Here is a 65,068-nt window from a genome sequence, read left to right as displayed (position 1 = left end):
GGAGTTTCCAGTTGTGGAGTTTCTAGTTGTGGAGTTGCGGAGTCTCTAGTTGTGGAGTTTCTAGTTGTGAAGTTTCGAGTTGAGGAGTTTCGAGTTGTGAAGTTTCTAGTTGTGGTGTTTCCAGTTGTGTAGTTTCTAGCTGCGGAGTTTCTAGTTGCGGAGTTTCAATTTGTGGGGTTTCTAGCTGCGGAGTTTCTAGTTGCAGTCTCTGGTTGTGGAGTTTCTAGTTGCGGAGTCTCTAGTTGTGGAGTCTCTAGTTGCGGAGTTTCTAGTTGTGGAGTTTCTAGTTGTGGAGTTTCAAGTTGTGGAGTTTCTAGTTGTGGAGTCTCAAGTTGTGGAGTTTGAAGTTGTGGAGTTTCAAGTTGGGGAGTCTCTAGTTGTGGAGTTTCTAGTTGTGGAGTATCTAGTTATGGAGTTTCCAGTTGTGGAGTTTCTAGTTGTGGAGTTGCGGAGTCTCTAGTTGTGGAGTTTCTAGTTGTGGAGTTTCTAGTTGTGGAGTTTCGAGTTGTGGAGTCTCTAGTTGTGGAGTTTCTAGTTGTGGATTTTCCAGTTGTGAAGTATCTATTTGTGGAGTTTCCAGTTGTGGAGTATCTAGTTGTGGAGTTTCAAGTTGTGGAGTTTCTAGTGGCGGAGTTTCTAGTTGCGGAGTTTTTAATAGCGGATTTTCTAGTTGTTGAGTTTCAAGTTGCGGAGTCTCAAGTTGTGGAGATTCCAGTTGTGGAGTTTATAGTTGTGGAGTTTCTAGTTGTCGAGTTTCTAGTTGTGAAGTCTCTAGTTTTGCAGTTTCTAGTTGTAAAGTTTCTAGTTGTAGAGTTTCTAGATATGGAATTTCTAGTTGCCGAGTCTCTATTTGTGGAGCTTGTAGTGTTGGAGTTTCTAGTTTTGGAGTTTCTAGTTGTGGAGTTTCAAGTTGTGGAGTCTCTAGTTGTGGAGTTTAAAGTTGTTGAGTTTGAAGTTGTGGAGTCTCTAGTTGTGGAGTTTCTAGTTGTGGAGTATCAAGTTGTGGAGTTTCCATTTGTGGAGTTTCTAGTGGTTGAGTTTCTAGTTTGAAGTCTCTAGTTGTAGATTCTCTAGTTGTGGAGTCTCTAGTTTAGGAGTTTCTAGTTGAAGAGTTTTTAGTTGTGGAGTGTCTAGTTTTGGAGTTTCCAGTTGTGGAGTTTCGAGTTGTGGAGTTTCCAGTTGTGGAGTTTCTAGTTGTGGAGTTGCGGAGTCTCTAATTGTGGAGTTTCTAGTTGTGGAGTTTCTAGTTGAGGAGTTTCGAGTTGTGGAGTCTCTAGTTGTGGAGTTTCTAGTTGTGGAGTTTCCAGTTGTGGAGTATCTTGTTGTGGAGTGTCCAGTTGTGAAGTTTCTAGTTGTGGAGTTTCCAGTTGTGTAGTTTCTAGCTGCGGAGTTTCTAGTTGCAGAGTCTCTGGTTGTGGAGTTTCTAGTTGCGGAGTCTCTAGTTGTGGAGTTTCTAGTTGTGGAGTTTCTAGTTGTGGAGTTTCTAGTTGTGGAGTTTTTAGTTGTGGAGTCTCTAGTTGCGGAGTTTCTAGTTGTGGAGTTTCTAGTTGTAGAGTTTCTGGTTGTGAAGTTTCTAGTTGTGGAGTTTCAAGTTGTGGAGTTTCTAGTTGTGGAGTCTCAAGTTGTGGAGTTTGAAGTTGTGGAGTTTCAAGTTGGGGAGTCTCTAGTTTTGGAGTTTCTAGTTGTGGAGTCTCTAGTTGTGGAGTTTCTAGTTGTGGAGTTTCCAGTTGTGGAGTTTATAGCTGTGGAGTTTCCAGTTGTGGAGTATCTAGTTGTGGAGTTTCAAGTTGTGGAGTTTCTAGTGGCGGAGTTTCTAGTTGCGGAGTTTTTAATAGCGGAGTTTCTAGTTGTTGAGTTTCAAGTTGCGGAGTCTCAAGTTGTGGAGATTCCAGTTGTGGAGTTTCTAGTTGTGGAGTTTCTAGTTGTTGAGTTTCAGGTTGTGAAGTCTCTAGTTTTGCAGTTTCTAGTTGTAAAGTTTCAAGTTGTAGAGTTTCTAGATATGGAATTTCTAGTTGCCGAGTCTCTATTTGTGGAGCTTGTAGTGTTGGAGTTTCTAGTTGTGGAGTTTCAAGTTGTGGGGTCTCTAGTTGTGGAGTTTAAAGTTGTTGAGTTTGAAGTTGTGGAGTCTCTAGTTGTGGAGTTTCTAGTTGTGGAGTATCAAGTTGTGGAGTTTCCGTTTGTGGAGTTTCTAGTTGTGGAGTTGCGGAGTCTCTGGTTGTGGAGTTTCTAGTTGTGGAGTTTCTAGTTGTGGTGTTTCGAGTTGTGGAGTCTCTAGTTGTGGAGTTTCTAGTTGTGGAGTTTCCAGTTGTGGAGTATCTAGTTGTGGAGTTTCTAGTTGTGGAGTATCAAGTTGTGGAGTTTCCGTTTGCGGAGTTTCTAGTTGTGGAGTTGTGGAGTCTCTGGTTGTGGAGTTTCTAGTTGTGGAGTTTCTAGTTGTGGTGTTTCGAGTTGTGGAGTCTCTAGTTGTGGAGTTTCTAGTTGTGGAGTTTCCAGTTGTGGAGTATCTAGTTGTGGAGTTTCCAGTTGTGAAGTATCTAATTGTGGAGTTTCCAGTTGTGGAGTATCTAGTTGTGGAGTTTTAAGTTGTGGAGTTTCTAGTTGCAGAGTTTCTAGTTGCGGAGTTTTCAATAGCGGAGTTTCTAGTTGTGAAGTTTCAAGTTGCGGAGTCTTAAGTTGTGGAGTTTCCAGTTTTGGAGTTATTTAGCTGTGGAGTTTGTAGTTGTTGAGTTTCTAGTTGTTAAGTCTCTAGTTTTGCAGTTTCTAGTTGTGGAGTTTCTAGATATGAAATTTCTAGTTGCCGAGTCTGTATTTGTGGAGTTTGTAGATGTGGAGTTTCTACTCGTGGAGTTTCTAGTTGTGGAGTCTCTAGTTGCGGAGTCTCTAGTTGTGGAGTTTCTAGTTGTGGAGTATCTAGTTATGGAGTTTCCAGTTGTGGAGTTTCTAGTTGTGGAGTTGCGGAGTCTCTAGTTGTGGAGTTTCTAGTTGTGGAGTTTCGAGTTGAGGAGTTTCGAGTTGTGAAGTTTCTAGTTGTGGAGTTTCCAGTTGTGTAGTTTCTAGCTGCGGAGTTTCTAGTTGCGGAGTTTCAATTTGTGGGGTTTCTAGCTGCGGAGTTTCTAGTTGCAGTCTCTGGTTGTGGAGTTTCTAGTTGCGGAGTCTCTAGTTGTGGAGTCTCTAGTTGCGGAGTTTCTAGTTGTGGAGTTTCTAGTTGTGGAGTTTCAAGTTGTGGAGTTTCTAGTTGTGGAGTCTCAAGTTGTGGAGTTTGAAGTTGTGGAGTTTCAAGTTGGGGAGTCTCTAGTTGTGGAGTTTCTAGTTGTGGAGTATCTAGTTATGGAGTTTCCAGTGGTGGAGTTTCTAGTTGTGGAGTTGCGGAGTCTCTAGTTGTAGAGTTTCTAGTTGTGGAGTTTCTAGTTGTGGAGTTTCGAGTTTTGGAGTCTCTAGTTGTGGAGTTTCTAGTTGTGGATTTTCCAGTTGTGAAGTATCTATTTGTGGAGTTTCCAGTTGTGGAGTATCTAGTTGTGGAGTTTCAAGTTGTGGAGTTTCTAGTGGCGGAGTTTCTAGTTGCGGAGTTTTTAATAGCGGAGTTTCTAGTTGTTGAGTTTCAAGTTGCGGAGTCTCAAGTTGTGGAGATTCCAGTTGTGGAGTTTATAGTTGTGGAGTTTCTAGTTGTTGAGTTTCTAGTTGTGAAGTCTCTAGTTTTGCAGTTTCTAGTTGTAAAGTTTCTAGTTGTAGAGTTTCTAGATATGGAATTTCTAGTTGCCGAGTCTCTATTTGTGGAGCTTGTAGTGTTGGAGTTTCTAGTTTTGGAGTTTCTAGTTGTGGAGTTTCAAGTTGTGGAGTCTCTAGTTGTGGAGTTTAAAGTTGTTGAGTTTGAAGTTGTGGAGTCTCTAGTTGTGGAGTTTCTAGTTGTGGAGTATCAAGTTGTGGAGTTTCCATTTGTGGAGTTTCTAGTTGTGCAATTGCGGAGTTTCTAGTTGTGGAGTTTCAAGTTGCGGAGTCTCAAGCTGTGGAGTTTCTAGTTGTTGAGTTTTTAGTTGTGGAGTTTCTAGTGGTTGAGTTTCTAGTTTGAAGTCTCTAGTTGTAGATTCTCTAGTTGTGGAGTCTCTAGTTTAGGAGTTTCTAGTTGAAGAGTTTTTAGTTGTGGAGTGTCTAGTTTTGGAGTTTCCAGTTGTGGAGTTTCGAGTTGTGGAGTTTCTAGTTGCAGAGTCTCTAGTTGTGGAGTTTCAAGTTGTGGAGTCTCTAGTTTTGGAGTTTCTAGTTGTCGAGTTTCAAGTTGTGGAGTATCTAGTAGTGGAGTTTCCAGTTGTGGAGTTTCTAGTTTTGGAGTTTCTAGTTGCGGAGTCCCTAGTTGTGGAGTTTCTAGTTGCGGAGTCTCAAGCTGTGGAGTTTCTAGTTGTTGAGTTTTTAGTTGTGGAGTTTCTAGTTGTTGAGTTTCTAGTTTGAAGTCTCTAGTTGTAGATTCTCTAGTTGTGGAGTCTCTAGTTTAGAAATTTCTAGTTGAAGAGTTTTTAGCTTTGGAGTTTCTAGTTGTGGAGTTTTGAGTTGTGGAGTTTCTAGCTGCGGAGTTTCTAGTTGCAGTCTCTAGTTTTGGAGTTTCTAGTTGCGAATTCTCTAGTTGAGGAGTCTCTAGTTGTAGAGTTTCTAGTTGCGGAGTGTCTAGTTGTGGTGTTTCTAGCTGTGGAATTTCTTGTTGCGGAGTTTTTATATGCGGAGTTTCTATTTGCGGAGTTCTATAGTTACAGAGTCTCTAGTTGTCGAATTTTCAGTTGTGGAGTGTCTAGTTGTGGAGTTTCAAGTTATGGAGTTTCTAGTAGAGTTTCGAATTGTGAAGTTTTTAGTTGTGGAGTTTCTAGTTGTCGAGTTTCTAGTTTTGGAGTTTCTAGTGGTGGAGTTTCTAGTTGTAGAGTCTCCAGTTGCGGAGTTTCTAGTTGCGGAGTTTCTAGTTTGGGAGTTTCTGGTTGTGGAGTTTCTAGTATCGGATTTTCTAGTTGTGGAGTAACTAGTTGTGGATTTTCTAGTTGTGGAGTTTCTAGTTGTGGAGTTGCGGAGTCTCTAGTTGTGGAGTTTTAGGTTTCAGAGTCTCTAGTTGTGGAGTTTCAAGTTGTGGAGTCTCTAGTTGTGGAGTTTCTAGTTGCCGAGTTTCCAGTTGTGGAGTATCTAGTGGTGGAGTTTCCAGTTTTGGAGTTTCTAGTTGTGGAAATTTTAGTTGCAGAGTCCCTAGTTGTGGAGTTTCAAGTTGCGGAGTCTCAAGCTGTGGAGTTTCTAGTATCGGATTTTCTAGTTGTGGAGTAACTAGTTGTGGAGTTTGTAGTTGTTGAGTTTCTAGATTGAAGTCTCTAGTTGTAGGTTCTCTAGTTGTGGAGTCTCTAGTTTAGGAATTTCTAGTTGAAGAGTTTTTAGTTGTGGAGTGTCTAGTTGTGGAGTTTCTAGTTGTGGAGTTTCTAGTTTTCTAGTTGTGGAGTTTCTAGTTGTGGAGTCTCTAGTTGTGTAGTTTCCAGCTGCGGAGTTTCTAGTTGCGGAGTTTCTATTTGTGGGGTTTCTAGCTGCGGAGTTTCTAGTTGCAGAGTCTCTGGTTGTGGAGTTTCTAGTTGCGGAGTCTCTAGTTGTGGAGTTTCTAGTTGTGGAGTTTCTAGTTGTGGAGTTTTTAGTTGTGGAGTCTCTAGTTGCGGAGTTCCTAGTTGGGGAGTTTCTAATTGTAGAGTTTCTGGTTGTGGAGTTTCTAGTTGTGGAGTTTCAAGTTGTGGAGTTTCTAGTTGTGGAGTCTCAAGTTGCGGAGTTTGAAGTTGTGGAGTTTCAAGTTGGGGAGTCTCTAGTTGTGGAGTTTCTAGTTGTGGAGTATCTAGTTATGGAGTTTCCAGTTGTGGAGTTTCTAGTTGTGGAGTTGCGGAGTCTCTAGTTGTGGAGTTTCTAGTTGTGGAGTTTCTAGTTGAGGAGTTTCGAGTTGTGGAGTCTCTAGTTGTGGATTTTCTAGTAGCGGAGTTTCCAGTTGTGGAGTATCTTGTTGTGGAGTTTCCAGTTGTGAAGTTTCTAGTTGTCGAGTTTCCAGTTGTGGAGTATCTAGTTGTGGAGTTTCTCGTTGCGGAGTTTTTTAATAGCGGAGTTTCAATATGTGGAGTTTCAAGTTGTGGAGTCTCAAGTTGTGGAGTTTCCAGTTGTGGAGTTTATAGCTGTGGAGTTTCTAGTTGTTGAGTTTCTAGTTGTGAAGTCTCTAGTTTTGCAGTTTCTAGTTGTAAAGTTTCTAGTTGTAGAGTTTCTATATACGGAATTTCTAGTTGCCAATTCTCTATTTGTAGAGCTTGTAGTGTTGGAGTTTCTAGTTGTGGAGTTTCTAGTTGTGGAGTTTCTAGTTGTGGAGTTTCAAGTTGTGGAGTCTCTAGTTGTGGAGTTTAAAGTTGTTGAGTTTAAAGTTGTGGAGTCTCTAGTTGTGGAATTTCTAGTTGTGGAGTATCAAGTTGTGGAGTTTCCATTTGTGGAGTTGCGGAGTCTCTGGTTGTGGAGTTTCTAGTTGTGGAGTTTCTAGTTGTGGTGTTTCGAGTTGTGGAGTCTCTAGTTGTGGAGTTTCTAGTTGTGGAGTTCCCAGTTGTGGAGTATCTAGTTGTGGAGTTTCCAGTTGTGAAGTATCTAGTTGTGGATTTTGCAGTTGTGGAGTATCTAGTTGTGGAGTTTTAAGTTGTGGAGTTTCTAGTTGCAGAGTTTCTAGTTGCGGAGTTTTCAATAGCGGAGTTTCTAGTTGTGAAGTTTCAAGTTGCGGAGTCTCAAGTTGTGGAGTTTCCTGTTTTGGAGTTATTTAGCTGTGGAGTTCGTAGTTGTTTAGTTTCTAGTTGTGAAGTCTCTAGTTTTGCAGTTTCTAGTTGTGGAGTTTCTAGATATGAAATTTCTAGTTGCCGAGTCTGTATTTGTGGAGTTTTTAGATGTGGAGTTTCTAGTCGTGGAGTTTCTAGTTGTGGAATCTCTAGTTGCGGAGTCTCTAGTTGTGGAGTTTCTAGTTGTGGAGTATCTAGTTATGGAGTTTCCAGTTGTGGAGTTTCTAGTTGTGGAGTTGCGGAGTCTCTAGTTGTGGAGTTTCTAGTTGTGGAGTTTCTAGTTGAGGAGTTTCGAGTTGTGGAGTCTCTAGATGTGGAGTTTCTAAATGTGGAGTTTCCAGTTGTGGAGTATCTTGTTGTGGAGTGTCCAGTTGTGAAGTTTCTAGTTGTGGAGTTTCCAGTTGTGTAGTTTCTAGCTGCTGAGTTTCTAGTTGCAGAGTCTCTGGTTGTGGAGTTTCTAGTTGCGGAGTCTCTAGTTGTGGAGTTTCTAGTTGTGGAGTTTCTAGTTGTGGAGTTTCTAGTTGTGGAGTTTTTAGTTGTGGAGTCTCTAGTTGCGGAGTTTCTAGTTGTGGAGTTTCTAGTTGTAGAGTTTCTGGTTGTGAAGTTTCCAGTTGTGGAGTTTGAAGTTGTGGAGTTTCTAGTTGTGGAGTCTCAAGTTGTGGAGTTTGAAGTTGTGGAGTTTCAAGTTGGGGAGTCTCTAGTTTTGGAGTTTCTAGTTGTGGAGTATCTAGTTATGGAGTTTCGAGTTGTGGAGTTTCTAGTTGTGGAGTTTCTAGTTGTGGAGTTGCGGAGTTTCGAGTTGTGGAGTCTCTAGTTGTGGAGTTTCCAGTTGTGGATTTTCCAGTTGTGAAGTATCTAGTTGTGGAGTTTCCAGCTGTGGAGTATCTAGTTGTGGAGTTTCAAGTTGTGCAGTTTCTAGTGGCGGAGTTTCTAGTTGCGGAGTTTTTAATAGCGGAGTTTCTAGTTGTTGAGTTTCAAGTTGCGGAGTCTCAAGTTGTGGAGATTCCAGTTGTGGAGTTTCTAGTTGTGGAGTTTCTAGTTGTTGAGTTTCAGGTTGTGAAGTCTCTAGTTTTGCAGTTTCTAGTTGTAAAGTTTCAAGTTGTAGAGTTTCTAGATATGGAATTTCTAGTTGCCGAGTCTCTATTTGTGGAGCTTGTAGTGTTGGAGTTTCTAGTTGTGGAGTTTCAAGTTGTGGAGTCTCTAGTTGTGGAGTTTCTAGTTGTGGAGTATCTAGTTGTGGAGTTTCTAGTTGTGGAGTATCAAGTTGTGGAGTTTCCGTTTGTGGAGTTTCTAGTTGTGGAGTTGCGGAGTCTCTGGTTGTGGAGTTTCTAGTTGTGGAGTTTCTAGTTGTGGTGTTTCGAGTTGTGGAGTCTCTAGTTGTGGAGTTTCTAGTTGTGGAGTTTCCAGTTGTGGAGTATCTAGTTGTGGAGTTTCCAGTTGTGAAGTATCTAATTGTGGAGTTTCCAGTTGTGGAGTATCTAGTTGTGGAGTTTTAAGTTGTGGAGTTTCTAGTTGCAGAGTTTCTAGTTGCGAAGTTTTCAATAGCGGAGTTTCTAGTTGTGAAGTTTCAAGTTGCGGAGTCTTAAGTTGTGGAGTTTCCAGTTTTGGAGTTATTTAGCTGTGGAGTTTGTAGTTGTTGAGTTTCTAGTTAAGTCTCTAGTTTTGCAGTTTCTAGTTGTGGAGTTTCTAGATATGAAATTTCTAGTTGCCGAGTCTGTATTTGTGGAGTTTGTAGATGTTGAGTTTCTAATCGTGGAGTTTCTAGTTGTGGAGTCTCTAGTTGCGGAGTCTCTAGTTGTGGAGTTTCTAGTTGTGGAGTATCTAGTTATGGAGTTTCCAGTTGTGGAGTTTCTAGTTGTGGAGTTGCGGAGTCTCTAGTTGTGGAGTTTCTAGTTGTGAAGTTTCGAGTTGAGGAGTTTCGAGTTGTGAAGTTTCTAGTTGTGGTGTTTCCAGTTGTGTAGTTTCTAGCTGCGGAGTTTCTAGTTGCGGAGTTTCAATTTGTGGGGTTTCTAGCTGCGGAGTTTCTAGTTGCAGTCTCTGGTTGTGGAGTTTCTAGTTGCGGAGTCTCTAGTTGTGGAGTCTCTAGTTGCGGAGTTTCTAGTTGTGGAGTTTCTAGTTGTGGAGTTTCAAGTTGTGGAGTTTCTAGTTGTGGAGTCTCAAGTTGTGGAGTTTGAAGTTGTGGAGTTTCAAGTTGGGGAGTATCTAGTTGTGGAGTTTCTAGTTGTGGAGTATCTAGTTATGGAGTTTCCAGTTGTGGAGTTTCTAGTTGTGGAGTTGCGGAGTCTCTAGTTGTGGAGTTTCTAGTTGTGGAGTTTCTAGTTGTGGAGTTTCGAGTTGTGGAGTCTCTAGTTGTGGAGTTTCTAGTTGTGGATTTTCCAGTTGTGAAGTATCTATTTGTGGAGTTTCCAGTTGTGGAGTATCTAGTTGTGGAGTTTCAAGTTGTGGAGTTTCTAGTGGCGGAGTTTCTAGTTGCGGAGTTTTTAATAGCGGATTTTCTAGTTGTTGAGTTTCAAGTTGCGGAGTCTCAAGTTGTGGAGATTCCAGTTGTGGAGTTTATAGTTGTGGAGTTTCTAGTTGTCGAGTTTCTAGTTGTGAAGTCTCTAGTTTTGCAGTTTCTAGTTGTGAAGTTTCTAGTTGTAGAGTTTCTAGATATGGAATTTCTAGTTGCCGAGTCTCTATTTGTGGAGCTTGTAGTGTTGGAGTTTCTAGTTTTGGAGTTTCTAGTTGTGGAGTTTCAAGTTGTGGAGTCTCTAGTTGTGGAGTTTAAAGTTGTTGAGTTTGAAGTTGTGGAGTCTCTAGTTGTGGAGTTTCTAGTTGTGGAGTATCAAGTTGTGGAGTTTCCATTTGTGGAGTTTCTAGTGGTTGAGTTTCTAGTTTGAAGTCTCTAGTTGTAGATTCTCTAGTTGTGGAGTCTCTAGTTTAGGAGTTTCTAGTTGAAGAGTTTTTAGTTGTGGAGTGTCTAGTTTTGGAGTTTCCAGTTGTGGAGTTTCGAGTTGTGGAGTTTCTAGTTGCAGAGTCTCTAGTTGTGGAGTTTCAAGTTGTGGAGTCTCTAGTTTTGGAGTTTCTAGTTGTCGAGTTTCAAGTTGTGGAGTATCTAGTAGTGGAGTTTCCAGTTGTGGAGTTTCTAGTTTTGGAGTTTCTAGTTGCGGAGTCCCTAGTTGTGGAGTTTTTAGTTGCGGAGTCTCAAGCTGTGGAGTTTCTAGTTGTTGAGTTTTTAGTTGTGGAGTTTCTAGTTGTTGAGTTTCTAGTTTGAAGTCTCTAGTTGTAGATTCTCTAGTTGTGGAGTCTCTAGTTTAGAAATTTCTAGTTGAAGAGTTTTTAGCTTTGGAGTTTCTAGTTGTGGAGTTTTGAGTTGTGGAGTTTCTAGCTGCGGAGTTTCTAGTTGCAGTCTCTAGTTTTGGAGTTTCTAGTTGCGAATTCTCTAGTTGAGGAGTCTCTAGTTGTAGAGTTTCTAGTTGCGGAGTGTCTAGTTGTGGTGTTTCTAGCTGTGGAATTTCTTGTTGCGGAGTTTTTAAATGCGGAGTTTCTATTTGCGGAGTTCAATAGTTACAGAGTCTCTAGTTGTCGAATTTTCAGTTGTGGAGTGTCTAGTTGTGGAGTTTCAAGTTATGGAGTTTCTAGTAGAGTTTCGAATTGTGAAGTTTTTAGTTGTGGAGTTTCTAGTTGTCGAGTTTCTAGTTTTGGAGTTTCTAGTGGTGGAGTTTCTAGTTGTAGAGTCTCCAGTTGCGGAGTTTCTAGTTGCGGAGTTTCTAGTTTGGGAGTTTCTGGTTGTGGAGTTTCTAGTATTGGATTTTCTAGTTGTGGAGTAACTAGTTGTGGATTTTCTAGTTGTGGAGTTTCTAGTTGTGGAGTTTTAGGTTTCAGAGTCTCTAGTTGTGGAGTTTCAAGTTGTGGAGTCTCTAGTTGTGGAGTTTCTAGTTGCCGAGTTTCCAGTTGTGGAGTATCTAGTGGTGGAGTTTCCAGTTTTGGAGTTTCTAGTTGTGGAAATTTTAGTTGCAGAGTCCCTAGTTGTGGAGTTTCAAGTTGCGGAGTCTCAAGCTGTGGAGTTTCTAGTTGTTGAGTTTTTAGTTGTGGAGTTTGTAGTTGTTGAGTTTCTAGATTGAAGTCTCTAGTTGTAGGTTCTCTAGTTGTGGAGTCTCTAGTTTAGGAATTTCTAGTTGAAGAGTTTTTAGTTGTGGAGTGTCTAGTTGTGGAGTTTCTAGTTGTGGAGTTTCTAGTTTTCTAGTTGTGGAGTTTCTAGTTGTGGAGTCTCTAGTTGTGTAGTTTCCAGCTGCGGAGTTTCTAGTTGCGGAGTTTCTATTTGTGGGGTTTCTAGCTGCGGAGTTTCTAGTTGCAGAGTCTCTGGTTGTGGAGTTTCTAGTTGCGGAGTCTCTAGTTGTGGAGTTTCTAGTTGTGGAGTTTCTAGTTGTGGAGTTTTTAGTTGTGGAGTCTCTAGTTGCGGAGTTCCTAGTTGGGGAGTTTCTAATTGTAGAGTTTCTGGTTGTGGAGTTTCTAGTTGTGGAGTTTCAAGTTGTGGAGTTTCTAGTTGTGGAGTCTCAAGTTGCGGAGTTTGAAGTTGTGGAGTTTCAAGTTGGGGAGTCTCTAGTTGTGGAGTTTCTAGTTGTGGAGTATCTAGTTATGGAGTTTCCAGTTGTGGAGTTTCTAGTTGTGGAGTTGCGGAGTCTCTAGTTGTGGAGTTTCTAGTTGTGGAGTTTCTAGTTGAGGAGTTTCGAGTTGTGGAGTCTCTAGTTGTGGATTTTCTAGTAGCGGAGTTTCCAGTTGTGGAGTATCTTGTTGTGGAGTTTCCAGTTGTGAAGTTTCTAGTTGTCGAGTTTCCAGTTGTGGAGTATCTAGTTGTGGAGTTTCTCGTTGCGGAGTTTTTTAATAGCGGAGTTTCAATATGTGGAGTTTCAAGTTGTGGAGTCTCAAGTTGTGGAGTTTCCAGTTGTGGAGTTTATAGCTGTGGAGTTTCTAGTTGTTGAGTTTCTAGTTGTGAAGTCTCTAGTTTTGCAGTTTCTAGTTGTAAAGTTTCTAGTTGTAGAGTTTCTATATACGGAATTTCTAGTTGCCAATTCTCTATTTGTAGAGCTTGTAGTGTTGGAGTTTCTAGTTGTGGAGTTTCTAGTTGTGGAGTTTCTAGTTGTGGAGTTTTAAGTTGTGGAGTCTCTAGTTGTGGAGTTTAAAGTTGTTGAGTTTAAAGTTGTGGAGTCTCTAGTTGTGGAATTTCTAGTTGTGGAGTATCAAGTTGTGGAGTTTCCATTTGTGGAGTTGCGGAGTCTCTGGTTGTGGAGTTTCTAGTTGTGGAGTTTCTAGTTGTGGTGTTTCGAGTTGTGGAGTCTCTAGTTGTGGAGTTTCTAGTTGTGGAGTTCCCAGTTGTGGAGTATCTAGTTGTGGAGTTTCCAGTTGTGAAGTATCTAGTTGTGGATTTTGCAGTTGTGGAGTATCTAGTTGTGGAGTTTTAAGTTGTGGAGTTTCTAGTTGCAGAGTTTCTAGTTGCGGAGTTTTCAATAGCGGAGTTTCTAGTTGTGAAGTTTCAAGTTGCGGAGTCTCTAGTTGTGGAGTTTTCTGTTTTGGAGTTATTTAGCTGTGGAGTTTGTAGTTGTTTAGTTTCTAGTTGTGAAGTCTCTAGTTTTGCAGTTTCTAGTTGTGGAGTTTCTAGATATGAAATTTCTAGTTGCCGAGTCTGTATTTGTGGAGTTTTTAGATGTGGAGTTTCTAGTCGTGGAGTTTCTAGTTGTGGAATCTCTAGTTGCGGAGTCTCTAGTTGTGGAGTTTCTAGTTGTGGAGTATCTAGTTATGGAGTTTCCAGTTGTGGAGTTTCTAGTTGTGGAGTTGCGGAGTCTCTAGTTGTGGAGTTTCTAGTTGTGGAGTTTCTAGTTGAGGAGTTTCGAGTTGTGGAGTCTCTAGATGTGGAGTTTCTAAATGTGGAGTTTCCAGTTGTGGAGTATCTTGTTGTGGAGTGTCCAGTTGTGAAGTTTCTAGTTGTGGAGTTTCCAGTTGTGTAGTTTCTAGCTGCGGAGTTTCTAGTTGCAGAGTCTCTGGTTGTGGAGTTTCTAGTTGCGGAGTCTCTAGTTGTGGAGTTTCTAGTTGTGGAGTTTCTAGTTGTGGAGTTTCTAGTTGTGGAGTTTTTAGTTGTGGAGTCTCTAGTTGCGGAGTTTCTAGTTGTGGAGTTTCTAGTTGTAGAGTTTCTGGTTGTGAAGTTTCTAGTTGTGGAGTTTGAAGTTGTGGAGTTTCTAGTTGTGGAGTCTGAAGTTGTGGAGTTTGAAGTTGTGGAGTTTCAAGTTGGGGAGTCTCTAGTTGTAGATTCTCTAGTTGTGGAGTCTCTAGTTTAGAAATTTCTAGTTGAAGAGTTTTTAGCTTTGGAGTTTCTAGTTGTGGAGTTTTGAGTTGTGGAGTTTCTAGCTGCGGAGTTTCTAGTTGCAGTCTCTAGTTTTGGAGTTTCTAGTTGCGAATTCTCTAGTTGAGGAGTCTCTAGTTGTAGAGTTTCTAGTTGCGGAGTGTCTAGTTGTGGTGTTTCTAGCTGTGGAATTTCTTGTTGCGGAGTTTTTAAATGCGGAGTTTCTATTTGCGGAGTTCAATAGTTACAGAGTCTCTAGTTGTCGAATTTTCAGTTGTGGAGTGTCTAGTTGTGGAGTTTCAAGTTATGGAGTTTCTAGTAGAGTTTCGAATTGTGAAGTTTTTAGTTGTGGAGTTTCTAGTTGTCGAGTTTCTAGTTTTGGAGTTTCTAGTGGTGGAGTTTCTAGTTGTAGAGTCTCCAGTTGCGGAGTTTCTAGTTGCGGAGTTTCTAGTTTGGGAGTTTCTGGTTGTGGAGTTTCTAGTATTGGATTTTCTAGTTGTGGAGTAACTAGTTGTGGATTTTCTAGTTGTGGAGTTTCTAGTTGTGGAGTTGCGGAGTCTCTAGTTGTGGAGTTTTAGGTTTCAGAGTCTCTAGTTGTGGAGTTTCAAGTTGTGGAGTCTCTAGTTGTGGAGTTTCTAGTTGCCGAGTTTCCAGTTGTGGAGTATCTAGTGGTGGAGTTTCCAGTTTTGGAGTTTCTAGTTGTGGAAATTTTAGTTGCAGAGTCCCTAGTTGTGGAGTTTCAAGTTGCGGAGTCTCAAGCTGTGGAGTTTCTAGTTGTTGAGTTTTTAGTTGTGGAGTTTGTAGTTGTTGAGTTTCTAGATTGAAGTCTCTAGTTGTAGGTTCTCTAGTTGTGGAGTCTCTAGTTTAGGAATTTCTAGTTGAAGAGTTTTTAGTTGTGGAGTGTCTAGTTGTGGAGTTTCTAGTTGTGGAGTTTCTAGTTTTCTAGTTGTGGAGTTTCTAGTTGTGGAGTCTCTAGTTGTGTAGTTTCCAGCTGCGGAGTTTCTAGTTGCGGAGTTTCTATTTGTGGGGTTTCTAGCTGCGGAGTTTCTAGTTGCAGAGTCTCTGGTTGTGGAGTTTCTAGTTGCGGAGTCTCTAGTTGTGGAGTTTCTAGTTGTGGAGTTTCTAGTTGTGGAGTTTTTAGTTGTGGAGTCTCTAGTTGCGGAGTTCCTAGTTGGGGAGTTTCTAATTGTAGAGTTTCTGGTTGTGGAGTTTCTAGTTGTGGAGTTTCAAGTTGTGGAGTTTCTAGTTGTGGAGTCTCAAGTTGCGGAGTTTGAAGTTGTGGAGTTTCAAGTTGGGGAGTCTCTAGTTGTGGAGTTTCTAGTTGTGGAGTATCTAGTTATGGAGTTTCCAGTTGTGGAGTTTCTAGTTGTGGAGTTGCGGAGTCTCTAGTTGTGGAGTTTCTAGTTGTGGAGTTTCTAGTTGAGGAGTTTCGAGTTGTGGAGTCTCTAGTTGTGGATTTTCTAGTAGCGGAGTTTCCAGTTGTGGAGTATCTTGTTGTGGAGTTTCCAGTTGTGAAGTTTCTAGTTGTCGAGTTTCCAGTTGTGGAGTATCTAGTTGTGGAGTTTCTCGTTGCGGAGTTTTTTAATAGCGGAGTTTCAATATGTGGAGTTTCAAGTTGTGGAGTCTCAAGTTGTGGAGTTTCCAGTTGTGGAGTTTATAGCTGTGGAGTTTCTAGTTGTTGAGTTTCTAGTTGTGAAGTCTCTAGTTTTGCAGTTTCTAGTTGTAAAGTTTCTAGTTGTAGAGTTTCTATATACGGAATTTCTAGTTGCCAATTCTCTATTTGTAGAGCTTGTAGTGTTGGAGTTTCTAGTTGTGGAGTTTCTAGTTGTGGAGTTTCTAGTTGTGGAGTTTCAAGTTGTGGAGTCTCTAGTTGTGGAGTTTAAAGTTGTTGAGTTTAAAGTTGTGGAGTCTCTAGTTGTGGAATTTCTAGTTGTGGAGTATCAAGTTGTGGAGTTTCCATTTGTGGAGTTGCGGAGTCTCTGGTTGTGGAGTTTCTAGTTGTGGAGTTTCTAGTTGTGGTGTTTCGAGTTGTGGAGTCTCTAGTTGTGGAGTTTCTAGTTGTGGAGTTCCCAGTTGTGGAGTATCTAGTTGTGGAGTTTCCAGTTGTGAAGTATCTAGTTGTGGATTTTGCAGTTGTGGAGTATCTAGTTGTGGAGTTTTAAGTTGTGGAGTTTCTAGTTGCAGAGTTTCTAGTTGCGGAGTTTTCAATAGCGGAGTTTCTAGTTGTGAAGTTTCAAGTTGCGGAGTCTCTAGTTGTGGAGTTTTCTGTTTTGGAGTTATTTAGCTGTGGAGTTTGTAGTTGTTTAGTTTCTAGTTGTGAAGTCTCTAGTTTTGCAGTTTCTAGTTGTGGAGTTTCTAGATATGAAATTTCTAGTTGCCGAGTCTGTATTTGTGGAGTTTTTAGATGTGGAGTTTCTAGTCGTGGAGTTTCTAGTTGTGGAATCTCTAGTTGCGGAGTCTCTAGTTGTGGAGTTTCTAGTTGTGGAGTATCTAGTTATGGAGTTTCCAGTTGTGGAGTTTCTAGTTGTGGAGTTGCGGAGTCTCTAGTTGTGGAGTTTCTAGTTGTGGAGTTTCTAGTTGAGGAGTTTCGAGTTGTGGAGTCTCTAGATGTGGAGTTTCTAAATGTGGAGTTTCCAGTTGTGGAGTATCTTGTTGTGGAGTGTCCAGTTGTGAAGTTTCTAGTTGTGGAGTTTCCAGTTGTGTAGTTTCTAGCTGCGGAGTTTCTAGTTGCAGAGTCTCTGGTTGTGGAGTTTCTAGTTGCGGAGTCTCTAGTTGTGGAGTTTCTAGTTGTGGAGTTTCTAGTTGTGGAGTTTCTAGTTGTGGAGTTTTTAGTTGTGGAGTCTCTAGTTGCGGAGTTTCTAGTTGTGGAGTTTCTAGTTGTAGAGTTTCTGGTTGTGAAGTTTCTAGTTGTGGAGTTTGAAGTTGTGGAGTTTCTAGTTGTGGAGTCTGAAGTTGTGGAGTTTGAAGTTGTGGAGTTTCAAGTTGGGGAGTCTCTAGTTTTGGAGTTTCTAGTTGTGGAGTATCTAGTTATGGAGTTTCGAGTTGTGGAGTTTCTAGTTGTGGAGTTGCGGAGTTTCGAGTTGTGGAGTCTCTAGTTGTGGAGTTTCTAGTTGTGGATTTTCCAGTTGTGAAGTATCTATTTGTGGAGTTTCCAGTTGTGGAGTATCTAGTTGTGGAGTTTCAAGTTGTGCAGTTTCTAGTGGCGGAGTTTCTAGTTGCGGAGTTTTTAATAGCGGAGTTTCTAGTTGTTGAGTTTCAAGTTGCGGAGTCTCAAGTTGTGGAGATTCCAGTTGTGGAGTTTCTAGTTGTGGAGTTTCTAGTTGTTGAGTTTCAGGTTGTGAAGTCTCTAGTTTTGCAGTTTCTAGTTGTAAAGTTTCAAGTTGTAGAGTTTCTAGATATGGAATTTCTAGTTGCCGAGTCTCTATTTGTGGAACTTGTAGTGTTGGAGTTTCTAGTTGTGGAGTTTCCAGTTGTGGAGTATCTAGTTGTGGAGTTTCTAGTTGTGGAGTATCAAGTTGTGGAGTTTCCGTTTGTGGAGTTTCTAGTTGTGGAGTTGCGGAGTCTCTGGTTGTGGAGTTTCTAGTTGTAGAGTTTCTAGTTGTGGTGTTTCGAGTTGTGGAGTCTCTAGTTGTGGAGTTTCTAGTTGTGGAGTTTCCAGTTGTGGAGTATCTAGTTGTGGAGTTTCCAGTTGTGAAGTATCTAATTGTGGAGTTTCCAGTTGTGGAGTATCTAGTTGTGGAGTTTTAAGTTGTGGAGTTTCTAGTTGCAGAGTTTCTAGTTGCGAAGTTTTCAATAGCGGAGTTTCTAGTTGTGAAGTTTCAAGTTGCGGAGTCTTAAGTTGTGGAGTTTCCAGTTTTGGAGTTATTTAGCTGTGGAGTTTGTAGTTGTTGAGTTTCTAGTTAAGTCTCTAGTTTTGCAGTTTCTAGTTGTGGAGTTTCTAGATATGAAATTTCTAGTTGCCGAGTCTGTATTTGTGGAGTTTGTAGATGTTGAGTTTCTAATCGTGGAGTTTCTAGTTGTGGAGTCTCTAGTTGCGGAGTCTCTAGTTGTGGAGTTTCTAGTTGTGGAGTATCTAGTTATGGAGTTTCCAGTTGTGGAGTTTCTAGTTGTGGAGTTGCGGAGTCTCTAGTTGTGGAGTTTCTAGTTGTGAAGTTTCGAGTTGAGGAGTTTCGAGTTGTGAAGTTTCTAGTTGTGGTGTTTCCAGTTGTGTAGTTTCTAGCTGCGGAGTTTCTAGTTGCGGAGTTTCAATTTGTGGGGTTTCTAGCTGCGGAGTTTCTAGTTGCAGTCTCTGGTTGTGGAGTTTCTAGTTGCGGAGTCTCTAGTTGTGGAGTCTCTAGTTGCGGAGTTTCTAGTTGTGGAGTTTCTAGTTGTGGAGTTTCAAGTTGTGGAGTTTCTAGTTGTGGAGTCTCAAGTTGTGGAGTTTGAAGTTGTGGAGTTTCAAGTTGGGGAGTCTCTAGTTGTGGAGTTTCTAGTTGTGGAGTATGTAGTTATGGAGTTTCCAGTTGTGGAGTTTCTAGTTGTGGAGTTGCGGAGTCTCTAGTTGTGGAGTTTCTAGTTGTGGAGTTTCTAGTTGTGGAGTTTCGAGTTGTGGAGTCTCTAGTTGTGGAGTTTCTAGTTGTGGATTTTCCAGTTGTGAAGTATCTATTTGTGGAGTTTCCAGTTGTGGAGTATCTAGTTGTGGAGTTTCAAGTTGTGGAGTTTCTAGTGGCGGAGTTTCTAGTTGCGGAGTTTTTAATAGCGGATTTTCTAGTTGTTGAGTTTCAAGTTGCGGAGTCTCAAGTTGTGGAGATTCCAGTTGTGGAGTTTATAGTTGTGGAGTTTCTAGTTGTCGAGTTTCTAGTTGTGAAGTCTCTAGTTTTGCAGTTTCTAGTTGTAAAGTTTCTAGTTGTAGAGTTTCTAGATATGGAATTTCTAGTTGCCGAGTCTCTATTTGTGGAGCTTGTAGTGTTGGAGTTTCTAGTTTTGGAGTTTCTTGTTGTGGAGTTTCAAGTTGTGGAGTCTCTAGTTGTGGAGTTTAAAGTTGTTGAGTTTGAAGTTGTGGAGTCTCTAGTTGTGGAGTTTCTAGTTGTGGAGTATCAAGTTGTGGAGTTTCCATTTGTGGAGTTTCTAGTGGTTGAGTTTCTAGTTTGAAGTCTCTAGTTGTAGATTCTCTAGTTGTGGAGTCTCTAGTTTAGGAGTTTCTAGTTGAAGAGTTTTTAGTTGTGGAGTGTCTAGTTTTGGAGTTTCCAGTTGTGGAGTTTCGAGTTGTGGAGTTTCTAGTTGCAGAGTCTCTAGTTGTGGAGTTTCAAGTTGTGGAGTCTCTAGTTTTGGAGTTTCTAGTTGTCGAGTTTCAAGTTGTGGAGTATCTAGTAGTGGAGTTTCCAGTTGTGGAGTTTCTAGTTTTGGAGTTTCTAGTTGCGGAGTCCCTAGTTGTGGAGTTTCTAGTTGCGGAGTCTCAAGCTGTGGAGTTTCTAGTTGTTGAGTTTTTAGTTGTGGAGTTTCTAGTTGTTGAGTTTCTAGTTTGAAGTCTCTAGTTGTAGATTCTCTAGTTGTGGAGTCTCTAGTTTAGAAATTTCTAGTTGAAGAGTTTTTAGCTTTGGAGTTTCTAGTTGTGGAGTTTTGAGTTGTGGAGTTTCTAGCTGCGGAGTTTCTAGTTGCAGTCTCTAGTTTTGGAGTTTCTAGTTGCGAATTCTCTAGTTGAGGAGTCTCTAGTTGTAGAGTTTCTAGTTGCGGAGTGTCTAGTTGTGGTGTTTCTAGCTGTGGAATTTCTTGTTGCGGAGTTTTTATATGCGGAGTTTCTATTTGCGGAGTTCTATAGTTACAGAGTCTCTAGTTGTCGAATTTTCAGTTGTGGAGTGTCTAGTTGTGGAGTTTCAAGTTATGGAGTTTCTAGTAGAGTTTCGAATTGTGAAGTTTTTAGTTGTGGAGTTTCTAGTTGTCGAGTTTCTAGTTTTGGAGTTTCTAGTGGTGGAGTTTCTAGTTGTAGAGTCTCCAGTTGCGGAGTTTCTAGTTGCGGAGTTTCTAGTTTGGGAGTTTCTGGTTGTGGAGTTTCTAGTATCGGATTTTCTAGTTGTGGAGTAACTAGTTGTGGATTTTCTAGTTGTGGAGTTTCTAGTTGTGGAGTTGCGGAGTCTCTAGTTGTGGAGTTTTAGGTTTCAGAGTCTCTAGTTGTGGAGTTTCAAGTTGTGGAGTCTCTAGTTGTGGAGTTTCTAGTTGCCGAGTTTCCAGTTGTGGAGTATCTAGTGGTGGAGTTTCCAGTTTTGGAGTTTCAAGTTGCGGAGTCTCAAGCTGTGGAGTTTCTAGTATCGGATTTTCTAGTTGTGGAGTAACTAGTTGTGGAGTTTGTAGTTGTTGAGTTTCTAGATTGAAGTCTCTAGTTGTAGGTTCTCTAGTTGTGGAGTCTCTAGTTTAGGAATTTCTAGTTGAAGAGTTTTTAGTTGTGGAGTGTCTAGTTGTGGAGTTTCTAGTTGTGGAGTTTCTAGTTTTCTAGTTGTGGAGTTTCTAGTTGTGGAGTCTCTAGTTGTGTAGTTTCCAGCTGCGGAGTTTCTAGTTGCGGAGTTTCTATTTGTGGGGTTTCTAGCTGCGGAGTTTCTAGTTGCAGAGTCTCTGGTTGTGGAGTTTCTAGTTGCGGAGTCTCTAGTTGTGGAGTTTCTAGTTGTGGAGTTTCTAGTTGTGGAGTTTTTAGTTGTGGAGTCTCTAGTTGCGGAGTTCCTAGTTGGGGAGTTTCTAATTGTAGAGTTTCTGGTTGTGGAGTTTCTAGTTGTGGAGTTTCAAGTTGTGGAGTTTCTAGTTGTGGAGTCTCAAGTTGCGGAGTTTGAAGTTGTGGAGTTTCAAGTTGGGGAGTCTCTAGTTGTGGAGTTTCTAGTTGTGGAGTATCTAGTTATGGAGTTTCCAGTTGTGGAGTTTCTAGTTGTGGAGTTGCGGAGTCTCTAGTTGTGGAGTTTCTAGTTGTGGAGTTTCTAGTTGAGGAGTTTCGAGTTGTGGAGTCTCTAGTTGTGGATTTTCTAGTAGCGGAGTTTCCAGTTGTGGAGTATCTTGTTGGTGAGTTTCCAGTTGTGAAGTTTCTAGTTGTCGAGTTTCCAGTTGTGGAGTATCTAGTTGTGGAGTTTCTCGTTGCGGAGTTTTTTAATAGCGGAGTTTCAATATGTGGAGTTTCAAGTTGTGGAGTCTCAAGTTGTGGAGTTTCCAGTTGTGGAGTTTATAGCTGTGGAGTTTCTAGTTGTTGAGTTTCTAGTTGTGAAGTCTCTAGTTTTGCAGTTTCTAGTTGTAAAGTTTCTAGTTGTAGAGTTTCTATATACGGAATTTCTAGTTGCCAATTCTCTATTTGTAGAGCTTGTAGTGTTGGAGTTTCTAGTTGTGGAGTTTCTAGTTGTGGAGTTTCTAGTTGTGGAGTTTCAAGTTGTGGAGTCTCTAGTTGTGGAGTTTAAAGTTGTTGAGTTTAAAGTTGTGGAGTCTCTAGTTGTGGAATTTCTAGTTGTGGAGTATCAAGTTGTGGAGTTTCCATTTGTGGAGTTGCGGAGTCTCTGGTTGTGGAGTTTCTAGTTGTGGAGTTTCTAGTTGTGGTGTTTCGAGTTGTGGAGTCTCTAGTTGTGGAGTTTCTAGTTGTGGAGTTCCCAGTTGTGGAGTATCTAGTTGTGGAGTTTCCAGTTGTGAAGTATCTAGTTGTGGATTTTGCAGTTGTGGAGTATCTAGTTGTGGAGTTTTAAGTTGTGGAGTTTCTAGTTGCAGAGTTTCTAGTTGCGGAGTTTTCAATAGCGGAGTTTCTAGTTGTGAAGTTTCAAGTTGCGGAGTCTCAAGTTGTGGAGTTTCCTGTTTTGGAGTTATTTAGCTGTGGAGTTTGTAGTTGTTTAGTTTCTAGTTGTGAAGTCTCTAGTTTTGCAGTTTCTAGTTGTGGAGTTTCTAGATATGAAATTTCTAGTTGCCGAGTCTGTATTTGTGGAGTTTTTAGATGTGGAGTTTCTAGTCGTGGAGTTTCTAGTTGTGGAATCTCTAGTTGCGGAGTCTCTAGTTGTGGAGTTTCTAGTTGTGGAGTATCTAGTTATGGAGTTTCCAGTTGTGGAGTTTCTAGTTGTGGAGTTGCGGAGTCTCTAGTTGTGGAGTTTCTAGTTGTGGAGTTTCTAGTTGAGGAGTTTCGAGTTGTGGAGTCTCTAGATGTGGAGTTTCTAAATGTGGAGTTTCCAGTTGTGGAGTATCTTGTTGTGGAGTGTCCAGTTGTGAAGTTTCTAGTTGTGGAGTTTCCAGTTGTGTAGTTTCTAGCTGCGGAGTTTCTAGTTGCAGAGTCTCTGGTTGTGGAGTTTCTAGTTGCGGAGTCTCTAGTTGTGGAGTTTCTAGTTGTGGAGTTTCTAGTTGTGGAGTTTCTAGTTGTGGAGTTTTTAGTTGTGGAGTCTCTAGTTGCGGAGTTTCTAGTTGTGGAGTTTCTAGTTGTAGAGTTTCTGGTTGTGAAGTTTCCAGTTGTGGAGTTTGAAGTTGTGGAGTTTCTAGTTGTGGAGTCTCAAGTTGTGGAGTTTGAAGTTGTGGAGTTTCAAGTTGGGGAGTCTCTAGTTTTGGAGTTTCTAGTTGTGGAGTATCTAGTTATGGAGTTTCGAGTTGTGGAGTTTCTAGTTGTGGAGTTTCTAGTTGTGGAGTTGCGGAGTTTCGAGTTGTGGAGTCTCTAGTTGTGGAGTTTCTAGTTGTGGATTTTCCAGTTGTGAAGTATCTAGTTGTGGAGTTTCCAGCTGTGGAGTATCTAGTTGTGGAGTTTCAAGTTGTGCAGTTTCTAGTGGCGGAGTTTCTAGTTGCGGAGTTTTTAATAGCGGAGTTTCTAGTTGTTGAGTTTCAAGTTGCGGAGTCTCAAGTTGTGGAGATTCCAGTTGTGGAGTTTCTAGTTGTGGAGTTTCTAGTTGTTGAGTTTCAGGTTGTGAAGTCTCTAGTTTTGCAGTTTCTAGTTGTAAAGTTTCAAGTTGTAGAGTTTCTAGATATGGAATTTCTAGTTGCCGAGTCTCTATTTGTGGAGCTTGTAGTGTTGGAGTTTCTAGTTGTGGAGTTTCAAGTTGTGGAGTCTCTAGTTGTGGAGTTTCTAGTTGTGGAGTATCTAGTTGTGGAGTTTCTAGTTGTGGAGTATCAAGTTGTGGAGTTTCCGTTTGTGGAGTTTCTAGTTGTGGAGTTGCGGAGTCTCTGGTTGTGGAGTTTCTAGTTGTGGAGTTTCTAGTTGTGGTGTTTCGAGTTGTGGAGTCTCTAGTTGTGGAGTTTCTAGTTGTGGAGTTTCCAGTTGTGGAGTATCTAGTTGTGGAGTTTCCAGTTGTGAAGTATCTAATTGTGGAGTTTCCAGTTGTGGAGTATCTAGTTGTGGAGTTTTAAGTTGTGGAGTTTCTAGTTGCAGAGTTTCTAGTTGCGAAGTTTTCAATAGCGGAGTTTCTAGTTGTGAAGTTTCAAGTTGCGGAGTCTTAAGTTGTGGAGTTTCCAGTTTTGGAGTTATTTAGCTGTGGAGTTTGTAGTTGTTGAGTTTCTAGTTAAGTCTCTAGTTTTGCAGTTTCTAGTTGTGGAGTTTCTAGATATGAAATTTCTAGTTGCCGAGTCTGTATTTGTGGAGTTTGTAGATGTTGAGTTTCTAATCGTGGAGTTTCTAGTTGTGGAGTCTCTAGTTGCGGAGTCTCTAGTTGTGGAGTTTCTAGTTGTGGAGTATCTAGTTATGGAGTTTCCAGTTGTGGAGTTTCTAGTTGTGGAGTTGCGGAGTCTCTAGTTGTGGAGTTTCTAGTTGTGAAGTTTCGAGTTGAGGAGTTTCGAGTTGTGAAGTTTCTAGTTGTGGTGTTTCCAGTTGTGTAGTTTCTAGCTGCGGAGTTTCTAGTTGCGGAGTTTCAATTTGTGGGGTTTCTAGCTGCGGAGTTTCTAGTTGCAGTCTCTGGTTGTGGAGTTTCTAGTTGCGGAGTCTCTAGTTGTGGAGTCTCTAGTTGCGGAGTTTCTAGTTGTGGAGTTTCTAGTTGTGGAGTTTCAAGTTGTGGAGTTTCTGGTTGTGGAGTCTCAAGTTGTGGAGTTTGAAGTTGTGGAGTTTCAAGTTGGGGAGTCTCTAGTTGTGGAGTTTCTAGTTGTGGAGTATCTAGTTATGGAGTTTCCAGTTGTGGAGTTTCTAGTTGTGGAGTTGCGGAGTCTCTAGTTGTGGAGTTTCTAGTTGTGGAGTTTCTAGTTGTGGAGTTTCGAGTTGTGGAGTCTCTAGTTGTGGAGTTTCTAGTTGTGGATTTTCCAGTTGTGAAGTATCTATTTGTGGAGTTTCCAGTTGTGGAGTATCTAGTTGTGGAGTTTCAAGTTGTGGAGTTTCTAGTGGCGGAGTTTCTAGTTGCGGAGTTTTTAATAGCGGATTTTCTAGTTGTTGAGTTTCAAGTTGCGGAGTCTCAAGTTGTGGAGATTCCAGTTGTGGAGTTTATAGTTGTGGAGTTTCTAGTTGTCGAGTTTCTAGTTGTGAAGTCTCTAGTTTTGCAGTTTCTAGTTGTGAAGTTTCTAGTTGTAGAGTTTCTAGATATGGAATTTCTAGTTGCCGAGTCTCTATTTGTGGAGCTTGTAGTGTTGGAGTTTCTAGTTTTGGAGTTTCTAGTTGTGGAGTTTCAAGTTGTGGAGTCTCTAGTTGTGGAGTTTAAAGTTGTTGAGTTTGAAGTTGTGGAGTCTCTAGTTGTGGAGTTTCTAGTTGTGGAGTATCAAGTTGTGGAGTTTCCATTTGTGGAGTTTCTAGTGGTTGAGTTTCTAGTTTGAAGTCTCTAGTTGTAGATTCTCTAGTTGTGGAGTCTCTAGTTTAGGAGTTTCTAGTTGAAGAGTTTTTAGTTGTGGAGTGTCTAGTTTTGGAGTTTCCAGTTGTGGAGTTTCGAGTTGTGGAGTTTCTAGTTGCAGAGTCTCTAGTTGTGGAGTTTCAAGTTGTGGAGTCTCTAGTTTTGGAGTTTCTAGTTGTCGAGTTTCAAGTTGTGGAGTATCTAGTAGTGGAGTTTCCAGTTGTGGAGTTTCTAGTTTTGGAGTTTCTAGTTGCGGAGTCCCTAGTTGTGGAGTTTCTAGTTGCGGAGTCTCAAGCTGTGGAGTTTCTAGTTGTTGAGTTTTTAGTTGTGGAGTTTCTAGTTGTTGAGTTTCTAGTTTGAAGTCTCTAGTTGTAGATTCTCTAGTTGTGGAGTCTCTAGTTTAGAAATTTCTAGTTGAAGAGTTTTTAGCTTTGGAGTTTCTAGTTGTGGAGTTTTGAGTTGTGGAGTTTCTAGCTGCGGAGTTTCTAGTTGCAGTCTCTAGTTTTGGAGTTTCTAGTTGCGAATTCTCTAGTTGAGGAGTCTCTAGTTGTAGAGTTTCTAGTTGCGGAGTGTCTAGTTGTGGTGTTTCTAGCTGTGGAATTTCTTGTTGCGGAGTTTTTAAATGCGGAGTTTCCATTTGCGGAGTTCTATAGTTACAGAGTCTCTAGTTGTCGAATTTTCAGTTGTGGAGTGTCTAGTTGTGGAGTTTCAAGTTATGGAGTTTCTAGTAGAGTTTCGAATTGTGAAGTTTTTAGTTGTGGAGTTTCTAGTTGTCGAGTTTCTAGTTTTGGAGTTTCTAGTGGTGGAGTTTCTAGTTGTAGAGTCTCCAGTTGCGGAGTTTCTAGTTGCGGAGTTTCTAGTTTGGGAGTTTCTGGTTGTGGAGTTTCTAGTATTGGATTTTCTAGTTGTGGAGTAACTAGTTGTGGATTTTCTAGTTGTGGAGTTTCTAGTTGTGGAGTTGCGGAGTCTCTAGTTGTGGAGTTTTAGGTTTCAGAGTCTCTAGTTGTGGAGTTTCAAGTTGTGGAGTCTCTAGTTGTGGAGTTTCTAGTTGCCGAGTTTCCAGTTGTGGAGTATCTAGTGGTGGAGTTTCCAGTTTTGGAGTTTCTAGTTGTGGAAATTTTAGTTGCAGAGTCCCTAGTTGTGGAGTTTCAAGTTGCGGAGTCTCAAGCTGTGGAGTTTCTAGTTGTTGAGTTTTTAGTTGTGGAGTTTGTAGTTGTTGAGTTTCTAGATTGAAGTCTCTAGTTGTAGGTTCTCTAGTTGTGGAGTCTCTAGTTTAGGAATTTCTAGTTGAAGAGTTTTTAGTTGTGGAGTGTCTAGTTGTGGAGTTTCTAGTTGTGGAGTTTCTAGTTTTCTAGTTGTGGAGTTTCTAGTTGTGGAGTCTCTAGTTGTGTAGTTTCCAGCTGCGGAGTTTCTAGTTGCGGAGTTTCTATTTGTGGGGTTTCTAGCTGCGGAGTTTCTAGTTGCAGAGTCTCTGGTTGTGGAGTTTCTAGTTGCGGAGTCTCTAGTTGTGGAGTTTCTAGTTGTGGAGTTTCTAGTTGTGGAGTTTTTAGTTGTGGAGTCTCTAGTTGCGGAGTTCCTAGTTGGGGAGTTTCTAATTGTAGAGTTTCTGGTTGTGGAGTTTCTAGTTGTGGAGTTTCAAGTTGTGGAGTTTCTAGTTGTGGAGTCTCAAGTTGCGGAGTTTGAAGTTGTGGAGTTTCAAGTTGGGGAGTCTCTAGTTGTGGAGTTTCTAGTTGTGGAGTATCTAGTTATGGAGTTTCCAGTTGTGGAGTTTCTAGTTGTGGAGTTGCGGAGTCTCTAGTTGTGGAGTTTCCAGTTGTGAAGTTTCTAGTTGTCGAGTTTCCAGTTGTGGAGTATCTAGTTGTTGAGTTTCTCGTTGCGGAGTTTTTTAATAGTGGAGTTTCAATATGTGGAGTTTCAAGTTGTGGAGTCTCAAGTTGTGGAGTTTCCAGTTGTGGAGTTTATAGCTGTGGAGTTTCTAGTTGTTGAGTTTCTAGTTGTGAAGTCTCTAGTTTTGCAGTTTCTAGTTGTAAAGTTTCTAGTTGTAGAGTTTCTATATACGGAATTTCTAGTTGCCAATTCTCTATTTGTAGAGCTTGTAGTGTTGGAGTTTCTAGTTGTGGAGTTTCTAGTTGTGGAGTTTCTAGTTGTGGAGTTTCAAGTTGTGGAGTCTCTAGTTGTGGAGTTTAAAGTTGTTGAGTTTAAAGTTGTGGAGTCTCTAGTTGTGGAATTTCTAGTTGTGGAGTATCAAGTTGTGGAGTTTCCATTTGTGGAGTTGCGGAGTCTCTGGTTGTGGAGTTTCTAGTTGTGGAGTTTCTAGTTGTGGTGTTTCGAGTTGTGGAGTCTCTAGTTGTGGAGTTTCTAGTTGTGGAGTTCCCAGTTGTGGAGTATCTAGTTGTGGAGTTTCCAGTTGTGAAGTATCTAGTTGTGGATTTTGCAGTTGTGGAGTATCTAGTTGTGGAGTTTTAAGTTGTGGAGTTTCTAGTTGCAGAGTTTCTAGTTGCGGAGTTTTCAATAGCGGAGTTTCTAGTTGTGAAGTTTCAAGTTGCGGAGTCTCTAGTTGTGGAGTTTTCTGTTTTGGAGTTATTTAGCTGTGGAGTTTGTAGTTGTTTAGTTTCTAGTTGTGAAGTCTCTAGTTTTGCAGTTTCTAGTTGTGGAGTTTCTAGATATGAAATTTCTAGTTGCCGAGTCTGTATTTGTGGAGTTTTTAGATGTGGAGTTTCTAGTCGTGGAGTTTCTAGTTGTGGAATCTCTAGTTGCGGAGTCTCTAGTTGTGGAGTTTCTAGTTGTGGAGTATCTAGTTATGGAGTTTCCAGTTGTGGAGTTTCTAGTTGTGGAGTTGCGGAGTCTCTAGTTGTGGAGTTTCTAGTTGTGGAGTTTCTAGTTGAGGAGTTTCGAGTTGTGGAGTCTCTAGATGTGGAGTTTCTAAATGTGGAGTTTCCAGTTGTGGAGTATCTTGTTGTGGAGTGTCCAGTTGTGAAGTTTCTAGTTGTGGAGTTTCCAGTTGTGTAGTTTCTAGCTGCGGAGTTTCTAGTTGCAGAGTCTCTGGTTGTGGAGTTTCTAGTTGCGGAGTCTCTAGTTGTGGAGTTTCTAGTTGTGGAGTTTCTAGTTGTGGAGTTTCTAGTTGTGGAGTTTTTAGTTGTGGAGTCTCTAGTTGCGGAGTTTCTAGTTGTGGAGTTTCTAGTTGTAGAGTTTCTGGTTGTGAAGTTTCTAGTTGTGGAGTTTGAAGTTGTGGAGTTTCTAGTTGTGGAGTCTGAAGTTGTGGAAATTGAAGTTGTGGAGTTTCAAGTTGGGGAGTCTCTAGTTTTGGAGTTTCTAGTTGTGGAGTATCTAGTTATGGAGTTTCGAGTTGTGGAGTTTCTAGTTGTGGAGTTGCGGAGTTTCGAGTTGTGGAGTCTCTAGTTGTGGAGTTTCTAGTTGTGGATTTTCCAGTTGTGAAGTATCTATTTGTGGAGTTTCCAGTTGTGGAGTATCTAGTTGTGGAGTTTCAAGTTGTGCAGTTTCTAGTGGCGGAGTTTCTAGTTGCGGAGTTTTTAATAGCGGAGTTTCTAGTTGTTGAGTTTCAAGTTGCGGAGTCTCAAGTTGTGGAGATTCCAGTTGTGGAGTTTCTAGTTGTGGAGTTTCTAGTTGTTGAGTTTCAGGTTGTGAAGTCTCTAGTTTTGCAGTTTCTAGTTGTAAAGTTTCAAGTTGTAGAGTTTCTAGATATGGAATTTCTAGTTGCCGAGTCTCTATTTGTGGAACTTGTAGTGTTGGAGTTTCTAGTTGTGGAGTTTCCAGTTGTGGAGTATCTAGTTGTGGAGTTTCTAGTTGTGGAGTATCAAGTTGTGGAGTTTCCGTTTGTGGAGTTTCTAGTTGTGGAGTTGCGGAGTCTCTGGTTGTGGAGTTTCTAGTTGTGGAGTTTCTAGTTGTGGTGTTTCGAGTTGTGGAGTCTCTAGTTGTGGAGTTTCTAGTTGTGGAGTTTCCAGTTGTGGAGTATCTAGTTGTGGAGTTTCCAGTTGTGAAGTATCTAATTGTGGCGTTTCCAGTTGTGGAGTATCTAGTTGTGGAGTTTTAAGTTGTGGAGTTTCTAGTTGCAGAGTTTCTAGTTGCGAAGTTTTCAATAGCGGAGTTTCTAGTTGTGAAGTTTCAAGTTGCGGAGTCTTAAGTTGTGGAGTTTCCAGTTTTGGAGTTATTTAGCTGTGGAGTTTGTAGTTGTTGAGTTTCTAGTTAAGTCTCTAGTTTTGCAGTTTCTAGTTGTGGAGTTTCTAGATATGAAATTTCTAGTTGCCGAGTCTGTATTTGTGGAGTTTGTAGATGTTGAGTTTCTAATCGTGGAGTTTCTAGTTGTGGAGTCTCTAGTTGCGGAGTCTCTAGTTGTGGAGTTTCTAGTTGTGGAGTATCTAGTTATGGAGTTTCCAGTTGTGGAGTTTCTAGTTGTGGAGTTGCGGAGTCTCTAGTTGTGGAGTTTCTAGTTGTGAAGTTTCGAGTTGAGGAGTTTCGAGTTGTGAAGTTTCTAGTTGTGGTGTTTCCAGTTGTGTAGTTTCTAGCTGCGGAGTTTCTAGTTGCGGAGTTTCAATTTGTGGGGTTTCTAGCTGCGGAGTTTCTAGTTGCAGTCTCTGGTTGTGGAGTTTCTAGTTGCGGAGTCTCTAGTTGTGGAGTCTCTAGTTGCGGAGTTTCTAGTTGTGGAGTTTCTAGTTGTGGAGTTTCAAGTTGTGGAGTTTCTAGTTGTGGAGTCTCAAGTTGTGGAGTTTGAAGTTGTGGAGTTTCAAGTTGGGGAGTCTCTAGTTGTGGAGTTTCTAGTTGTGGAGTATGTAGTTATGGAGTTTCCAGTTGTGGAGTTTCTAGTTGTGGAGTTGCGGAGTCTCTAGTTGTGGAGTTTCTAGTTGTGGAGTTTCTAGTTGTGGAGTTTCGAGTTGTGGAGTCTCTAGTTGTGGAGTTTCTAGTTGTGGATTTTCCAGTTGTGAAGTATCTATTTGTGGAGTTTCCAGTTGTGGAGTATCTAGTTGTGGAGTTTCAAGTTGTGGAGTTTCTAGTGGCGGAGTTTCTAGTTGCGGAGTTTTTAATAGCGGATTTTCTTGTTGTTGAGTTTCAAGTTGCGGAGTCTCAAGTTGTGGAGATTCCAGTTGTGGAGTTTATAGTTGTGGAGTTTCTAGTTGTCGAGTTTCTAGTTGTGAAGTCTCTAGTTTTGCAGTTTCTAGTTGTAAAGTTTCTAGTTGTAGAGTTTCTAGATATGGAATTTCTAGTTGCCGAGTCTCTATTTGTGGAGCTTGTAGTGTTGGAGTTTCTAGTTTTGGAGTTTCTAGTTGTGGAGTTTCAAGTTGTGGAGTCTCTAGTTGTGGAGTTTAAAGTTGTTGAGTTTGAAGTTGTGGAGTCTCTAGTTGTGGAGTTTCTAGTTGTGGAGTATCAAGTTGTGGAGTTTCCATTTGTGGAGTTTCTAGTGGTTGAGTTTCTAGTTTGAAGTCTCTAGTTGTAGATTCTCTAGTTGTGGAGTCTCTAGTTTAGGAGTTTCTAGTTGAAGAGTTTTTAGTTGTGGAGTGTCTAGTTTTGGAGTTTCGAGTTGTGGAGTTTCGAGTTGTGGAGTTTCTAGTTGCAGAGTCTCTAGTTGTGGAGTTTCAAGTTGTGGAGTCTCTAGTTTTGGAGTTTCTAGTTGCCGAGTTTCAAGTTGTGGAGTATCTAGTAGTGGAGTTTCCAGTTGTGGAGTTTCTAGTTTTGGAGTTTCTAGTTGCGGAGTCCCTAGTTGTGGAGTTTCTAGTTGCGGAGTCTCAAGCTGTGGAGTTTCTAGTTGTTGAGTTTTTAGTTGTGGAGTTTCTAGTTGTTGAGTTTCTAGTTTGAAGTCTCTAGTTGTAGATTCTCTAGTTGTGGAGTCTCTAGTTTAGAAATTTCTAGTTGAAGAGTTTTTAGCTTTGGAGTTTCTAGTTGTGGAGTTTTGAGTTGTGGAGTTTCTAGCTGCGGAGTTTCTAGTTGCAGTCTCTAGTTTTGGAGTTTCTAGTTGCGAATTCTCTAGTTGAGGAGTCTCTAGTTGTAGAGTTTCTAGTTGCGGAGTGTCTAGTTGTGGTGTTTCTAGCTGTGGAATTTCTTGTTGCGGAGTTTTTAAATGCGGAGTTTCTATTTGCGGAGTTCTATAGTTACAGAGTCTCTAGTTGTCGAATTTTCAGTTGTGGAGTGTCTAGTTGTGGAGTTTCAAGTTATGGAGTTTCTAGTAGAGTTTTGAATTGTGAAGTTTTTAGTTGTGGAGTTTCTAGTTGTCGAGTTTGTAGTTTTGGAGTTTCTAGTGGTGGAGTTTCTAGTTGTAGAGTCTCCAGTTGCGGAGTTTCTAGTTGCGGAGTTTCTAGTTTGGGAGTTTCTGGTTGTGGAGTTTCTAGTATTGGATTTTCTAGTTGTGGAGTAACTAGTTGTGGATTTTCTAGTTGTGGAGTTTCTAGTTGTGGAGTTGCGGAGTCTCTAGTTGTGGAGTTTTAGGTTTCAGAGTCTCTAGTTGTGGAGTTTCAAGTTGTGGAGTCTCTAGTTGTGGAGTTTCTAGTTGCCGAGTTTCCAGTTGTGGAGTATCTAGTGGTGGAGTTTCCAGTTTTGGAGTTTCTAGTTGTGGAATTTTTAGTTGCAGAGTCCCTAGTTGTGGAGTTTCAAGTTGCGGAGTCTCAAGCTGTGGAGTTTCTAGTTGTTGAGTTTTTAGTTGTGGAGTTTGTAGTTGTTGAGTTTCTAGATTGAAGTCTCTAGTTGTAGGTTCTCTAGTTGTGGAGTCTCTAGTTTAGGAATTTCTAGTTGAAGAGTTTTTAGTTGTGGAGTGTCTAGTTGTGGAGTTTCTAGTTGTGGAGTTTCTAGTTTTCTAGTTGTGGAGTTTCTAGTTGTGGAGTTTCTAGTTGTGGAGTCTCTAGTTGTGTAGTTTCTAGCTGCGGAGTTTCTAGTTGCGGAGTTTCTATTTGTGGGGTTTCTAGCTGCGGAGTTTCTAGTTGCAGAGTCTCTGGTTGTGGAGTTTCTAGTTGTGGAGTCTCTAGTTGCGGAGTTCCTAGTTGGGGAGTTTCTAATTGTAGAGTTTCTGGTTGTGGAGTTTCTAGTTGTGGAGTTTCAAGTTGTGGAGTTTCTAGTTGTGGAGTCTCAAGTTGCGGAGTTTGAAGTTGTGGAGTTTCAAGTTGGGGAGTCTCTAGTTGTGGAGTTTCTAGTTGTGGAGTATCTAGTTATGGAGTTTCCAGTTGTGGAGTTTCTAGTTGTGGAGTTGCGGAGTGTCTAGTTGTGGAGTTTCTAGTTGTGGAGTTTCTAGTTGAGGAGTTTCGAGTTGTGGAGTCTCTAGTTGTGGATTTTCTAGTAGCGGAGTTTCCAGTTGTGGAGTATCTTGTTGTGGAGTTTCCAGTTGTGAAGTTTCTAGTTGTCGAGTTTCAAGTTGTGGAGTATCTAGTTGTGGAGTTTCTCGTTGCGGAGTTTTTTAATAGCGGAGTTTCAATATGTGGAGTTTCAAGTTGTGGAGTCTCAAGTTGTGGAGTTTCCAGTTGTGGAGTTTATAGCTGTGGAGTTTCTAGTTGTTGAGTTTCTAGTTGTGAAGTCTCTAGTTTTGCAGTTTCTAGTTGTAAAGTTTCTAGTTGTAGAGTTTCTATATACGGAATTTCTAGTTGCCAATTCTCTATTTGTAGAGCTTGTAGTGTTGGAGTTTCTAGTTGTGGAGTTTCTAGTTGTGGAGTTTCTAGTTGTGGTGTTTCGAGTTGTGGAGTCTCTAGTTGTGGAGTTTCTAGTTGTGGAGTTTCCAGTTGTGGAGTATCTAGTTGTGGAGTTTCCAGTTGTGAAGTATCTAGTTGTGGAGTTTCCAGTTGTGGAGTATCTAGTTGTGGAGTTTTAAGTTGTGGAGTTTCTAGTTGCAGAGTTTCTAGTTGCGGAGTTTTCAATAGCGGAGTTTCTAGTTGTGAAGTGTTTAGTTGCGGAGTCTCAAGTTGTGGAGTTTCCTGTTTTGGAGTTATTTAGCTGTGGAGTTTGTAGTTGTTGAGTTTCTAGTTGTGAAGTCTCTAGTTTTGCAGTTTCTAGTTGTGGAGTTTCTAGATATGAAATTTCTAGTTGCCGAGTCTGTATTTGTGGAGTTTGTAGATGTGGAGTTTCTAGTCGTGGAGTTTCTAGTTGTGGGATCTCTAGTTGCGGAGTCTCTAGTTGTGGAGTTTCTAGTTGTGGAGTATCTAGTTATGGAGTTTCCAGTTGTGGAATTTCTAGTTGTGGAGTGGCGGAGTCTCTAGTTGTGCAGTTTCTAGTTGTGGAGTTTCTAGTTGAGGAGTGTCGAGTTGTGGAGTCTCTAGTTGTGGAGTTTCTAGTTGTGGAGTTTCCAGTTGTGGAGTATCTTGTTGTGGAGTGTCCAGTTGTGAAGTTTCTAGTTGTGGAGTTTCCAGTTGTGTAGTTTCTAGCTGCGGAGTTTCTAGTTGCGGAGTTTCTATTTGTGGAGTTTCTAGCTGCGGAGTTTTTAGTTGCAGAGTCTCTGGTTGTGGAGTTTCTAGTTGCGGAGTCTCTAGTTGTGGAGTTTCTAGTTGTGGAGTTTCTAGTTGTGGAGTTTCTAGTTGTGGAGTTTTTAGTTGTGGAGTCTCTAGTTGCGGAGTTTCTAGTTGTGGAGTTTCTAGTTGTAGAGTTTCTGGTTGTGAAGTTTCTAGTTGTGGAGTTTCAAGTTGTGGAGTTTCTAGTTGTGGAGTCTCAAGTTGTGGAGTTTGAAGTTGTGGAGTTTCAAGTTGGGGAGTCTCTAGTTTTGGAGTTTCTAGTTGTGGAGTATCTAGTTATGGAGTTTCGAGTTGTGGAGTTTCTAGTTGTGGAGTTGCGGAGTTTCGAGTTGTGGAGTCTCTCGTTGTGGAGTTTCTAGTTGTGGATTTTCCAGTTGTGAAGTATCTATTTGTGGAGTTTCCAGTTGTGGAGTATCTAGTTGTGGAGTTTCAAGTTGTGGAGTTTCTAGTGGCGGAGTTTCTAGTTGCGGAGTTTTTAATAGCGGAGTTTCTAGTTGTTGAGTTTCAAGTTGCGGAGTCTCAAGTTGTGGAGATTCCAGTTGTGGAGTTTCTAGTTGTGGAGTTTCTAGTTGTTGAGTTTCAGGTTGTGAAGTCTCTAGTTTTGCAGTTTCTAGTTGTAAAGTTTCAAGTTGTAGAGTTTCTAGATATGGAATTTCTAGTTGCCGAGTCTCTATTTGTGGAGCTTGTAGTGTTGGAGTTTCTAGTTGTGGAGTTTCAAGTTGTGGAGTCTCTAGTTGTGGAGTTTCTAGTTGTGGAGTACCAAGTTGTGGAGTTTCCGTTTGTGGAGTTTCTAGTTGTGGAGTTGCGGAGTCTCTGGTTGTGGAGTTTCTAGTTGTGGAGTTTCTAGTTGTGGTGTTTCGAGTTGTGGAGTCTCTAGTTCTGGAGTTTCTAGTTGTGGAGTTTCCAGTTGTGGAGTATCTAGTTGTGGAGTTTCTAGTTGTGGAGTATCAAGTTGTGGAGTTTCCGTTTGTGGAGTTTCTAGTTGTGGAGTTGCGGAGTCTCTGGTTGTGGAGTTTCTAGTTGTGGAGTTTCTAGTTGTGGTGTTTCGAGTTGTGGAGTCTCTAGTTGTGGAGTTTCTAGTTGTGGAGTTTCCAGTTGTGGAGTATCTAGTTGTGGAGTTTCCAGTTGTGAAGTATCTAATTGTGGAGTTTCCAGTTGTGGAGTATCTAGTTGTGGAGTTTTAAGTTGTGGAGTTTCTAGTTGCAGAGTTTCTAGTTGCGGAGTTTTCAATAGCGGAGTTTCTAGTTGTGAAGTTTCAAGTTGCGAAGTCTTAAGTTGTGGAGTTTCCAGTTTTGGAGTTATTTAGCTGTGGAGTTTGTAGTTGTTGAGTTTCTAGTTGTTAAGTCTCTAGTTTTGCAGTTTTTAGTTGTGGAGTTTCTAGATATGAAATTTCTAGTTGCCGAGTCTGTATTTGTGGAGTTTGTAGATGTGGAGTTTCTAATCGTGGAGTTTCTAGTTGTGGAGTCTCTAGTTGCGGAGTCTCTAGTTGTGGAGTTTCTAGTTGTGGAGTATCTAGTTATGGAGTTTCCAGTTGTGGAGTTTCTAGTTGTGGAGTTTCTAGTTGAGGAGTTTCGAGTTGTGAAGTTTCTAGTTGTGGAGTTTCCAGTTGTGTAGTTTCTAGCTGCGGAGTTTCTAGTTGCGGAGTTTCTATTTGTGGGGTTTCTAGCTGCGGAGTTTCTAGTTGCAGTCTCTGGTTGTGGAGTTTCTAGTTGCAGAGTCTCTAGTTGTGGAGTCTCTAGTTGCGGAGTTTCTAGTTGTGGAGTTTCTAGTTGTAGAGTTTCTGGTTGTGGAGTTTCTAGTTGTGGAGTTTCAAGTTGTGGAGTTTCTAGTTGTGGAGTCTCAAGTTGTGGAGTTTGAAGTTGTGGAGTTTCAAGTTGGGGAGTCTCTAGTTGTGGAGTTTCTAGTTGTGGAGTATCTAGTTATGGAGTTTCCAGTTGTGGAGTTTCTAGTTGTGGAGTTGCGGAGTCTCTAGTTGTGGAGTTTCTAGTTGTGGAGTTTCTAGTTGTGGAGTTTCGAGTTTTGGAGTCTCTAGTTGTGGAGTTTCTAGTTGTGGATTTTCCAGTTGTGAAGTATCTATTTGTGGAGTTTCCAGTTGTGGAGTATCTAGTTGTGGAGTTTCAAGTTGTGGAGTTTCTAGTGGCGGAGTTTCTAGTTGCGGAGTTTTTAATAGCGGAGTTTCTAGTTGTTGAGTTTCAAGTTGCGGAGTCTCAAGTTGTGGAGATTCCAGTTGTGGAGTTTATAGTTGTGGAGTTTCTAGTTGTTGAGTTTCTAGTTGTGAAGTCTCTAGTTTTGCAGTTTCTAGTTGTAAAGTTTCTAGTTGTAGAGTTTCTAGATATGGAATTTCTAGTTGCCGAGTCTCTATTTGTGGAGCTTGTAGTGTTGGAGTTTCTAGTTTTGGAGTTTCTAGTTGTGGAGTTTCAAGTTGTGGAGTCTCTAGTTGTGGAGTTTAAAGTTGTTGAGTTTGAAGTAGTGGAGTCTCTAGTTGTGGAGTTTCTAGTTGTGGAGTATCAAGTTGTGGAGTTTCCATTTGTGGAGTTTCTGGTTGTGCAATTGCGGAGTTTCTAGTTGTGGAGTTTCAAGTTGCGGAGTCTCAAGCTGTGGAGTTTCTAGTTGTTGAGTTTTTAGTTGTGGAGTTTCTAGTGGTTGAGTTTCTAGTTTGAAGTCTCTAGTTGTAGATTCTCTAGTTGTGGAGTCTCTAGTTTAGGAGTTTCTAGTTGAAGAGTTTTTAGTTGTGGAGTGTCTAGTTTTGGAGTTTCCAGTTGTGGAGTTTCGAGTTGTGGAGTTTCTAGTTGCAGAGTCTCTAGTTGTGGAGTTTCAAGTTGTGGAGTCTCTAGTTTTGGAGTTTCTAGTTGCCGAGTTTCAAGTTGTGGAGTGTCTAGTAGTGGAGTTTCCAGTTGTGGAGTTTCTAGTTTTGGAGTTTCTAGTTGCGGAGTCCCTAGTTGTGGAGTTTCTAGTTGCGGAGTCTCAAGATGTGGAGTTTCTAGTTGTTGAGTTTTTAGTTGTGGAGTTTCTAGTTGTTGAGTTTCTAGTTTGAAGTCTCTAGTTGTAGATTCTCTAGTTGTGGAGTCTCTAGTTTAGAAATTTCTAGTTGAAGAGTTTTTAGCTTTGGAGTTTCTAGTTGTGGAGTTTTGAGTTGTGGAGTTTCTAGCTGCGGAGTTTCTAGTTGCAGTCTCTAGTTTTGGAGTTTCTAGTTGCGAATTCTCTAGTTGAGGAGTCTCTAGTTGTAGAGTTTCTAGTTGCGGAGTGTCTAGTTGTGGTGTTTCTAGCTGTGGAATTTCGTGTTGCGGAGTTTTTAAATGCGGAGTTTCTATTTGCGGAGTTCTATAGTTACAGAGTCTCTAGTTGTCGAATTTTCAGTTGTGGAGTGTCTAGTTGTGGAGTTTCAAGTTATGGAGTTTCTAGTAGAGTTTCGAATTGTGAAGTTTTTAGTTGTGGAGTTTCTAGTTGTCGAGTTTCTAGTTTTGGAGTTTCTAGTGGTGGAGTTTCTAGTTGTAGAGTCTCCAGTTGCGGAGTTTCTAGTTGCGGAGTTTCTAGTTTGGGAGTTTCTGGTTGTGGAGTTTCTAGTATTGGATTTTCTAGTTGTGGAGTAACTAGTTGTGGATTTTCTAGTTGTGGAGTTTCTAGTTGTGGAGTTGCGGAGTCTCTAGTTGTGGAGTTTTAGGTTTCAGAGTCTCTAGTTGTGGAGTTTCAAGTTGTGGAGTCTCTAGTTGTGGAGTTTCTAGTTGCCGAGTTTCCAGTTGTGGAGTATCTAGTGGTGGAGTTTCCAGTTTTGGAGTTTCTAGTTGTGGAAATTTTAGTTGCAGAGTCCCTAGTTGTGGAGTTTCAAGTTGCGGAGTCTCAAGCTGTGGAGTTTCTAGTTGTTGAGTTTTTAGTTGTGGAGTTTGTAGTTGTTGAGTTTCTAGATTGAAGTCTCTAGTTGTAGGTTCTCTAGTTGTGGAGTCTCTAGTTTAGGAATTTCTAGTTGAAGAGTTTTTAGTTGTGGAGTGTCTAGTTGTGGAGTTTCTAGTTGTGGAGTTTCTAGTTTTCTAGTTGTGGAGTCTCTAGTTGTGTAGTTTCTAGCTGCAGAGTTTCTAGTTGCGGAGTTTCTATTTGTGGGGTTTCTAGCTGCGGAGTTTCTAGTTGCAGAGTCTCTGGTTGTGGAGTTTCTAGTTGCGGAGTCTCTAGTTGTGGAGTTTCTAGTTGTGGAGTTTCTAGTTGTGGAGTTTCTAGTTGTGGAGTCTCTAGTTGTGTAGTTTCTAGCTGCGGAGTTTCTAGTTGCGGAGTTTCTATTTGTGGGGTTTCTAGCTGCGGAGTTTCTAGTTGCAGAGTCTCTGGTTGTGGAGTTTCTAGTTGCGGAGTCTCTAGTTGTGGAGTTTCTAGTTGTGGAGTTTCTAGTTGTGGAGTTTCTAGTTGTGGAGTTTTTAGTTGTGGAGTCTCTAGTTGCGGAGTTCCTAGTTGTGGAGTTTCTAGTTGTAGAGTTTCTGGTTGTGGAGTTTCTAGTTGTGGAGTTTCAAGTTGTGGAGTTTCTAGTTGTGCAGCCTCAAGTTGTGGAGTTTGAAGTTGTGGAGTTTCAAGTTGGGGAGTCTCTAGTTGTGGAGTTTCTAGTTTTGGAGTATCTAGTTATGGGGTTTCCAGTTGTGGAGTTTCTAGTTGTGGAGTTGCGGAGTCTCTAGTTGTGGAGTATCTAGTTGTGGAGTTTCTAGTTGAGGAGTTTCGAGTTGTGGAGTCTCTACTTGTGGATTTTCTAGTAGCGGAGTTTCCAGTTGTGGAGTATCTTGTTGTGGAGTTTCCAGTTGTGAAGTTTCTAGTTGTGGAGTTTCCAGTTGTGGAGTATCTAGTTGTGGAGTTTCTCGTTGCGGAGTTTTTAATAGCGGAGTTTGTATATGTGGAGTTTCAAGTTGTAGAGTCTCAAGTTGTGGAGTTTCCAGTTGTGGTGTTTATAGTTGTGGAGTTTCTAGTTGTTGAGTTTCTAGTTGGGAAGTCTCTAGTTTTGCAGTTTCTAGTTGTAAAGTTTCTAGTTGTAGAGTTTCTATATATGGAATTTCTAGTTGCCGAGTCTCTATTTGTAGAGCTCGTAGTGTTGGAGTTTCTAGTTGTGGAGTTTTTAGTTGTGGAGTCTCTAGTTGCGGAGTTCCTAGTTGGGGAGTTTCTAATTGTAGAGTTTCTGGTTGTGGAGTTTCTAGTTGTGGAGTTTCAAGTTGTGGAGTTTCTAGTTGTGGAGTCTCAAGTTGCGGAGTTTGAAGTTGTGGAGTTTCAAGTGTGGGAGTCTCTAGTTGTGGAGTTTCTAGTTGTGGAGTATCTAGTTATGGAGTTTCCAGTTGTGGAGTTTCTAGTTGTGGAGTTGCGGAGTGTCTAGTTGTGGAGTTTCTAGTTGTGGAGTTTCTAGTTGAGGAGTTTCGAGTTGTGGAGTCTCTAGTTGTGGATTTTCTAGTAGCGGAGTTTCCAGTTGTGGAGTATCTTGTTGTGGAGTTTCCAGTTGTGAAGTTTCTAGTTGTCGAGTTTCAAGTTGTGGAGTATCTAGTTGTGGAGTTTCTCGTTGCGGAGTTTTTTAACAGCGGAGTTTCAATATGTGGAGTTTCAAGTTGTGGAGTCTCAAGTTGTGGAGTTTCCAGTTGTGGAGTTTATAGCTGTGGAGTTTCTAGTTGTTGAGTTTCTAGTTGTGAAGTCTCTAGTTTTGCAGTTTCTAGTTGTAAAGTTTCTAGTTGTAGAGTTTCTATATACGGAATTTCTAGTTGCCAATTCTCTATTTGTAGAGCTTGTAGTGTTGGAGTTTCTAGTTGTGGAGTTTCTAGTTGTGGAGTTTCTAGTTGTGGTGTTTCGAGTTGTGGAGTCTCTAGTTGTGGAGTTTCTAGTTGTGGAGTTTCCAGTTGTGGAGTATCTAGTTGTGGAGTTTCCAGTTGTGAAGTATCTAGTTGTGGAGTTTCCAGTTGTGGAGTATCTAGTTGTGGAGTTTTAAGTTGTGGAGTTTCTAGTTGCAGAGTTTCTAGTTGCGGAGTTTTCAATAGCGGAGTTTCTAGTTGTGAAGTGTTTAGTTGCGGAGTCTCAAGTTGTGGAGTTTCCTGTTTTGGAGTTATTTAGCTGTGGAGTTTGTAGTTGTTGAGTTTCTAGTTGTGAAGTCTCTAGTTTTGCAGTTTCTAGTTGTGGAGTTTCTAGATATGAAATTTCTAGTTGCCGAGTCTGTATTTGTGGAGTTTGTAGATGTGGAGTTTCTAGTCGTGGAGTTTCTAGTTGTGGGATCTCTAGTTGCGGAGTCTCTAGTTGTGGAGTTTCTAGTTGTGGAGTATCTAGTTATGGAGTTTCCAGTTGTGGAGTTTCTAGTTGTGGAGTTGCGGAGTCTCTAGTTGTGCAGTTTCTAGTTGTGGAGTTTCTAGTTGAGGAGTGTCGAGTTGTGGAGTCTCTAGTTGTGGAGTTTCTAGTTGTGGAGTTTCCAGTTGTGGAGTATCTTGTTGTGGAGTGTCCAGTTGTGAAGTTTCTAGTTGTGGAGTTTCCAGTTGTGTAGTTTCTAGCTGCGGAGTTTCTAGTTGCGGAGTTTCTATTTGTGGAGTTTCTAGCTGCGGAGTTTTTAGTTGCAGAGTCTCTGGTTGTGGAGTTTCTAGTTGCGGAGTCTCTAGTTGTGGAGTTTCTAGTTGTGGAGTTTCTAGTTGTGGAGTTTCTAGTTGTGGAGTTTTTAGTTGTGGAGTCTCTAGTTGCGGAGTTTCTAGTTGTGGAGTTTCTAGTTGTAGAGTTTCTGGTTGTGAAGTTTCTAGTTGTGGAGTTTCAAGTTGTGGAGTTTCTAGTTGTGGAGTCTCAAGTTGTGGAGTTTGAAGTTGTGGAGTTTCAAGTTGGGGAGTCTCTAGTTTTGGAGTTTCTAGTTGTGGAGTATCTAGTTATGGAGTTTCGAGTTGTGGAGTTTCTAGTTGTGGAGTTGCGGAGTTTCGAGTTGTGGAGTCTCTCGTTGTGGAGTTTCTAGTTGTGGATTTTCCAGTTGTGAAGTATCTATTTGTGGAGTTTCCAGTTGTGGAGTATCTAGTTGTGGAGTTTCAAGTTGTGGAGTTTCTAGTGGCGGAGTTTCTAGTTGCGGAGTTTTTAATAGCGGAGTTTGTAGTTGTTGAGTTTCAAGTTGCGGAGTCTCAAGTTGTGGAGATTCCAGTTGTGGAGTTTCTAGTTGTGGAGTTTCTAGTTGTTGAGTTTCAGGTTGTGAAGTCTCTAGTTTTGCAGTTTCTAGTTGTAAAGTTTCAAGTTGTAGAGTTTCTAGATATGGAATTTCTAGTTGCCGAGTCTCTATTTGTGGAGCTTGTAGTGTTGGAGTTTCTAGTTGTGGAGTTTCAAGTTGTGGAGTCTCTAGTTGTGGAGTTTCTAGTTGTGGAGTACCAAGTTGTGGAGTTTCCGTTTGTGGAGTTTCTAGTTGTGGAGTTGCGGAGTCTCTGGTTGTGGAGTTTCTAGTTGTGGAGTTTCTAGTTGTGGTGTTTCGAGTTGTGGAGTCTCTAGTTCTGGAGTTTCTAGTTGTGGAGTTTCCAGTTGTGGAGTATCTAGTTGTGGAGTTTCTAGTTGTGGAGTATCAAGTTGTGGAGTTTCCGTTTGTGGAGTTTCTAGTTGTGGAGTTGCGGAGTCTCTGGTTGTGGAGTTTCTAGTTGTGGAGTTTCTAGTTGTGGTGTTTCGAGTTGTGGAGTCTCTAGTTGTGGAGTTTCTAGTTGTGGAGTTTCCAGTTGTGGAGTATCTAGTTGTGGAGTTTCCAGTTGTGAAGTATCTAATTGTGGAGTTTCCAGTTGTGGAGTATCTAGTTGTGGAGTTTTAAGTTGTGGAGTTTCTAGTTGCAGAGTTTCTAGTTGCGGAGTTTTCAATAGCGGAGTTTCTAGTTGTGAAGTTTCAAGTTGCGAAGTCTTAAGTTGTGGAGTTTCCAGTTTTGGAGTTATTTAGCTGTGGAGTTTGTAGTTGTTGAGTTTCTAGTTGTTAAGTCTCTAGTTTTGCAGTTTTTAGTTGTGGAGTTTCTAGATATGAAATTTCTAGTTGCCGAGTCTGTATTTGTGGAGTTTGTAGATGTGGAGTTTCTAATCGTCGAGTTTCTAGTTGTGGAGTCTCTAGTTGCGGAGTCTCTAGTTGTGGAGTTTCTAGTTGTGGAGTATCTAGTTATGGAGTTTCCAGTTGTGGAGTTTCTAGTTGTGGAGTTGCGGAGTCTCTAGTTGTGGAGTTTCTAGTTGTGGAGTTTCTAGTTGAGGAGTTTCGAGTTGTGAAGTTTCTAGTTGTGGAGTTTCCAGTTGTGTAGTTTCTAGCTGCGGAGTTTCTAGTTGCGGAGTTTCTATTTGTGGGGTTTCTAGCTGCGGAGTTTCTAGTTGCAGTCTCTGGTTGTGGAGTTTCTAGTTGCAGAGTCTCTAGTTGTGGAGTCTCTAGTTGCGGAGTTTCTAGTTGTGGAGTTTCTAGTTGTAGAGTTTCTGGTTGTGGAGTTTCTAGTTGTGGAGTTTCAAGTTGTGGAGTTTCTAGTTGTGGAGTCTCAAGTTGTGGAGTTTGAAGTTGTGGAGTTTCAAGTTGGGGAGTCTCTAGTTGTGGAGTTTCTAGTTGTGGAGTATCTAGTTATGGAGTTTCCAGTTGTGGAGTTTCTAGTTGTGGAGTTGCGGAGTCTCTAGTTGTGGAGTTTCTAGTTGTGGAGTTTCGAGTTGTGGAGCCTCTAGTTGTGGAGTTTCTAGTTGTGGATTTTCCAGTTGTGAAGTATCTATTTGTGGAGTTTCCAGTTGTGGAGTATCTAGTTGTGGAGTTTCAAGTTGTGGAGTTTCTAGTGGCGGAGTTTCTAGTTGCGGAGTTTTTAATAGCGGAGTTTCTAGTTGTTGAGTTTCAAGTTGCGGAGTCTCAAGTTGTGGAGATTCCAGTTGTGGAGTTTATAGTTGTGGAGTTTCTAGTTGTTGAGTTTCTAGTTGTGAAGTCTCTAGTTTTGCAGTTTCTAGTTGTAAAGTTTCTAGTTGTAGAGTTTCTAGATATGGAATTTCTAGTTGCCGAGTCTCTATTTGTGGAGCTTGTAGTGTTGGAGTTTCTAGTTTTGGAGTTTCTAGTTGTGGAGTTTCAAGTTGTGGAGTCTCTAGTTGTGGAGTTTAAAGTTGTTGAGTTTGAAGTTGTGGAGTCTCTAGTTGTGGAGTTTCTAGTTGTGGAGTATCAAGTTGTGGAGTTTCCATTTGTGGAGTTTCTGGTTGTGCAATTGCGGAGTTTCTAGTTGTGGAGTTTCAAGTTGCGGAGTCTCAAGCTGTGGAGTTTCTAGTTGTTGAGTTTTTAGTTGTGGAGTTTCTAGTGGTTGAGTTTCTAGTTTGAAGTCTCTAGTTGTAGATTCTCTAGTTGTGGAGTCTCTAGTTTAGGAGTTTCTAGTTGAAGAGTTTTTAGTTGTGGAGTGTCTAGTTTTGGAGTTTCCAGTTGTGGAGTTTCGAGTTGTGGAGTTTCTAGTTGCAGAGTCTCTAGTTGTGGAGTTTCAAGTTGTGGAGTCTCTAGTTTTGGAGTTTCTAGTTGCCGAGTTTCAAGTTGTGGAGTATCTAGTAGTGGAGTTTCCAGTTGTGGAGTTTCTAGTTTTGGAGTTTCTAGTTGCGGAGTCCCTATTTGTGGAGTTTCTAGTTGCGGAGTCTCAAGATGTGGAGTTTCTAGTTGTTGAGTTTTTAGTTGTGGAGTTTCTAGTTGTTGAGTTTCTAGTTTGAAGTCTCTAGTTGTAGATTCTCTAGTTGTGGAGTCTCTAGTTTAGAAATTTGTAGTTGAAGAGTTTTTAGCTTTGGAGTTTCTAGTTGTGGAGTTTTGAGTTGTGGAGTTTCTAGCTGCGGAGTTTCTAGTTGCAGTCTCTAGTTTTGGAGTTTCTAGTGGCGAATTCTCTAGTTGAGGAGTCTCTAGTTGTAGAGTTTCTAGTTGCGGAGTGTCTAGTTGTGGTGTTTCTAGCTGTGGAATTTCTTGTTGTGGAGTTTTTAAATGCGGAGTTTCTATTTGCGGAGTTCTATAGTTACAGAGTCTCTAGTTGTCGAATTTTCAGTTGTGGAGTGTCTAGTTGTGGAGTTTCAAGTTATGGAGTTTCTAGTAGAGTTTCGAATTGTGAAGTTTTTAGTTGTGGAGTTTCTAGTTGTCGAGTTTCTAGTTTTAGAGTTTCTAGTGGTGGAGTTTCTAGTTGTAGAGTCTCCAGTTGCGGAGTTTCTAGTTGCGGAGTTTCTAGTTTGGGAGTTTCTGGTTGTGGAGTTTCTAGTATTGGATTTTCTAGTTGTGGAGTAACTAGTTGTGGATTTTCTAGTTGTGGAGTTTCTAGTTGTGGAGTTGCGGAGTCTCTAGTTGTGGAGTTTTAGGTTTCAGAGTCTCTAGTTGTGGAGTTTCAAGTTGTGGAGTCTCTAGTTGTGGAGTTTCTAGTTGCCGAGTTTCCAGTTGCGGAGTATCTAGTGGTGGAGTTTCCAGTTTTGGAGTTTCTAGTTGTGGAATTTTTAGTTGCAGAGTCCCTAGTTGTGGAGTTTCAAGTTGCGGAGTCTCAAGCTGTGGAGTTTCTAGTTGTTGAGTTTTTAGTTGTGGAGTTTGTAGTTGTTGAGTTTCTAGATTGAAGTCTCTAGTTGTAGGTTCTCTAGTTGTGGAGTCTCTAGTTTAGGAATTTCTAGTTGAAGAGTTTTTAGTTGTGGAGTGTCTAGTTGTGGAGTTTCTAGTTGTGGAGTTTCTAGTTTTCTAGTTGTGGAGTTTCTAGTTGTGGAGTTTCTATTGTGGAGTCTCTAGTTGTGTAGTTTCTAGCTGCGGAGTTTCTAGTTGCGGAGTTTCTATTTGTGGGGTTTCTAGCTGCGGAGTTTCTAGTTGCAGATTCTCTGGTTGTGGAGTTTCTAGTTGCGGAGTCTCTAGTTGTGGAGTTTCTAGTTGTGGAGTTTCTAGTTGTGGAGTTTTTAGTTGTGGAGTCTCTAGTTGCGGAGTTCCTAGTTGGGGAGTTTCTAATTGTAGAGTTTCTGGTTGTGGAGTTTCTAGTTGTGGAGTTTGAAGTTGTGGAGTTTCTAGTTGTGGAGTCTCAAGTTGTGGAGTTTGAAGTTGTGGAGTTTCAAGTTGGGGAGTCTCTAGTTGTGGAGTTTCTAGTTGTGGAGTATCTAGTTATGGAGTTTCCAGTTGTGGAGTTTCTAGTTGTGGAGTTGCGGAGTCTCTAGTTGTGGAGTTTCTAGTTGTGGAGTTTCTAGTTGAGGAGTTTCGAGTTGTGCAGTCTCTAGTTGTGGATTTTCTAGTAGCGGAGTTTCCAGTTGTGGAGTATCTTGTTGTGGAGTTTCCAGTTGTGAAGTTTCTAGTTGTCGAGTTTCCAGTTGTGGAGTATCTAGTTGTGGAGTTTCTCGTTGCGGAGTTTTTAATAGGGGAGTTTCAATATGCGGAGTTTCAAGTTGTGGATTCTCAAGTTGTGGAGTTTCCAGTTGTGGAGTTTATAGCTGTGGAGTTTCTAGTTGTTGAGTTTCTAGTTGTGACGTCTCTAGTTTTGCAGTTTCTAGTTGTAAAGTTTCTAGTTGTAGAGTTTCTAGATATGGAATTTCTAGTTGCCGAGTCTCTATTTGTGGAGCTTGTAGTGTTGGAGTTTCTAGTTGTGGAATTTTTAGTTGCAGAGTCCCTAGTTGTGGAGTTTCTAGTTGCGGAGTCTCAAGCTGTGGAGTTTCTAGTTGTTGAGTTTTTAGTTGTGGAGTTTGTAGTTGTTGAGTTTCTAGATTGAAGTCTCTAGTTGTAGGTTCTCTAGTTGTGGAGTCTCTAGTTTAGGAATTTCTAGTTGAAGAGTTTTTAGTTGTGGAGTGTCTAGTTGTAGAGTTTCGAGTTGTGGAGTTTCTAGTTTTCTAGTTGTGGAGTTTCTAGTTGTGGAGTTTCTAGTTGTGGAGTCTCTAGTTGTGTAGTTTCTAGCTGCGGAGTTTCTAGTTGCGGAGTTTCTATTTGTGGGGTTTCTAGCTGCGGAGTTTCTAGTTGCAGAGTCTCTGGTTGTGGAGTTTCTAGTTGCGGAGTCTCTAGTTGTGGAGTTTCTAGTTGTGGAGTTTCTAGTTGTGGAGTTTCTAGTTGTGGAGTTTTTAGTTGTGGAGTCTCTAGTTGCGGAGTTTCTAGCTGCGGAGTTTCTAGTTGCGGAGTTTCTATTTGTGGGGTTTCTAGCTGCGGAGTTTCTAGTTGCAGAGTCTCTGGTTGTGGAGTTTCTAGTTGTGGAGTCTCTAGTTGTGGAGTCTCTAGTTGCGGAGTTTCTAGTTGTGGAGTTTCTAGTTGTAGAGTTTCTGGTTTTGGAGTTTCTAGTTGTGGAGTTTCAAGGTTGGAGTTTCTAGTTGTGGAGTCTCAAGTTGTGGAGTTTGAAGTTGTGGAGTTTCAAGTTGGGGAGTCTCTAGTTGTGGAGTTTCTAGTTGTGGAGTATCTAGTAATGGAGTTTCTAGTTGTGGAGTTTCTAGTTGTGGAGTTGCGGAGTCTCTAGTTGTGGAGTTTCTAGTTGTGGAGTTCCTAGTTGTGGAGTTTCGAGTTGTGGAGTCTGTAGTTGTGGAGTTTCTAGTTGTGGATTTTCCAGTTGTGAAGTATCTATTTGTGGAGTTTCCAGTTGTGGAGTATCTAGTTGTGGAGTTTCTAGTGGCGGAGTTTCTAGTTGCGGAGTTTCTAGTTGTGAAGTCTCTAGTTTTGCAGTTTCTAGTTGTAAATTTTCTAGTTGTAGAGTTTCTAGATATGGAATTTCCAGTTGCCGCGTCTCTATTTGTGGAGCTTGTAGTGTTGGAGTGTCTAGTTGTGGAGTTTCTAGTTGTGGAGTTTCAAGTTGTGGAGTCTCTAGTTGTGGAGTTTAAAGTGGTTGAGTTTGAAGTTGTGGAGTTTCTAGTTGTGGAGTATCAAGTTGTGGAGTTTCCATTTGTGGAGTTTCTAGTTGTGCAATTGCGGAGTTTCTAGTTGTGGAGTTTCAAGTTGCGGAGTCTCAAGCTGTGGAGTTTCTAGTTGTTGAGTTTTTAGTTGTGGAGTTTCTAGTGGTTGAGTTTCTAGTTTTAAGTCTCTAGTTGTAGATTCTCTAGTTGTGGAGTCTCTAGTTTAGGAGTTTCTAGTTGAAGAGTTTTTAGTTGTGGAGTGTCTAGTTTTGGAGTCTCCAGTTGTGGAGTTTCGAGTTGTGGAGTTTCTAGTTGCAGTCTCTAGTTGTGGAGTTTCAAGTTGTGGAGTCTCTAGTTTTGGAGTTTCTAGTTGCCGAGTTTCAAGTTGTGGAGTATCTAGTAGTGGAGTTTCCAGTTGTGGAGTTTCTAGTTTTGGAGTTTCTAGTTGCGGAGTCCCTAGTTGTGGAGTTTCTAGTTGCGGAGTCTCAAGCTGTGGAGTTTCTAGTTGTTGAGTTTCTAGTTGTGGAGTTTGTAGTTGTTGAGTTTCTAGATTGAAGTCTCTAGTTGTAGGTTCTCCAGTTGTGGAGTCTCTAGTTTAGGAATTTCTAGTTGAAGAGTTTTTAGTTGTGGAGTGTCTAGTTGTGGAGTTTCGAGTTGTGGAGTTTCTAGTTTTCTAGTTGTGGAGTTTCTAGTTGTGGAGTTTCTAGTTGTGGAGTCTCTAGTTGTGTAGTTTCTAGCTGCAGAGTTTCTAGTTGCGGAGTTTCTATTTGTGGGGTTTCTAGCTGCGGAGTTTCTAGTTGCAGAGTCTCTGGTTGTGGAGTTTCTAGTTGCGGAGTCTCTAGTTGTGGAGTTTCTAGTTGTGGAGTTTCTAGTTGTGGAGTTTCTAGTTGTGGAGTCTCTAGTTGTGTAGTTTCTAGCTGCGGAGTTTCTAGTTGCGGAGTTTCTATTTGTGGGGTTTCTAGCTGCGGAGTTTCTAGTTGCAGAGTCTCTGGTTGTGGAGTTTCTAGTTGCGGAGTCTCTAGTTGTGGAGTTTCTAGTTGTGGAGTTTCTAGTTGTGGAGTTTCTAGTTGTGGAGTTTTTAGTTGTGGAGTCTCTAGTTGCGGAGTTCCTAGTTGTGGAGTTTCTAGTTGTAGAGTTTCTGGTTGTGGAGTTTCTAGTTGTGGAGTTTCAAGTTGTGGAGTTTCTAGTTGTGCAGCCTCAAGTTGTGGAGTTTGAAGTTGTGGAGTTTCAAGTTGGGGAGTCTCTAGTTGTGGAGTTTCTAGTTTTGGAGTATCTAGTTATGGGGTTTCCAGTTGTGGAGTTTCTAGTTGTGGAGTTGCGGAGTCTCTAGTTGCGGAGTATCTAGTTGTGGAGTTTCTAGTTGAGGAGTTTCGAGTTGTGGAGTCTCTACTTGTGGATTTTCTAGTAGCGGAGTTTCCAGTTGTGGAGTATCTTGCTGTGGAGTTTCCAGTTGTGAAGTTTCTAGTTGTGGAGTTTCCAGTTGTGGAGTATCTAGTTGTGGAGTTTCTCGTTGCGGAGTTTTTAATAGCGGAGTTTGTATATGTGGAGTTTCAAGTTGTGGAGTCTCAAGTTGTGGAGTTTCCAGTTGTGGTGTTTATAGTTGTGGAGTTTCTAGTTGTTGAGTTTCTAGTTGGGAAGTCTCTAGTTTTGCAGTTTCTAGTTGTAAAGTTTCTAGTTGTAGAGTTTCTATATATGGAATTTCTAGTTGCCGAGTCTCTATTTGTAGAGCTCGTAGTGTTGGAGTTTCTAGTTGTGGAGTTTCTAGTTGTGGAGTTTCAAGTTGTGGAGTCTCTAGTTGTGGAGTTTAAAGTTGTTGAGTTTGAAGTTGTGGAGTCTCTAGTTGTGGAGTTTCTAGTTGTGGAGTATCAAGTTGTGGAGTTTCCGTTTGTGGAGTTTGTAGTTGTGGAGTTGCGGAGTCTCTGGTTGTGGAGTTTTTAGTTGTGGTATTTCTAGTTGCCGAGTTTCCTGTTGTGGAGTATCTAGTACTGTAGTTTCCAGTTGTGGAGTTTCTAGTTGTGGAATTTCTAGTTGCGGAGTCCCTAGTTGTGGAGTTTCTAGTTGCGGAGTCTCAAGATGTGGAGTTTCTAGTTGTTGAGTTTTTAGTTGTGAAGTTTCTAGTTGTTGAGTTTCTAGATTGAAGACTCTTGTTGTAGAATCTCTAGTTGTGGAGTCTCTAGTTTAGGAATTTCTAGTTGAAGAGTTTTTAGTTGTGGAGTGTCTAGTTGTGGAGTTTACAGTTGTGGAGTTTCGAGTTGTAGAGTTGCGGAGTCTCTAGTTGCAGAGTCTCTAGTTGTGCAGTTTCAAGTTGTGGAGTCTCTAGTTGTTGAGTTTCTAGTTGCCGAGTTTCCAGTTGTGGAGTATCTAGTAGTGGAGTCTCCAGTTGTGGAGTTTCTAGTTGTGGAGTTTCTAGTTGCGGAGTCTCAAGATGTGGAGTTTCTGGTTGTTGAGTTTTTAGTTGTGGAATTTCTAGTTGTTGAGTTTCTAGTTTGAAGTCTCTAGTTGTAGATTCTCTAGTTGTGGAGTCTCTAGTTTAGGAATTTCTAGTTGAAGAGTTTTTAGTTGTGGAGTGTCTAGTTGTGGAGTTTCCAGTTGTGGAGTTTCTAGTTGAGGAGTTTCAAGTTGTGGAGTTTCTAGTTGTGGAGTCTCTAGTTGCGGAGTTTCTAGTTGTGAAGTTTCTAGTTGTGGAAATTCTAGTTGTGGAGTTTCTAGTTGTGGAGTCCTTAGTTGTGGAGTTTCTAGTTGCAGAGTTTCTAGTTGTGGAGTTTCAAGTTGCGGAGTCTCAAGCTGTGGAGTTTCTAGTTGTTGAGTTTTTAGTTGTAGAGTTTCTAGTTGTTGAGTTTCTAGTTTGAAGTCTCTAGTTGTAGATTCTCTAGTTGTGGAGTCTCTCGTTTAGGAGTTTCTAGTTGAAGAGTTTTTAGTTGTGGAGTGTCTAGTTTTGGAGTTTCCAGTTGCGGAGTTTCGAGTTGTGGAGTTTCTAGTTGCAGAGTCTCTAGTTGTGGAGTTTCAAGTTGTGGAGTCTCTAGTTTTGGAGTTTCTAGTTGCCGAGTTTCAAGTTGTGGAGTATCCAGTAGTGAAGTTTCCAGTTGTGGAGTTTCTAGTTTCGGAGTTTCTAGTTGCGGAGTCCCTAGTTGTGGAGTTTCTAGTTGTTGAGTTTTTAGTTGTGGAGTTTGTAGTTGTTGAGTTTCTAGATTGAAGTCTCTAGTTGTAGGTTCTCTAGTTGTGGAGTCTCTAGTTTAGGAATTTCTAGTTGAAGAGTTTTTAGTTGTGGAGTGTCTAGTTGTGGAGTTTCTAGTTGTGGAGTTTCTAGTTGTGGAGTCTCTAGTTGTGTAGTTTCTAGCTGCGGAGTTTCTAGTTGCGGAGTTTCTATTTGTGGGGTTTCTAGCTGCGGAGTTTCTAGTTGCAGAGTCTCTGGTTGTGGAGTTTCTAGTTGCGGAGTCTCTAGTTGTGGAGTTTCTAGTTGTGGAGTTTCTAGTTGTGGAGTTTCTAGTTGTGGAGTTTTTAGTTGTGGAGTCTCTAGTTGCGGAGTTCCTAGTTGTGGAGTTTCTAGTTGTAGAGTTTCTGGTTGTGGAGTTTCTAGTTGTGGAGTTTCAAGTTTTGGAGTTTCTAGTTGTGCAGCCTCAAGTTGTGGAGTTTGAAGTTGTGGAGTTTCAAGTTGGGGAGTCTCTAGTTGTGGAGTTTCTAGTTGTGGAGTATCTAGTTATGGGGTTTCTAGTTGTGGAGTTTCTAGTTGTGGAGTTGCGGAGTCTCTAGTTGTGGAGTATCTAGTTGTGGAGTTTCTAGTTGAGGAGTTTCGAGTTGTGGAGTCTCTACTTGTGGATTTTCTAGTAGCGGAGTTTCCAGTTGTGGAGTATCTTGTTGTGGAGTTTCCAGTTGTGAAGTTTCTAGTTGTGGAGTTTCCAGTTGTGGAGTATCTAGTTGTGGAGTTTCTCGTTGCGGAGTTTTTAATAGCGGAGTTTGTATACGTGGAGTTTCAAGTTGTGGAGTCTCAAGTTGTGGAGTTTCCAGTTGTGGTGTTTATAGTTGTGGAGTTTCTAGTTGTTGAGTTTCTAGTTGGGAAGTCTCTAGTTTTGCAGTTTCTAGTTGTAAAGTTTCTAGTTGTAGAGTTTCTATATATAGAATTTCTAGTTGCCGAGTCTCTATTTGTAGAGCTTGTAGTGTTGGAGTTTCTAGTTGTGGAGTTTCTAGTTGTGGAGTTTCTAGTTGTGGAGTTTCAAGTTGTGGAGTCTCTAGTTGTGGAGTTTAAAGTTGTTGAGTTTGAAGTTGTGGAGTCTCTAGTTGTGGAGTTTCTAGTTGTGGAGTATCAAGTTGTGGAGTTTCCATTTGTGGAGTTGCGGAGTCTCTGGTTGTGGAGTTTCTAAATGTGGAGTTTCTAGTTGTGGTGTTTCGAGTTGTGGAGTCTCTAGTTGGGGAGTTTCTAGTTGTGGAGTTTCCAGTTGTGGAGTATCTAGTTGTGGAGTTTCCAGTTGTGAAGTATCTAGTTGTGGAGTTTCCAGTTGTGTAGTTTCTAGCTGCGGAGTTTCTAGTTGCGGAGTTTCTAATTGTGGGGTTTCTAGCTGCGGAGTTTCTAGTTGCAGTCTCTGGTTGTGGAGTTTCTAGTTGCGGAGTCTCTAGTTGTGGAGTTTCTAGTTGTGGAGTTTCTAGTTGTGGATTTTCTAGATGTGGAGTTTTTAGTTGTGGAGTCTCTAGTTGCGGAGTTTCTAGTTGTGGAGTTTCTAGTTGTAGAGTTTCTGGTTGCGGAGTTTCTAGTTGTGGAGTTTCAAGTTGTGGAGTTTCTAGTTGTGGAGTCTCAAGTTGTGGAGTTTGAAGTTGTGGATTTTCAAGTTGGGGAGTCTCTAGTTTTGGAGTTTCTAGTTGTGGAGTATCTAGTTATGGAGTTTCCAGTTGTGGAGTTTCTAGTTGTGGAGTTGCGGAGTTTCGAGTTGTGGAGTCTCTAGTTGTGGAGTTTCTAGTTGTGGATTTTTCAGTTGTGAAGTATCTATTTGTGGAGTTTCCAGTTGTGGAGTATCTAGTTGTGGAGTTTCTATTTGTGGAGTTTCAAGCTGCGGAGTTTCTAGTTGCAGAGTCTGGTTGTGGAGTTTCTAGTTGCGGAGTCTCTAGTTGTGGAGTTTCTAGTTGTGGAGTTTCTAGTTGTGGAGTTTCCAGTTGTGGAGTTTTTAGTTGTGGACTTTCTAGACATGAAATTTCTTGTAGCCGAGTCTATATTTGTGGAGCTTGTAGTGTTGGAGTTTCTAGTTGTGGAGTTTCTAGTTGTGGAGTCTCTATTTGCAGAGTTTCTAGTTGTGGGGTTTCTAGTTGTGGAGTTTCTAGTTGTGGAGTTTCCAGTTGTGGAGTTTCTAGTTGTTGAGTTGAGGAGTCTCTAGTTGTTGAGTTTCTAGTTGCAGAGTCTCTAGTTGTGGAGTTTCAAGTTGTGGAGTTTCTAGTTGTGGAGTTTCGAGTTGTGGAGTTTCTAGTTGTGGAGTTTCTAGCTGCGGAGTTTCTAGGTGCAGAGTCTCTAGTTTTGGCGTTTCTAGTTGCGAATTCTCTAGTTGAGGAGTCTTTAGTTGTAGAGTTTCTAGTTGTTGAGTTTTTAGTTGTGCAGATTCTAGTTGTTGGGTTTCTAGTTTGAAGTCTCTAGTTGTGGAGTTTCTAGTTTAGGAGTTTCTAGTTGTAGAGTTTTTAGTTTTTGAGTGTCTAGTTGTGAAGTTTCAAGTTCTGGAGTTTCGAGTTGCGGAACTTAAGACTGTGAGGTTTCAAGTTGTGGAGTTTCTAGTTGTGGAGTTTCTAGTTGTGGAGTCTCTAGTTGCGGAGTTTCTAGTTGTGGAGTCTCTAGTTGCGGAGTTTCTAGTTGTGGAGTTGCTAGTGTTGGAGTTTCTAGTTTTGGAGTTTCAGGTTGTGGAGTTTCTAGTTGCAGAGATTCTAGTTGCAGAGCCTCTGGTTGTGGTGGTTCTAGTTATGGACTTTCTAGTTGTGGAGTTTCTAGTCGTGGAGTATCTAGTTGTAGATTCTCCTGTTGCGGAGTTTCTAGTTGCGGAGTTTCTAGTTGGGGAGTTTCCAGTTGTGGAGTTTCTAGTTGTGGAGTTTCTAGTTGTGGAGTCTCAAGTTGTGGAGTTTAAACTTGTGGAGTTTCAAGTTGTGGAGTCTATAGTTGTGGAGTTCCTAGTTGTGGAGTTCCTAGTTGTAGATTTTCTAGTTGCGGAGTATCTAGTTATGAATTTCCCAGTTGTGGAGTTTGTAGTTGTGGAGTTTCTAGTTGTGGAGTTTCAAGTTGTGGAGTTTAAACTTGTGGAGTTTCAAGTTGTGGAGTCTATAGTTGTGGAGTTTCTAGTTGTAGATTTTCTAGTTGTGGAGTATCTAGTTGTGGATTTTCCAGTTGTGGAGTTTCTAGTTGTTGAGTTGCGGAGTCTCTAGTTGTTGAGTTTCTAGTGGCGGAGTTCTATAGTTACAGAGTCTCTAGCTGTCGACTTTTTGTTGTGGAGTGTCTAGTTGTGGAGTTTCAAGTCGTGGAGTTTCTAGTAGAGTTTCGAATTGTGAAGTTTTTAGTTGTGCAGTTTCTAGTTGTGGAGTTTCTAGTTTTGGAGTTTCAAGTTGTGGAGTTTCTAGTTGTAGGGTCTCCAGTTGCGGAGTTTCTAGTGGCGGAGTTTCTAGTTGTGGATTTTCTAGTTGTGGAGTAACTAGTTGTGGATTTTCCAGTTGTGGAGTTTCTAGTTGTGGAGTTGCGGAGTCTCTATTTGTGGAGTTTCTAGTTGCAGAGTCTCTAGTTGTGGAGTTTCAAGTTGTGGAGTCTCTAGTTGTGGAGTTTCTAGTTGCCGAGTTTCCAGTTGTGGAGTATCTAGTACTGTAGTTTCCAGTTGTGGAGTTTCTAGTTGTTGAATTTCTAGTTGCGGAGTCCCTAGTTGTGGAGTTTCTAGTTGCAGAGTCTCAAGATGTGGAGTTTCTAGTTGTTGAGTTTTTAGTTGTGAAGTTTCTAGTTGTTGAGTTTCTAGATTGAAGACTCTTGTTGTAGAATCTCTAGTTGTGGAGTCTCTAGTTTAGGAATTTCTAGTTGAAGAGTTTTTAGTTGTGGAGTGTCTAGTTGTGGAGTTTCCAGTTGTGGAGTTTCGAGTTGTAGAGTTGCGGAGTCTATAGTTGTGGAGTTTCTAGTTGCAGAGTTTCTAGTTGTGCAGTTTCAAGTTGTGGAGTCTCTAGTTGTGGAGTTTCTAGTTGCCGAGTTTCCAGTTGTGGAGTATCTAGTAGTGGAGTTTCCAGTTGTGGAGTTTCTAGTTGTGGAGTTTCTAGTTGTGGAGTCTCAAGATGTGGAGTTTCTAGTTGTTGAGTTTTTAGTTGTGGAATTTCTAGTTGTTGAGTTTCTAGTTCGAAGTCTCTTGTTGTAGATTCTCTAGTTGTGAGTCTCTAGTTTAGGAATTTCTAGTTGAAGAGTTTTTAGTTGTGGAGTGTCTAGTTGTGGAGTTTCCAGTTGTGGAGTTTCTAGTTGAGGAGTTTCAAGTTGTGGAGTTTCTAGTTGTGGAGTCTCTAGTTGCGGAGTTTCTAGTTGTGAAGTTTCTAGTTGTGGAAATTCTAGTTGTGGAGTTTCTAGTTGTGGAGTCCTTAGTTGTGGAGTTTCTAGTTGCGGAGTTTCTAGTTGTGGAGTTTCAAGTTGCGGAGTCTCAAGCTGTGGAGTTTCTAGTTGTTGAGTTTTTAGTTGTGGAGTTTCTAGTTGTTGAGTTTCTAGTTTGAAGTCTCTAGTTGTAGATTCTCTAGTTGTGGAGTCTCTAGTTTAGGAGTTTCTAGTTGAAGAGTTTTTAGTTGTGGAGTGTCTAGTTTTGGAGTTTTCAGTTGTGGAGTTTCGAGTTGTGGAGTTTCAAGTTGTGGAGTCTCTAGTTTTGGAGTTTCTAGTTGCCGAGTTTCAAGTTGTGGAGTATCCAGTACTGGAGTTTCCAGTTGTGGAGTTTCTAGTTTTGGAGTTTCTAGTTGCGGAGTCCCTAGTTGTGGAGTTTCTAGTTTGAAGTCTCTAGTTGTAGATTCTCTAGTTGTGGAGTCTCTAGTTTAGAAATTTCTAGTTGAAGAGTTTTTAGCTTTGGAGTTTCTAGTTGTGGAGTTTTGAGTTGTGGAGTTTGTAGCTGCGGAGTTTCTAGTTGCAGTCTCTAGTTTTGGAGTTTCTAGTTGCAAATTCTCTAGTTGAGGAGTCTCTAGTTTTAGAGTTTCTAGTTGCGGAGTGTCTAGTTGTGGTGTTTCTAGCTGTGGAATTTCTTGTTGCGGAGTTTTTAAATGCGGAGTTTCTATTTGCGGAGTTCTATAGTTACAGAGTCTCTAGTTGTCGAATTTTAAGTTGTGGAGTGTCTAGTTGTGGAGTTTCAAGTTATGGAGTTTCTAGTAGAGTTTCGAATTGTGAAGTTTTTTGTTGTGGAGTTTCTAGTTGTCGAGTTTCTAGTTTTGGAGTTTCTAGTTGTGGAGTTTCTAGTTGTAGAGTCTCCAGTTGCGGAATTTCTAGTTGCGGAGTTTCTAGTTGGGGAGTTTCTGGTTGTGGAGTTTCTAGTATTGAATTTTCTAGTTGTGGAGTAACTAGTTGTGGATTTTCTAGTTGTGGAGTTTCTAGTTGCGGAGTTGCGGAGTCTCTAGTTGTGGAGTTTCTAGTTGTGGAGTCTCTAGTTGTGGAGTTTCTAGTTGCCGAGTTTCCAGTTGTGGAGTATCTAGTAGTGGAGTTTCCAGTTTTGGAGTTTCTAGTTGTGGAATTTTTAGTTGCAGAGTCCCTAGTTGTGGAGTTTCTAGTTGCGGAGTCTCAAGCTGTGGAGTTTCTAGTTGTTGAGTTTTTAGTTGTGGAGTTTGTAGTTGTTGAGTTTCTACATTGAAGTCTCTAGTTGTAGGTTCTCTAGTTGTGGAGTCTCTAGTTTAGGAATTTCTAGTTGAAGAGTTTTTAGTTGTGGAGTGTCTAGTTGTGGAGTTTCGAGTTGTGGAGTTTCTAGTTTTCTAGTTGTGGAGTTTCTAGTTGTGGAGTTTCTTGTTGTGGAGTCTCTAGTTGTGTAGTTTCTAGCTGCGGAGTTTCTAGTTGCGGAGTTTCTATTTGTGGGGTTTCTAGCTGCGGAGTTTCTAGTTGCAGAGTCTCTGGTTGTGGAGTTTCTAGTTGCAGAGTCTCTAGTTGTGGAGTTTCTAGTTGTGGAGTTTTTAGTTGTGGAGTTTCTAGTTGTGGAGTTTTTAGTTGTGGAGTCTCTAGTTGCGGAGTTCCTAGTTGTGGAGTTTCTAGATGTAGAGTTTCTGGTTGTGGAGTTTCTAGTTGTGGAGTTTCAAGTTGTGGAGTTTCTAGTTGTGGAGTCTCAAGTTGTGGAGTTTGAAGTTGTGGAGTTTAAAGTTGGGGAGTCTCTAGTTGTGGAGTTTCTAGTTGTGGAGTATCTAGTTATGGAGTTTCCAGTTGTGGAGTTTCTAGTTGTGGAGTTACGGAGTCTCTAGTTGTGGAGTTTCTAGTTGTGGAGTTTCTAGTTGAGGAGTTTCGAGTTGTGGAGTCTCTAGTTGTGGATTTTCTAGTAGCGGAGTTTCCAGTTGTGGAGTATCTTGTTGTGGAGTTTCCAGTTATGAAGTTTCTAGTTGTGGAGTTTCCAGTTGTGGAGTATCTAGTTGTGGAGTTTCTAGTTGCGGAGTTTTTAATAGCGGAGTTTCTAGTTGTTGAGTTTCAAGTTGCGGAGTCTCAAGTTGTGGAGATTCCAGTTGTGGAGTTTATAGTTGTGGAGTTTCTAGTTGTTGAGTTTCTAGTTGTGAAGTCTCTAGTTTTGCAGTTTCTAGTTGAAAATTTTCTAGTTGTAGAGTTTCTAGATATGGAATTTCTAGTTGCCGAGTCTCTATTTGTGGAGCTTGTAGTGTTGGAGTTTCTAGTTGTGGAGTTTCTAGTTGTGGAGTTTCAAGTTGTGGAGTCTCTAGTTGTGGAGTTTAAAGTTGTTGAGTTTGAAGTTGTGGAGTCTCTAGTTGTGGAGTTTCTAGTTGTGGAGTATCAAGTTGTGGAGTTTCCATTTGTGGAGTTTCTAGTTGTGCAATTGCGGAGTTTCTAGTTGTGGAGTTTCAAGTTGCGGAGTCTCAAGCTGTGGAGTTTCTAGTTGTTGAGTTTTTAGTTTTGGAGTTTCTAGTAGTTGAGTTTCTAGTTTTAAGTCTCTAGTTGTAGATTCTCTAGTTGTGGAGTCTCTAGTTTAGGAGTTTCTAGTTGAAGAGTTTTTAGTTGTGGAGTGTCTAGTTTTGGAGTTTCCAGTTGTGGAGTTTCGAGTTGTGGAGTTTCTAGTTTCAGAGTCTCTAGTTGTGGAGTTTCAAGTTGTGGAGTCTCTAGTTGTGGAGTTTCTAGTTGCCGAGTTTCCAGTTGTGGAGTATCTAGTAGTGGAGTTTCCAGTTTTGGAGTTTCTAGTTGTGGAATTTTTAGTTGCAGAGTCCCTAGTTGTGGAGTTTCTAGTTGCGGAGTCTCAAGCTGTGCAGTTTCTAGTTGTTGAGTTTTTAGTTGTGGAGTTTGTAGTTGTTGAGTTTCTAGATTGAAGTCTCTAGTTGTAGGTTCTCTAGTTGTGGAGTCTCTAGTTTAGGAATTTCTAGTTGAAGAGTTTTTAGTTGTGGAGTGTCTAGTTGTGGAGTTTCGAGTTGTGGAGTTTCTAGTTTTCTAGTTGTGGAGTTTCTAGATGTGGAGTTTCTAGTTGTGGAGTCTCTAGTTGTGTAGTTTCTAGCTGCGGAGTTTCTAGTTGCGGAGTTTCTATTTGTGGGGTTTCTAGCTGCGGAGTTTCTAGTTGCAGAGTCTCTGGTTGTGGAGTTTCTAGTTGCAGAGTCTCTAGTTGTGGAGTTTCTAGTTGTGGAGTTTCTAGTTGTGGAGTTTCTAGTTGTGGAGTTTTTAGTTGTGGAGTCTCTAGTTGCGGAGTTCCTAGTTGTGGAGTTTCTAGTTGTAGATTTTCTGGTTGTGGAGTTTCTAGTTGTGGAGTTTTAAGTTGTAGAGTTTCTAGTTGTGGAGTCTCAAGTTGTGGAGTTTGAAGTTGTGGAGTTTCAAGTTGGGGAGTCTCTAGTTGTGGAGTTTCTAGTTGTGGAGTATCTAGTTATGGAGTTTCCAGTTGTGGAGTTTCTAGTTGTGGAGTTGCGGAGTCTCTAGTTGTGGAGTTTCTAGTTGTGGAGTTTCTAGTTGAGGAGTTTCGAGTTGTGGAGTCTCTAGTTGTGGATTTTCTAGTAGCGGAGTTTCCAGTTGTGGAGTATCTTGTTGTGGAGTTTCCAGTTATGAAGTTTCTAGTTGTGGAGTTTCCAGTTGTGGAGTATCTAGTTGTGGAGTTTCTAGTTGCGGAGTTTTTAACAGCGGAGTTTCTAGTTGTTGAGTTTCAAGTTGCGGAGTCTCAAGTTGTGGAGATTCCAGTTGTGGAGTTTACAGTTGTGGAGTTTCTAGTTGTTGAGTTTCTAGTTGTGAAGTCTCTAGTTTTACAGTTTCTAGTTGTAAATTTTCTAGTTGTAGAGTTTCTAGATATGGAATTTCTAGTTGCCGAGTCTCTATTTGTGGAGCTTGTAGTGTTGGAGTTTCTAGTTGTGGAGTTTCTAGTTGTGGAGTTTCAAGTTGTGGAGTCTCTAGTTGTGGAGTTTAAAGTTGTTGAGTTTGAAGTTGTGGAGTCTCTAGTTGTGGAGTTTCTAGTTGTGGAGTATCAAGTTGTGGAGTTTCCATTTGTGGAGTTTCTAGTTGTGCAATTGCGGAGTTTCTAGTTGTGGAGTTTCAAGTTGCGGAGTCTCAAGCTGTGGAGTTTCTAGTTGTTGAGTTTTTAGTTGTGGAGTTTCTAGTGGTTGAGTTTCTAGTTTTAAGTCTCTAGTTGTAGATTCTCTAGTTTAGGAGTTTCTAGTTGAAGAGTTTTTAGTTGTGGAGTGTCTAGTTTTGGAGTTTCCAGTTGTGGAGTTTCGAGTTGTGGAGTTTCTAGTTGCAGTCTCTAGTTGTGGAGTTTCAAGTTGTGGAGTCTCTAGTTTTGGAGTTTCTAGTTGCCGAGTTTCAAGTTGTGGAGTAACTAGTAGTGGAGTTTCCAGTTGTGGAGTTTCTAGTTTTGGAGTTTCTAGTTGCGGAGTCCCTAGTTGTGGAGTTTGTAGTTGCGGAGTCTCAAGCTGTGGAGTTTCTAGTTGTTGAGTTTTTAGTTGTGGAGTTTCTAGTGGTTGAGTTTCTAGTTTTAAGTCTCTAGTTGTAGATTCTCTAGTTGTGGAGTCTCTAGTTTAGGAGTTTCTAGTTGAAGAGTTTTTAGTTGTGGAGTGTCTAGTTTTGGAGTTTCCAGTTGTGGAGTTTCGAGTTGTGGAGTTTCTAGTTTCAGAGTCTCTAGTTGTGGAGTTTCAAGTTGTGGAGTCTCTAGTTGTGGAGTTTCTAGTTGCCGAGTTTCTAGTTGTGGAGTATCTAGTAGTGGAGTTTCCAGTTTTGGAGTTTCTAGTTGTGGAATTTTTAGTTGCAGAGTCCCTAGTTGTGGAGTTTCTAGTTGCGGAGTCTCAAGCTGTGGAGTTTCTAGTTGTTGAGTTTTTAGTTGTGGAGTTTGTAGTTGTTGAGTTTCTAGATTGAAGTCTCTAGTTGTAGGTTTTCCAGTTGTGGAGTCTCTAGTTTAGGAATTTCTAGTTGAAGAGTTTTTAGTTGTGGAGTGTCTAGTTGTGGAGTTTCGAGTTGTGGAGTTTCTAGTTTTCTAGTTGTGGAGTTTCTAGTTGTGGAGTTTCTAGTTGTGGAGTCTCTAGTTGTGTAGTTTTTAGCTGCGGAGTTTCTAGTTGCGGAGTTTCTATTTGTGGGGTTTCTAGCTGCGGAGTTTCTAGTTGCAGAGTCTCTGGTTGTGGAGTTTCTAGTTGGGGAGTTTCCAGTTGTGGAGTTTCTAGTTGTGGAGTTTCTAGTTGTGGAGTCTCAAGTTGTGGAGTTTAAACTTGTGGAGTTTCAAGTTGTGCAGTCTATAGTTGTGGAGTTCCTAGTTGTAGATTTTCTAGTTGTGGAGAATCTAGTTGTGGATTTTCCAGTTGTGGAGTTTCTAGTTGTTGAGTTGCGGAGTCTCTAGTTGTTGAGTTTCTAGTTGCGGAGTTCTATAGTTACAGAGTCTCTAGCTGTCGACTTTTTGTTGTGGAGTGTCTAGTTGTGGAGTTTCAAGTTGTGGAGTTTCTAGTAGAGTTTCGAATTGTGAAGTTTTTAGTTGTGGAGTTTCTAGTTTTGGAGTTTCAAGTTGTGGAGTTTCTAGTTGTAGGGTCTCCAGTTGCGGAGTTTCTAGTGGCGGAGTTTCTAGTTGTGGAGTTTCTAGTTGTGGATTTTCTAGTTGTGGAGTAACTAGTTGTGGATTTTCCAGTTGTGGAGTTTCTAGTTGTGGAGTTGCGGAGTCTCTATTTGTGGAGTTTCTAGTTGCAGAGTCTCTAGTTGTGGAGTTTCAAGTTGTGGAGTCTCTAGTTGTGGAGTTTCTAGTTGCCGAGTTTCCAGTTGTGGAGTATCTAGTACTGTAGTTTCCAGTTGTGGAGTTTCTAGTTGTGGAATTTCTAGTTGCGGAGTCCCTAGTTGTGGAGTTTCTAGTTGCAGAGTCTCAAGATGTGGAGTTTCTAGTTGTTGAGTTTTTAGTTGTGAAGTTTCTAGTTGTTGAGTTTCTAGATTGAAGACTCTTGTTGTAGAATCTCTAGTTGTGGAGTCTCTAGTTTAGGAATTTCTAGTTGAAGAGTTTTTAGTTGTGGAGTGTCTAGTTGTGGAGTTTCCAGTTGTGGAGTTTCGAGTTGTAGAGTTGCGGAGTCTCTAGTTGTGGAGTTTCTAGTTGCAGAGTCTCTAGTTGTGCAGTTTCAAGTTGTGGAGTCTCTAGTTGTGGAGTTTCTAGTTGCCGAGTTTCCAGTTGTGGAGTATCTAGTAGTGGAGTTTCCAGTTGTGGAGTTTCTAGTTGTGGAGTTTCTAGTTGTGGAGTCTCAAGATGTGGAGTTTCTAGTTGTTGAGTTTTTAGTTGTGGAATTTCTAGTTGTTGAGTTTCTAGTTCGAAGTCTCTAGTTGTAGATTCTCTAGTTGTGGAGTCTCTAGTTTAGGAATTTCTAGTTGAAGAGTTTTTAGTTGTGGAGTGTCTAGTTGTGGAGTTTCCAGTTGTGGAGTTTCTAGTTGAGGAGTTTCAAGTTGTGGAGTTTCTAGTTGTGGAGTCTCTAGTTGCGGAGTTTCTAGTTGTGAAGTTTCTAGTTGTGGAAATTCTAGTTGTGGAGTTTCTAGTTGTGGAGTCCTTAGTTGTGGAGTTTCTAGTTGCGGAGTTTCTAGTTGTGGAGTTTCAAGTTGCGGAGTCTCAAGCTGTGGAGTTTCTAGTTGTTGAGTTTTTAGTTGTGGAGTTTCTAGTTGTTGAGTTTCTAGTTTTAAGTCTCTAGTTGTAGATTCTCTAGTTGTGGAGTCTCTAGTTTAGGAGTTTCTAGTTGAAGAGTTTTTAGTTGTGGAGTGTCTAGTTTTGGAGTTTCCAGTTGTGGAGTTTCGAGTTGTGGAGTTTCTAGTTGCAGTCTCTAGTTGTGGAGTTTCAAGTTGTGGAGTCTATAGTTTTGGAGTTTCTAGTTGCCGAGTTTCAAGTTGTGGAGTATCTAGTAGTGGAGTTTCCAGTTGTGGAGTTTCTAGTTTTGGAGTTTCTAGTTGCGGAGTCCCTAGTTGTGGAGTTTGTAGTTGCGGAGTCTCAAGCTGTGGAGTTTCTAGTTGTTGAGTTTTTAGTTGTGGAGTTTCTAGTGGTTGAGTTTCTAGTTTTAAGTCTCTAGTTGTAGATTCTCTAGTTGTGGAGTCTCTAGTTTAGGAGTTTCTAGTTGAAGAGTTTTTAGTTGTGGAGTGTCTAGTTTTGGAGTTTCCAGTTGTGGAGTTTCGAGTTGTGGAGTTTCTAGTTTCAGAGTCTCTAGTTGTGGAGTTTCAAGTTGTGGAGTCTCTAGTTGTGGAGTTTCTAGTTGCCGAGTTTCCAGTTGTGGAGTATCTAGTAGTGGAGTTTCCAGTTTTGGAGTTTCTAGTTGTGGAATTTTTAGTTGCAGAGTCCCTAGTTGTGGAGTTTCTAGTTGCGGAGTCTCAAGCTGTGGAGTTTCTAGTTGTTGAGTTTTTAGTTGTGGAGTTTGTAGTTGTTGAGTTTCTAGATTGAAGTCTCTAGTTGTAGGTTCTTTAGTTGTGGAGTCTCTAGTTTAGGAATTTCTAGTTGAAGAGTTTTTAGTTGTGGAGTGTCTAGTTGTGGAGTTTCGAGTTGTGGAGTTTCTAGTTTTCTACTTGTGGAGTTTCTAGTTGTGGAGTTTCTAGTTGTGGAGTCTCTAGTTGTGTAGTTTCTAGCTGCGGAGTTTCTAGTTGCGGAGTTTCTATTTGTGGGGTTTCTAGCTGCGGAGTTTCTAGTTGCAGAGTCTCTGGTTGTGGAGTTTCTAGTTGCAGAGTCTCTAGTTGTGGAGTTTCTAGTTGTGGAGTTTCTAGTTGTGGAGTTTCTAGTTGTGGAGTTTTTAGTTGTGGAGTCTCTAGTTGCGGAGTTCCTAGTTGTGGAGTTTCTAGTTGTAGAGTTTCTGGTTGTGGAGTTTCTAGTTGTGGAGTTTCAAGTTGTAGAGTTTCTAGTTGTGGAGTCTCAAGTTGTGGAGTTTGAAGTTGTGGAGTTTCAAGTTGGGGAGTCTCTAGTTGTGGAGTTTCTAGTTGTGGAGTATCTAGTTATGGAGTTTCCAGTTGTGGAGTTTCTAGTTGTGGAGTTGCGGAGTCTCTAGTTGTGGAGTTTCTAGTTGTGGAGTTTCTAGTTGAGGAGTTTCGAGTTGTGGAGTCTCTAGTTGTGGATTTTCTTTTAGCGGAGTTTCCAGTTGTGGAGTATCTTGTTGTGGAGTTTCCAGTTATGAAGTTTCTAGTTGTGGAGTTTCCAGTTGTGGAGTATCTAGTTGTGGAGTTTCTAGTTGCGGAGTTTTTAATAGCGGAGTTTCTAGTTGTTGAGTTTCAAGTTGCGGAGTCTCAAGTTGTGGAGATTCCAGTTGTGGAGTTTATAGTTGTGGAGTTTCTAGTTGTTGAGTTTCTAGTTGGGAAGTCTCTAGTTTTACAGTTTCTAGTTGTAAATTTTCTAGTTGTAGAGTTTCTAGATATGGAATTTCTAGTTGCCGAGTCTCTATTTGTGGAGCTTGTAGTGTTGGAGTTTCTAGTTGTGGAGTTTCTAGTTGTGGAGTTTCAAGTTGTGGAGTCTCTAGTTGTGGAGTTTAAAGTTGTTGAGTTTGAAGTTGTGGAGTCTCTAGTTGTGGAGTTTCTAGTTGTGGAGTATGAAGTTGTGGAGTTTCCATTTGTGGAGTTTCTAGTTGTGCAATTGCGGAGTTTCTAGTTGTGGAGTTTCAAGTTGCGGAGTCTCAAGCTGTGGAGTTTCTAGTTGTTGAGTTTTTAGTTGTGGAGTTTCTAGTGGTTGAGTTTCTAATTTTAAGTCTCTAGTTGTAGATTCTCTAGTTGTGGAGTCTCTAGTTTAGGAGTTTCTAGTTGAAGAGTTTTTAGTTGTGGAGTGTCTAGTTTTGGAGTTTCCAGTTGTGGAGTTTCGAGTTGTGGAGTTTCTAGTTGCAGTCTCTAGTTTTGGAGTTTCTAGTTGCCGAGTTTCAAGTGTTGGAGTATCTAGTAGTGGAGTTTCCAGTTGTGGAGTTTCTAGTTTTGGAGTTTCTAGTTGCGGAGTCCCAAGTTGTGGAGTTTGTAGTTGCGGAGTCTCAAGCTGTGGAGTTTCTAGTTGTTGAGTTTTTAGTTGTGGAGTTTCTAGTTGTTGAGTTTCTAGTTTGAAGTCTCTAGTTGTATATTCTCTAGTTGTGGAGTCTCTAGTTTAGAAATTTTTAGTTACAGAGTCCCTAGTTGTGGAGTTTCTAGTTGCGGAGTCCCAAGCTGTGGAGTTTCTAGTTGTTGAGTTTTTAGTTGTGGAGTTGCGGAGTCTCTGGTTGTGGAGTTTCTAGTTGTGGAGTTTCTAGTTGTGGCGTTTCGAGTTGTGGAGTCTCTAGTTGTGGAGTTTCTAGTTGTGGAGTTTCCAGTTGTGGAGTATCTAGTTGTGGAGTTTCCAGTTGTGAAGTATCTAATTGTGGAGTTTCCAGTTGTGGAGTATCTAGTTGTGGAGTTTTAAGTTGTGGAGTTTCTAGTTGCAGAGTTTGTAGTTGCGGAGTTTTCAATAGCGGAGTTTCTAGTTGTGAAGTTTCAAGTTGCGGAGTCTTAAGTTGTGGAGTTTCCAGTTTTGGAGTTATTTAGTTGTGGAGTTTGTAGTTGTTGAGTTTCTAGTTGTGAAGTCTCTAGTTTTGCAGTTTCTAGTTGTGGAGTTTCTAGATATGAAATTTCTAGTTGCCGAGTCTGTATTTGTGGAGTTTGTAGTTGTGGAGTTTCTAGTCGTGGAGTTTCTAGTTGTGGAGTCTCTAGTTGCGGAGTCTCTAGTTGTGGAGTTTCTAGTTGTGGAGTATCTAGTTATGGAGTTTCCAGTTGTGGAGTTTCTAGTTGTGGAGTTGCGGAGTCTCTAGTTGTGGTGTTTCTAGTTGTGGAGTTTCTGTTTGAGGAGTTTCGAGTTGTGGAGTCTCTAGTTGTGGAGTTTCTAGTTGTGGAGTTTCCAGTTGTGGAGTATCTTGTTGTGGAGTGTCCAGTTGTGAAGTTTCTAGTTGTGGAGTTTCCAGTTGTGTAGTATCTAGCTGCGGAGTTTCTAGTTGCGGAGTTTTTATTTGTGGGGTTTCTAGCTGCGGAGTTTCTAGTTGCAGAGTCTCTGGTTGTGGAGTTTCTAGTTGCGGAGTCTCTAGTTGTGGAGTCTCTAGTTGCGGAGTTTCTAATTGTGGAGTTTCTAGTTGTAGAGTTTCTGGTTTTGGAGTTTCTAGTTGTGGAGTTTCAAGTTGTGGAGTTTCTAGTTGTGTAGTCTCAAGTTGTGGAGTTTGAAGTTGTGGAGTTTCAAGTTGGGGAGTCTCTAGTTGTGGAGTTTCTAGTTGTGGAGTATGTAGTTATGGAGTTTCTAGTTGTGGAGTTTCTAGTTGTGGAGTTGCGGAGTCTCTAGTTGTGGAGTTTCTAGTTGTGGAGTTTCTAGTTGTGGAGTTTCTAGTTGTGGAGTTTCGAGTTGTGGAGTCTCTAGTTGTGGAGTTTCTAGTTGTGGATTTTCCAGTTGTGAAGTATCTATTTGTGGAGTTTCCAGTTGTGGAGTATCTAGTTGTAGAGTTTCAAGTTGTGGAGTTTCTAGTGGCGGAGTTTCTAGTTGCGGAGTTTTTAAAAGCGGAGTTTCTAGTTGTTGAGTTTCAAGTTGCGGAGTCTCAAGTTGTGGAGATTCCAGTTGTGGAGTTTATAGTTGTGTAGTTTCTAGTTGTTGAGTTTCTAGTTGTGAAGTCTCTAGTTTTGCAGTTTCTAGTTGTAAATTTTCTAGTTGTAGAGTTTCTAGATATGGAATTTCTAGTTGCCGAGTCTCTATTTGTGGAGCTTGTGGTGTTGGAGTTTCTAGTTGTGGAGTTTCTAGTTGTGGAGTTTCAAGTTGTGGAGTCTCTAGTTGTGGAGTTTAAAGTTGTTGAGTTTGAAGTTGTGGAGTCTCCAGTTGTGGAGTTTCTAGTTGTGGAGTATCAAGTTGTGGAGTTTCCATTTGTGGAGTTTCTAGTTGTGCAATTGCGGAGTTTCTAGTTGTGGAGTTTCAAGTTGCGGAGTCTCAAGCTGTGGAGTTTCTAGTTGTTGAGTTTTTAGTTGTGGAGTTTCTAGTGGTTGAGTTTCTAGTTTTAAGTCTCTAGTTGTAGATTCTCTAGTTGTGGAGTCTCTAGTTTAGGAGTTTCTAGTTGAAGAGTTTTTAGTTGTGGAGTGTCTAGTTTTGGAGTTTCCAGTTGTGGAGTTTCGAGTTGTGGAGTTTCTAGTTGCAGTCTCTAGTTGTGGAGTTTCAAGTTGTGGAGTCTCTAGTTTTGGAGTTTCTAGTTGCCGAGTTTCAAGTTGTGGAGTAACTAGTAGTGGAGTTTCCAGTTGTGGAGTTTCTAGTTTTGGAGTTTCTAGTTGCGGAGTCCCTAGTTGTGGAGTTTGTAGTTGCGGAGTCTCAAGCTGTGGAGTTTCTAGTTGTTGAGTTTTTAGTTGTGGAGTTTCTAGTGGTTGAGTTTCTAGTTTTAAGTCTCTAGTTGTAGATTCTCTAGTTGTGGAGTCTCTAGTTTAGGAGTTTCTAGTTGAAGAGTTTTTAGTTGTGGAGTGTCTAGTTTTGGAGTTTCCAGTTGTGGAGTTTCGAGTTGTGGAGTTTCTAGTTTCAGAGTCTCTAGTTGTGGAGTTTCAAGTTGTGGAGTCTCTAGTTGTGGAGTTTCTAGTTGCCGAGTTTCCAGTTGTGGAGTATCTAGTAGTGGAGTTTCCAGTTTTGGAGTTTCTAGTTGTGGAATTTTTAGTTGCAGAGTCCCTAGTTGTGGAGTTTCTAGTTGCGGAGTCTCAAGCTGTGGAGTTTCTAGTTGTTGAGTTTTTAGTTGTGGAGTTTGTAGTTGTTGAGTTTCTAGATTGAAGACTCTTGTTGTAGAATCTCTAGTTGTGGAGTCTCATGTTTAGGAATTTCTAGTTGAAGAGTTTTTAGTTGTGGAGTGTCTAGTTGTGGAGTTTCCAGTTGTGGAGTTTCTAGTTGTTGAGTTGCGGAGTCTCTAGTTGTTGAGTTTCTAGTTGCGGAGTTCTATAGTTACAGAGTCTCTAGCTGTCGACTTTTTGTTGTGGAGTGTCTAGTTGTGGAGTTTCAAGTTGTGGAGTTTCTAGTAGAGTTTCGAATTGTGAAGTTTTTAGTTGTGGAGTTTCTAGTTTTGGAGTTTCAAGTTGTGGAGTTTCTAGTTGTAGGGTCTCCAGTTGCGGAGTTTCTAGTGGCGGAGTTTCTAGTTGTGGAGTTTCTAGTTGTGGATTTTCTAGTTGTGGAGTAACTAGTTGTGGATTTTCCAGTTGTGGAGTTTCTAGTTGTGGAGTTGCGGAGTCTCTATTTGTGGAGTTTCTAGTTGCAGAGTCTCTAGTTGTGGAGTTTCAAGTTGTGGAGTCTCTAGTTGTGGAGTTTCTAGTTGCCGAGTTTCCAGTTGTGGAGTATCTAGTACTGTAGTTTCCAGTTGTGGAGTTTCTAGTTGTGGAATTTCTAGTTGCGGAGTCCCTAGTTGTGGAGTTTCTAGTTGCAGAGTCTCAAGATGTGGAGTTTCTAGTTGTTGAGTTTTTAGTTGTGAAGTTTCTAGTTGTTGAGTTTCTAGATTGAAGACTCTTGTTGTAGAATCTCTAGTTGTGGAGTCTCATGTTTAGGAATTTCTAGTT

Source organism: Rhipicephalus microplus, unplaced genomic scaffold (assembly GCF_043290135.1).
Source record: "Rhipicephalus microplus isolate Deutch F79 unplaced genomic scaffold, USDA_Rmic scaffold_26, whole genome shotgun sequence".
Taxonomy (NCBI): Eukaryota; Metazoa; Arthropoda; class Arachnida; order Ixodida; family Ixodidae; genus Rhipicephalus; species Rhipicephalus microplus.
This window is presented reverse-complemented; position numbering follows the sequence as displayed.